Consider the following 60,948-nt stretch of genomic DNA (forward strand, 5'->3'; position numbering starts at 1 on the left):
ATGTTTCTAATTTTCTCAAATCGAACACGCGGAAGTGGCTTCGTTTGTATGTCAGCAATTTGGTTAATTCCATCTACATGGCTCACAGTGATTACACCATCGTTGTATTTTTCACGGATAAAGTGAAATTTGATGTCCACGTGTTTGGAGCGTTTGTGGAACTCTGGATTTTTGGCTAGTTTGATAGCGCTCGCATTGTCAATTTGCAGACACGGAACAGCTTGCAGTTGCGTAATTTCGGAAAGAAGTAGTTTTAACCAGACGATTTCTTTTGCAGCTTCGCTCGCAGCAATGTACTCGGCCTCGGTCGTTGATAAGACCACGCATCTCTGTTTCCGGCTTAACCAGGTGATTGCTCCTCCTGCGTACTTACAGACCATGCCTGTTCTAGAACGTCTAGTTTGTACATCCCCGGCATAGTCGGCATCGCTGTAGGCTTCTAGTTTTCCAACATTATAGTTTGGCTGGTACAGAAGTCCATACTCGAGGGTCCCCTTTAGGTAGCGGAAAATTCTCTTGACAGCCCGCCAATCGGACATTCTTGGTTTTGCCAAAGCTTCGGAAACCACACTAACTGCGTAAGTGATGTCAGGCCTTGTAGCGATTGACAGATACATTAAACTGCCTACCGCCTCACGAAACGGAACTGTTGCATCCAAATCGGGATTAGGTTCGGAATGCTCTGCACTGATATCACAAGGTGTTGCCACAGCGTGTGAGTTTTCCATTCCAAATCGCTCTAAGATACGTTCAGTGTAAGCTCGTTGACCTATAAAGAGAGCGCAATTAGTTAATTGCAAGAATTGCATGCCTAGAAAGCAATTTAAAGCATTCACTGTTAGTTTAAACTCGCTCTTTAAACTTTTTATAAAGCCTTCAATTTCAGTTTTACTGCTACCGGCCACTAAACCATCGTCCACATAGATTGCAACTACAAGTTTTGTTTCACACGTTCTTTTGATGAACACGCAGGGATCAGCCTCACTCTGTTTAAAACACTGTTTATAAATCATAAAGTCAACTAATCGCTTATTCCAACAGCGAGGCGATTGTTTTAGCCCGTATATGCTTTTATGAAGTTTACACACCCGACCACTATCGTCATCGAAGCCCTCGGGTTGCTTCATATATACCTCTTCTGCAAGCCTACCATACAGAAAAGCTGTCTTTACATCAAACTGCACCAAATGTAGTTGTTCCGAGGCAGCCACACTTAATACAGTTCGTACCGTATCGAAGCGCGCCACCGGACTAAATGTTTCATGAAAATCTATCCCATATTTTTGCACGTAGCCTTTTGCCACTAATCGTGCCTTGTAACGTACAGACGATCCATCTGGCCCTTGCTTTAACCTCAAAACCCATCTATTTCCTATAATTTTCTTTCCTTTCGGAGGTTCAACTAGCGTCCATGTACAATTTTCTTCTAAGGATTCTAATTCTTCTTTCATTGCTTGTGCCCACTCATTGGAATCTTTAGACTTCATTGCGGAGGTAAACGACAGATCAGGTAAACCTTCTGCAACAAACACATAGTCGTTAAGATATGCTGGTCGTATAATCTGTCTTCGGGAAAGCGTCTCTGATTTTTCCACAAACTCCCAAAAACAGTAAACCAAGGCCCCAACCTAGTAGTCGAAATAAAAATGTACATCCGCTTTCCCCACTCTTTTTACCTGGCATAATCTTCTTTTTCATCCCAGCGAAACACCCTTCTGAAGCTGAACTAGTTATCGCAGTAATTTCGCCCGCTAAACCGGCATCCTTTGAATTCATCCCAGCATGCATCGTAACGCTTCTATGCTCAGCAGGTGCGTTTGGATAATAAGTGACTACGGAATCAACTACTCGTAATATCCTTTGATGATATCGATTCCCTTTCCCAATAATTTTCCAGCATACGTCACATACTATGTTAATATTTTCATGGCCCGAACCGCACATAATGCATTTTCCATCTCCCCCCCATAGTACTTGACAAGGCACTCCTTCTCGGTAGCAGTTACTCGAACAATGAATACAAGTAAATTTCCCTTTTGCTTGTAAATTTTGGTTTTCCATTTTTGTATTTTCAGGTCCATCTCCCGTCGTATTTCTTGCTAGCGATGCAGATGATACCTTAACCGTACCGTAATAACCGAACAACTCGATATTTTTTGTTCCTATTTCACTTATTACGGATACACGTGATCAGAAATTACGCGAATTTTTCACAACACAGTTTCCAAAGATGCTGGGCGCATAACCTATTGAAACAGAATAGTTGATCACGATTTTATTACACATACAAGTAAAGTAAAAACAAAATTAAGAGTCTACTACAAAACACAAAACATTGGACTTCCACCTGACACCGCCATTACATGTTACTTTAGTACTAGTGATCTATGGTAATACAATAGTAGGTAATCTATGGTAAATTAAACTTGAAAATGTTTTGAATAACATAACCTCAACAGATTTGACCTATTTTCAATAGGCTTATTACTTGTGGCATATAAGTCAACTGTGCAAAGTTTGAACCGAATAATGATAGAGATCAGAGCTAATGGATGAGAAAAACGAATGCGAATAGCAAATTTATTATCAAACGATTGATGTCTATTATAATAAACTATTAAGGATATGGCTTATTATTCTTACCTGCCTACTACAAAACATTTCGTTGGAGAAATCCTTTCATCCAATCCTTGCCGGCTCCTTGGCGAATGTTATTGAAGTTGTTCTTTATACTATTCAGCATATTGAAAAGCGATTTTTCGCAGCTCACCAAGAGTCAATCCATGAAACAACTTTTTTAAGTTATTAAATGTACATTATTCGTTTTCTAAATTTGAAAATGTTCAAGGATACCTACCTAATATTCGGTGGTAATATAACAAGTGCTTATTAATTATTACATTAATGGTTAAGCGCGCGCGTTATGTAGGGATGACATTGTTTTAACACGACAACGAGGAATTTTCACGGCATTTTTTTAAATTTAAATTATAACAATAAGTACATTTCATTTATTATTAATAATTTTGTCCGTGGGATTTAGCATTGGGTCTGTTAAGGTTGACATTTAACTGAAAATTCCTAGGACGTTTTTTTGCAACCTTTTCTGGATGGCCTACCAGAAGGCAATGTTTACTACCTCTTGTAATTTGGGGTCTTCGCCTGGCAATTGAAGTTGGCTGAACTCTAAAAGTATTTTACAGTTTAGAAAGAAAAAATATGTAGATATATACTGGCATATTACCTAATTGCCGCACCTACACGTTTTCTTAGAGGTATATGATTACCAGCTGTATGTAGAAATGTTTCCCATTGACCTATACTACTAATTTTGGCTAAACGTCTTCGAAAATTAGCTATTCCAGAAGTAGAAGAGCCATACTTCTCATGAGTTTTGATGAGTTCATCCGAGGCCTACGATACTTACTTACGGAGCGCTCGAAAAAGTCACGTGACGTTAGGAGTCATATGAAATACATTACGGCTTATGGAAAATCCGTGCGCGGCTCCACTATTTATTTTTTTACTTCGGATTCGTTCAACAATGAGCCACGAAATTTCAATGAGAGCTTCTAAATAGTGCACACAATCAAATTATGGTGTTCGTTAATTTTTAATAACACTAAAAATAATTAATTTTTAGGTTTAAAGTATTGAAGATAAAACGATGTTAGTAAATCCGCGTTTTTCTATCTTTACATCATCATATTTCTTTTTCTAGGAACTATATCATTATAATCCATTCGGTGTCTTAAACTAGAATGAAATGCACCTCCAATTATGCGTATATAATGCCTTATCTGGTATTAGTATAGTTTTAACAGGCCCTACAAAATCGCGCATTTATTATCCGCGCAGAGAAAAATTCACCATGCGAGAAACTTTTTTGTTATTACTATAATTGTATCACATATATCGAATGAATTGTGGCCAAAGGACACAAAAATGTTCTTCAGAAGGAATTTTTAAGAAATGGTCTCTTGTTTCCTTTTTTTCAGCAGCTGAAGTAAATAGCGCGATTTCAAGAATAAGTGAACGCGCAAAGGAATTATGTTTCAAATAATTGTTAGTAATCGATTTTCAAATTGTGTTTGTGAGATTCAAATTTACTTATCAAATTAAAGATATTATCAGTCAAAAGTATGGAGTATATCTTATATCTTCCTTAATATGAATTTTGCAGTACCTAAAGTATTTTAGTTATACCTACTCGTGTGAAAGTGAAATGGGAAATTTGTCTTATCCGTCTATGAGGCTTGGTAAGTATCGTAGGCTTTCATCTTCATTCGATGAATAAAAAAAAATAACCTTTTGAATAAGGAAGTTTTAAAAAATATCTTTTTCTATCGAACTTAAGCAGTTTTAGTAAAAAGTACAGCCGGACTGGCCCAGGCCGCTAGATTAGATTTCAATAAACACTACAAATATAAAATTAATAATTTATTTTAAGAATATAGACACAGTCATATTTTAAAATCCAACAATCAACTCTTAATTTAATATAAAACTGCCTCTGACTGACATCAGTTTTTTCAATTTTTTGTTGTCCTAGTCTTACATTTTGAATAATTATTTAGTAGGATGTTGGCGAATGTTTGCAAACTTTTTGAAATGTAGTATTTAAAACTATTCTGACATTGGTCGCAAATTTCATCATATACTTCTAAATTCTTCAAAAATATTTTTTTTCTCCAACCACCTGAATAAGACGCTATTTTGTGACAGTGTTCGGTACCTAAAATTGACGTTTTGCGGATTAATCGCTTTCACCATGGCAAATGTACAAAAAGTGGATACTTTTGGTCCTAGTACCAAAAAGAAATTGACCTTGAAAGTTGGCCAATTAAAAAATTACAATCACGGAGATATGTCACATTGACATCGTTTTACATTGCAGGTTGTAAGATATTTCTATACATACAAATCAAATATTTTTGCAGATTCAATGCAAATAATGATGTTACCTATACGTATGTACATGTATTGAAAATGATTTACGCTCGCTATTTTTATTTAAACCATGTGTAACGTAATTTACATATTCCGTGAACGTAATTTTAATACGTAGACAACCCGCCGTCGCGCGTAACGCCATCTACTTCAGACCCATTGCACTATTATCTGTCATTTTGAATTCAAAATTTGAAAAAGTTAATTGCAATTAATTTTAATTAAAAAACTGTATGGTAAGTTTTTTATTTCAATACAAAATATAACAATATTAATTGTGTATACAATAAAATGACTGAAACTGATAGCGACATGGATTGCACTCCGTCAGAGATTATAGAAACGGCAGAACATGCTACCTCAAGATTTGCTCCCTACAAAGTCGCGAGAGGTGAGAAGTAAGAGGTAAAAACGAATAGGTTATAAGTTAACCTAAAAACTAGAGTGGCATGACACGTGAGGACAAGAAAGCAGAAGTTCTTATACTATAGTAGTGAAACTGTAACTGAATCTAAATTGGAATATAATTTGAAGTACCTAAAGGGGGTTGGAGAAAAAATTTTATGTTTTATTCGTACAAAAAATGCGTTTTCGGGACTCGGAAGGTTGCTGGACTCCGCTAACGCGTCGTCCAGCAACTATCTTCCTCGACATTTTTTGTACTAATGAAACAAATAACTATATTAATAATAATTTTTGGTTATCGCATGACAAAAAATCTTTTTCGTATCTTTCAGAAATAAGTTGTTTAAAAATATTATAGGCTATTATTAAAAAATTCAGGGCTTCACCATTTATAGTTATAGGAGAATCTTGTCTTTCTTCGCAGCTTGGAGTAAAAATGTAATGAATTCGGTTAGAACAGCTACTGGTTGCCGGAGTGGACGTCGATGTTTATTGTAGATTCCTATCATTTTGGTAGGTTCCATGTTTAATAGTCTCAAGTTCTTGGGTGATAATATTCATAAACTGCATTCTAACTTTCATTTTTTGGACATCTGACAATTTGCGAATGTGAGGAAGTATGCTTTTAAAAAAATGCATATCTTCATCGTCTTCTTGGATTTGTTTTATTTTTTTATTTTCGATATTGATTACCTCGTCCTGGAAACTGTTTCGTTTTCGTTTAGGTTTTTCAGAGAGTTTATCTGTTATTTCCGAATCCCGGACATTTTCCTCATTTATTGTAACAACTTCGCTATTCGGAGTTTCTTGATGACTCGGGTGCAAAATCATGTGAAGGTGAGGTAGGTGGGACACTCGTTGCACTTTTTCTGGGTATTAAAACATCTTTCAGAAACAGGATATGTTTGAAATAAGGCCATTTACAATCAGCTTCAATGTGTTCATCACCTGCTTCTTGACCTGAGTGAGTTACGTGGACTTTTTTAAATTCTCTTCTAAACGTGTCGCGTAGAAGTTCCCACTGCTTTTTTACTTGTTCGGCTAAAACACAACAAAGCTCTTAAGGAGCGTTCATAAAAAGTTGATACTAATAAATAATATCATTGCATTTATAAACGTTTATAAATACAATGATAATATTGAACTGGTCACTGTTACTATTAGTTTTATCTTATTTTTCAGGTATTTTGCAACTGGCATGTCATTTCGTTCGCTAGCATTCACTTTCCGTGTTGATCATTATACAATTGGAAAACTTGTTGAAGAAGTATGTGATGCGCTTTGGATTAAATTACGTGCTACACATTTGGGAGTTCCTAATCAAGACAGATTTAGACAAATCTCATCAAAATTCAACGCAAGATGGAATTTTCCCAATTGTATAGGTTGCGTCGATGGAAAGCATATAGAAATAAAATGTCCACCAAAGTCCGGAACTATGTATTACAATTACAAACATTTTTATTAGATTGTATTACAAGGAGTAGCAGATGCAGATTGTCGATTTATTTTTATTGACGTAGGCTCCTATGGCAGGCAAAGCGACGTTGGAACTTTTCACATTTCTAATTTGTACGATTTTTTTGGAAAACTACAATAATACTTTACCTCCACCTGCACCCATTTACGGGATACCCGACGATATGCCGTTTGTTTTGTTGGGTGACGATGCCTATCCCTTAAAAACATATTTAATGAAACCTTATTCAAAAAGGCGACTTACAAACCAGGAAACAATATTTAACTACAGACTGTCTCGTGAAAGGAGATGTATCGAATGCGCTTTTGGTATTTTATGTGCTAAATAAGGCCATTGAAACGGATGTAGAAAAGGGTATTAAAATTTCTAAAACAATTTGTTTGTTGCATAATGTGGTCATGGACTTTGAAGGCCGCTCTAGTATTGCAGTAGAGAGACAAGGGCTTGAAGAAACCAAAATAATGTCATCAATAACTCCAGAAGAACGGGCAGAATATTTAATAATAACGCAAAGCAAAGAGAAGAATTTAACCGATATTTCAATGGACCTCGTGGATCAGTTCCCTTTCAACCAAAGTGTTTAAACATGCAGTTTTGATTCCTTATGTTAAATTCTAATGAAATGTTCCAACTAAATAAATAATTTACTCTTTACATACCTGTAACGCCCATTTTTTCTCCAATGTCTTTCCATAAAAGACTTTTTATATCCCTGTTGTGGTATCTCTTATCCCGTTGATCCCAAAGAGGTGGATTTTTTCTCATGAGGTCGATTAAAAGTGATTTATCCATTGTCTCACAAGTCAATTTACGGTCGTAGTCTGAGAAAATATCAAACACGTTTGATTCGTACAGATCGTCGGAACGTACACGTATGTGTCTGGGGAAACGTGTCTGTCGCCGCTGTCTGAAGGGACACCTGTAGCCACTTATCTAGTCTGATCTGCTCTGAAACGTCGCTAATGTAGCCGTAGCCTTACGCTCAGCAAACGTCGCAACCCAGAAATAATAAAATGCAAAAAAAACATGCTTCAACGAGCGTAGAGCGATGGCTATTATTCACGTGGGCAGTTCCCTACACGCGCGGGCACAGGAGTGTTGGAATTATCTAAGTAAATAATAGCCATTCTACGCAACTATAAGACTAACCTTTCTGTACGACTCTTGGAAAAATGGTGTATACATTTGTGTATGTTGCCTTTGTCATTTTTCTGGCACTAAAGTTATTGTGAATACCTGAGCAATTTCTCATATTTCGGGAGGCTTACATGTGAAATTATTATCACCATCACTTCTAGCGTCCATCGCAAATGGGGTATCAATGAATATTGTGCGAAACGGCAGCAGAAATGGGGTGTGTATTTGACGTTTCAAATGGCGACTTGCGGGGTTGCTAAAATACGTTCCACAGAATACGGCCTTCTCAGAATAGAAACAGCAATGTTAAAAATTTGTATGTGTATTTATATATCTATGTTTGTATGGTATATTGGGTATTGATTTGTTACTCATTTGTAAACGTAAATAATTAGTTCTTAGGGCGGCCGTACACGGACTGCTCGAGCAGTTAGCGGCTGAGCGACGTACACGGACCGCTCGAGCGGTCGGCGTCGACTGCTCGAGCGGTCGGTTGTTGGCTGCTCGAGCTACGCTACCAACCGCTCGAGCAGTTGATTTACCACACTCGAGTCAATGGATTCTGACGAGGAAGCACTGCTTTTGCTGCTTCTGCTCAAGCGGAGACGACGACGGCGGCGACGTCAAAAGAGAAAATTTTGGGTTCATCCAATTTTGGAATTAAGAGAACAACATGGACAATTCCATCATTTGTTTATGGACCTTAGAAGTGATGAAGAAAAATTTTTCAACTATTTTAGAATGTCAATCACTTCGTTTGATGAATTGAATAATATACTAAAATCTAAAATTAAACGTGAAGACACAATTATGAGGAGAAGTATCCAACCAGAAGAAAGACTAGCAGTAACATTGAGGTTTGAAAAATATATACCTAGTAATTATTTAAATTTTTATTCATTAAAAATATTGGAAATGACATCATCGGACAATACTGAAGATGATGAAAGGTCTTCAAATTGAGAATTTTGGTCATCAGCCACTGATGTAGAGGGGCCAGACGCTGATCTAGAGGAGCCAGGCACTGATGTAGAGGTTGAGGGGCCTGTATTATAACCCCATTGTCCTCGGTAATCATTAAACGATGAATATTGTGATGAATATCCCCTGTCACCATAACTCGAAGGGTATGTGTGATTTGTCATCCCTTTAAAGTATTTCATTACGTTAAGTATTTCTATCTTAGCATCTAATTTATACTGCTCATTAATTTTTTTGAATTCGCTTACTAATGATAATAAAAACAATTTATCTTCATCCTCATTATCAATGCGCGAATTCTGCGATTTTTCATCGAAGCGTTTGGATAATTTTTCGATTAAGACGTTCTCATCTGTGATTGTAGTAGTTAATTTTCTTTTGTTTCTTTCTTTGTTTATTTTATTTTGACGATTTTCGCTTTCTTCGGACGTAATTTCAGCGTGCTCACTTTCTTGTAAACTGTTTGTTTTGTCGGGTCTATCTTCTATTATTACCTTTAAAAAAGACATCTGCTGATAATATGCATATCGTCGGCCTAATGTGAAAAGTGCATAAGTCCATTTTTATCGAAAAGTGAATTTTAACGGCATCTGATAGACAAGCAGCGAATCTATGTCTTTCAATTGAATAATTCTGTAAAATAAAATCAGATGTCGCCAGAAGTATAAGTCTGAAATGCGCACAAGTCCCATGCATACTAGAACGGTACGAAAATTGCACAAGTCCTTATATTAGTAGTTGTTGCATGAAGTTAATGGCGGTGTTTTACTGTTTGTTTTATTAAACCTCTGATCTGATTGTCCGCAATTAAGTGTGTTAATACATTGTACAGGTAAATATAAACCCTTTTAAATAGACCAAAAACTTTACACATTTGTTGAAATCAATAGCAGTGTAAATAATACGCCTTTTTCTTAGCAGAAGGAGTTGTGCAATTTTCACATAACTAATATTTGTACAGCTGATAGGAGTTATGCATGTTACAGATTTAAACCTGCTTGTTTGCAGCTTTGTTTTGAATTATGCCTAAATTGACCAATTTTTAAATTTTAAATCCTCTCAGTATTTAACAAATTTTAATGTTTTTGATTTCTGTTTTTAACTTCGGGGTGAAAAAAATACAAGCAAAAATACAAATAAAAATTATTAATTTTCTTTTAGCTATGGATCGTAGGTCGAGGAGCTTCAAAATACTGACTTTAGCACAACAGCCTACCAGTGTTTTAAACGAGAGACGAAATGTTGAGAATGAAAATTATTTCATAGAAGCAACTGAAGTGGATCTACAATCGGCTATTGTAGCACTTACCGAAGAGATTGAAATAACAAACCAACTTTTTGAGCAAGAAGGAGCAGGAAATGATTTATCGCCCAGTTTGATAAATAACGCAATACATGAAACTGAGCAAACAGAAGATAACCACTTTGTGGCAGAAGAACCGGCTAATCTTTTAGAGCAAGTGAAAAATACAGCAAATTATACTAGACGTAAAGATGAAGAGAAAATGTCACATAATCCTGAAGAAGTTGACAACAACAGCACCGATCCAACGTATCAGATGGATACCTCCGAAGACGAAAATGATCCTAATATAGCAAATGTGCGAAAAAGGAAGAAAAAAAGATTGTCCGATCCCACTTCTTGGAAATATAATATAAACAAGAAGAACAGAGAAAAGGGCACTGTGTACATGGGAAGAAAGGAAAACAAGTTTGATGTTATGAAAAATGAAAGAGCAATGAAAGAAAGATGTCAATGTGTCCATAAATTAACAAAAATGGGCAATGAAATGAGTATTCAGTGTTACAAATTAACAAATGAAGATCGAAAATCTATTTTTTTTAAATTTTGGTATCTCTCCTGGGCAGAAAAAAAACGGTATGTATCTGCAAGAGTCTACAAAAAGAGCACAAAGAGAGCCAGAAATAGAAATGATCCAGAGGTAAGTCAGAGGACAAGTTCGTATACATACTTACTTAGAACCACAAAGGAACAAATTAGAGTATGCAAGGTGATGTTTTGTAATACGTTGGGCGTTTCCATACGAACAATTTCAGAATGGGTAAAAAATGAATTAACTAGCCCTGCTAAAAATGATCAAGACCAACACACTACAACAAGTGCAGAAAAGAGGCATGACCGTTTTAAACAAGAGAAAATAAAATTAAAAAGATTTTTAGATTACCTCCCTAAGCTCGAATCGCATTACTGTCGAAAATCTTCAACAAAATTATATTTAGAGCCATTGTTTAAAGCAAAATCAGAAGTTTACGCACTTTATAGGGATTGGTGTGTAGAAGAAAAAATAAATCCTTTATGTAGTGCCACATTCTCCAACACGTTTGAAGATTTAAATTTATCCTTATTCATGCCAAAAAAAGACGAATGTGATGTCTGCGTAGGCTATAAGACCAAAAATGTAGAGGAAACTGTTTACATGGAACACATTGCCAAGAAAGAAGAAGCGCGAGCAGCGAAGGCAAATGATAAAAATTCAAAGAATAGGGTTTTTACAATGGACCTCCAATCGGTATTACTGTGCCCAAGGTCAAACGTGTCGGCTCTGTATTATCGCACAAAGCTAATTGTGCATAATTTTACTATTTTTGATATGCACTCTAAAGATGGGTATTGTTATCTTTGGCACGAGGGCGAAGGCGAGCTTGGTGCTAATTGCTTTGCGTCGATCATAAGTAATTTTTTAATTAATGAAGTGATTCCTCAGCTTGAGCCCACCCAACAAATAATATTATTCAGTGATGGCTGTAGCGCCCAAAATCGTAATTGCACTTTGAGCAACGCCTTATTAAACTTGGCGATCGAGAAACAGGTTTGTATCATTCAGAAATACTTAGAAAAGGGACACACTCAGATGGAGTGTGACTCCATGCATTCAACCATAGAGCGAAAATTGAGGAGAAGAACCATTAACGTGCCGGCTGATTACGTATCCTTATGTAAATTGGCCAGAAAAAATCCGAAACCATACCACGTGAGCTATTTGGATCACACATTCTTTAAAGATTATTCTAAACTGAATTTAATAAAATCAATAAGACCTGGATATAAAGTTGGTGACCCTACGGTAAATAACTTAAGAGCTCTGAAATATAATTCAGATGGCCAAATTGAATTTAAGATTAAGCATTCTGAGGAATATGAAGTAATGCCCATGAGGTTGAAAAAAAATCTTAATAAAGGTGTACCAAATAATTCTCTACCAGCATTGTACAGCGAGCCCCTAAAAATCAAAAATGAAAAGTTTGAACATCTCATGTTTTTGAAAAAGTCTCTCGAAAAGGATTATCATAATTTTTATGACAATTTAAGACATGAATAATACCTACACTTTACTTTTGTTTACATACTATTTAACTATGTTTGTTTAACGAATTTTGAATATTCCATTCAAACAGCTTTTTATGCATTCGAAATATAAATAAATATCGTTTTAAAATGTTTGGTTTTTATGTGAAAATGGAATAAGTCCCATTTCATACTGCATCTGAAAATGAAATTTGCATAACTCCTTTATTTTTATAACAATTATTTGAAAATGACTAAAATCACTACAGGAGAGCACACTAATAATATTTTTTCATCTTTTATTGATATAAAACAAGTACATTCTTTTCCCAAAAGAATTAACCTGTTTTTTCGTTCCCCTGTAAAATTTGGGTTTTTAGAGATGTGCAATTTTCACATTAGGCCGACGATATGGCCGAATGTTGAGGGCTGCTGAACCACTCTTTGGTTTAATTTTTTTAGCATATCTGGTGTACCCATCTCTTAATGTTTTCCATTTTTTCTGTATTAACATGGCTGTAACAACAAAAAAATATTTATTAGTATAACTGATTGATTTAAAAATATGTTTTTACAGGTATTTGGCAACTGGATGTACATTTATGGATTTGCAATATAGTTTTAGAATAGCATCAACAACAATAGGTAAGATAGTGAGATGTTTGCAGAAATATATGGATACATATGAAGGATATGTGTATGGAACAACTAACTGAAGATAAATGGAAAGACATAATAAATCGTTTCAAACAAACTGCTAAGTTTCCGAACTGCCTCGGTGCCGTTGATGGCAAACATATAAGAATAATACAACCCGCGCAAAGTGGATCGGCATATTATAACTGTAAAAATTATTTTTCGATAATACTTCTAGCAGTATGTGATAGTAATTATAAGCCTTATTAATAATCAAATTTAGTTGCTACTTTCATACTACTACAATCCTACTAAAAAAATTGCAAGGTGTTTAATGTCAACTAGCGTTAGTAGTTACTTATTTTATTTAGTAGTGTGGGGTATGGTATGTTTTGTACGCTACTAAAGCGCACATAACCTAAAACTGCAGTGTATAGTAACCGCGTTTTATATGTATATAGACTGTAAAGCTGTATGTTCATTATTATGGACAACATTCCCTCTGTAAGCAATCTAAGTAAGCACTTACAAATAACGGATGTAAGTTAATTGTTTACGTAGACAAAGCGACCACGATCCACCAATTGGGACGAGACGGAGAAAGAAGTGTTTTTGGAATGCTTGCGACCAGAACTAAACATTATTGAAAATAAAAAAAAACTAACTGTTTTAAATAAGGACAAGAACTCTGCATGGCAGAGAATACAGAGAAAAATGAAAGTTGAAGGTAAGTTATGACTTATGTACAAATGTTTTCTGTTTTAACATTTGTGTACGTAACAGGGTACAATCGAGATGTACATCGCATGAAAGAGCAGTGGCTGCGAGTAAAACAGCAAGCGAAACGCAATGTGGGACAATATAAAAGACAAGCAAAGCTAACTGGAGGAGGTCCTCCGCCTCCGGAGCCGACAGATTTTGATTGGAAAATCAAAGACATGATTCCGCATGACTTTGTTGAAGACAGCTCGTGCTTTGATTCTGACACTACCCCTGTAATTTTTACTTGACAATTAAGGTATATTTAGTAATATTTACTTCCGCAGGTGTTACCTGCTAATGCAGAGAACACGCAGATTTCATGTTCAACTAGTGAGCTTGAAAAGCACGTACCTTTAACTAGTCAGCAGGAGAAGTACCAGCCTTCATCTAGCCAGGGTGAGAAATTTCAGCCGTCATCTTGTATGTCAAAGAACCCCCCCTACTCTAAACGTTACGATCACAACTACGTGACTGAGAGTTTCTCGGATGATAAAGTATTGCAACTTGATGAATATGAAGAGATAATAGAGGAGACAGGCACCTGTGACATGGATGATGAAGAGGATAACAATGTAACTGGTGAACAAACTCCAAAGACAGCCCCCCTGAAAAAGAGAGGGCAGGTAAAAATGAAGGCAATGACTCAATATGAGAGACAACTTCTTAAGTTGAATGAAAAAAGAATTGCCCAAATGATGAGACATGCAGAAGAATTACACGCACTCAAAAAGCAGAACGAAAATAAACTGTTTCAAGAACAATTGAAACGTTTAGGCGGATCGATACCTGATACAGAGGGGAGTTTCTGATCATAAAATAAGTTTAGTTCGTCGTTAGTTTTTCTTACTATTATAAGTTATAATCATAGGAATATAAAATACACTCTATGTACTAAAGACAGGTATTAAAGGCATTTTTGACACATCTTGTATAATATTTCATTAAAATGGGTATCAATATATCTAGCTCGAAATAAATTTCCTTGAACGTGTTCCCTTCCATCATTGTGGTATATAACCCTGTCATTGTCATCATCATATTCGTCATCTGATGAATCTGTTACAACATCATTACAACAACTAAATTGCATCAATAACGATTACCATCATTGTCTAAGCGTTCCTGAATGATAAGATTATGAAGTATTGCTGTTGCTACAATAACCGCTTTGGTGGTTTCTAATTGTAGGTTTAGACCATTAAAAAAGCAGCGAAACCTATTCTTCCAAATGCCGAAAGTCCTTTCAATAACATTTCTTGTTCTTATATGAGCTGTATTATACCGTTGTTCTGCATTTGTTTGTGGATTTAATAACGGAGTAAGAATGTAGCGTGAACATTGGTATCCATTGTCGCCAACTAACACCCCATCTATTTCTCCATGCTAAAAGTGTAATAGTAATAGAAGTTGAACTACAACCAATATCTATACCATAAACCTGCGTCTTAAGTGGCACTCGTTCCATATCCTGGAGTCATGAGTGCTACCACGCCATCGTGCAACAATGTCCCGAATCTTACATTTCGCATCACATACTACCTAAAAAGCACACATGTACAATGTATCCCCATAACATAAGACTTGCCTGCACATTCAAGGAATAATATCCTTTGCGATTTAAATAGAGTAATGGATAATCTCCTCCAGGACACTTAATTTTGACATGGGTGCCATCAATTGCACCTATGACTGATGGACAGTTGGCAAATCTATAGAAGTCCGCTTTGACTTGGTGTGATTCTTCTGCCGTAGGAAAATTTATAAATCTGTGTCTATGTGCTGCCAATGCTTGCGAAACCCTCTTTATAATATTGGATAATGAAGGCTGTGATAGTCCATGTTGATCCGCTACAACATAACAGATCACTATCCACGTTAATTGGTATTCTCCTACCTATATCGACTCCGTAAGCTCCCTTAGCTAAGTACCTAACTGTTGCCAGAAACTGAACAGTCGCCGATATAGGTGAGCCCCGATTATTGATAAACGGAGCTATTTGTCCCTCAATCATCTGAATAATGCGTTCAGCAGTTGCTTTTCGCATTCTATACCGAATACGAAAGTTCTCCTCATCCAGTACTTCTAGCAGGTTTAGCCGCTCTAAATAAACTTTTGGATTTCTATGTATTACCATTTCCGCTACTTCTGCTTCAGCAACTTCTTCATCGACATCAATTAAGTCAAAACCGTAATTTGCCATTATAAATGAATTACAAATAAATACGGACGCAGGTTTCAGGTTATGTTTATGTCAAACTGCTGTGGTTCTTAACACGCACGGTCTCTCATGCCCAGTTGCACCGAAATAGTTAAGCATTACTTATTCTTAAGTTATACTTAAGTTCACGTTTTTCCTTGCACCAAGGTCTAAGCATTTCTTAAGCAACCGAAAGGTTGCTTAAATTTAAGCCATGAAATACGGTCGCTTAAGTTCTACTTTGCGCCAAGAAATAGAACCGCGCATGCCTTACGAATGTTTTGGATCTTTTTATGTCGTGTAAAAACCATATCCTCTACGAAACATCTTTCTTTTCTATTAGCGTTTGCTATTAAATTTGCAATTTTATATAGACAAAGCTATATAAAATAGAAATGGATGCAATAGTAGACGATATATTAGAAGACGATTTAGACATCTTGGAGGTTATTGACTTTGGATTTCCTAGGATGCTTTACACCAGATCTGATTATTTTCATTCCATGGACGAATATAATTTCTTTAAACGATTTCGTTTAACAAAACAAACGTGTTTAAGGGTGTTAATTTATATAGAAGAAGAGTTGGAATTTCCAAATAACACGTAGGTAAGTTTTTGTAATTGAATAATACATATTAAAACGATTGATCCTTGCAGCAACCACAGTGTTTCCCCTATGAATCAGCTGTTAGTGACTTTGCGATTTTACGCATCGTCTGGACATTTAACAGCAGTTGCTGATTTTGCGGGAATACACACATCGACTGCGTCAAGAATTATACCACGAGTGTCTGAAGCTATTGCACGACTACGACCACAGTTCATTAAAATGCCTGAAAATGCTAATGAGTTGCAGCGCATTCAAAATGAGTTTTTTGAAATTTCTGCATTTCCAAGGGTAGTAGGTGTAATAGATTGCACCCACATTAAAATACAATCCCCTGGGGGCAATGACGGGGAAATATTTAGAAATAGAAAATCATATTTTTCTCTTAATGTCCAAGCAATTTCAAATGCAAATTTAGAAATTATGGACATTGTTTGTAGGTGGCCAGGCTCAGCGCATGACTCTACAATATTCAATAGCAGTCGCATAAGGGCTAGAATGGAAAATGGAGAGTTTCCAAACAGCATACTTCTAGGTAGGTATAACATTTCAATGTATTAATAGCTAACTGAAAATCCCATAATTATTGAATAGGTGATAGTGGTTATCCCTTGAGAGATTATTTTTTAACACCATTGGCAAACCCACGTAATAGAGCTGAACAAGTCTATAACGATGCACACATAAGAACAAGGAACATTGTCGAGCGACTGTTTGGTAATTGTAAACGGCGATTCCCTGTACTGGCATATGGTATAAGACTGAAGCTACACACAGTTTTTGCAGTAATTGTCGCTACAGCCGTTCTACAAAATATTGCACGTTCCATGAATGATATGCAGCCGCCACCTTTACCAGAAGATATTCATGACGATGAGTTAAGTAATTGTCGCTACAGCCGTTCTACAAAATATTGCACGTTCCATGAATGATATGCAGCCGCCACCTTTACCAGAAGATATTCATGACGATGAGTTACAACAACTAATTGCTAATGGTAACATTCCGGAAATACCTGCGGCCAATGGTGGCAATATTGTACGGTTGAGGGATGATTTGATTAACAACTATTTTGCTCATTTGTAAAATGTAATATGTTGAAATAAAGTAAAAGTACATAGGAATGATAATAAATATGATTAATAATAGAATTTTACTTTAATGTTAAATTTTGCAAAGTTTCCTTTTTTATTTGAATATCCAGAAGTATTGATTCTCGCTGCAGAGCATGATGCTCGGATTGCCACTTCATCTCTGCTTCCGCTATAGCTAACCTGTAGTCAACTAATTTGTTGTACTTTTCCCCAAGTGCAGATGAAGTTAGAGCCTTCACAACCGTTGCAGGACGTCTTCTACTTGCACTAAATTTTCTCTAAAACATAATTGTAAGCTTGAGCAATCTTTAACAGTAACATGTTACCTTTTTAGAAGGTTGGTCATATTCCACATTTTGTTTACCGGATGTGGAAGGTGTATAAAGGTTCTCCACAGCTCCTTTGATCTGTTTGAAATACACATTGTATTTTCCGTACAAACATTTATATACCTACCTCATCATTTGGGAAATCTGTAGACAGATTGCAGTCATCTTCTTCAATTACTTCTACAATAGCAGGAGACAACAATGAATTTTGTGTAGGTTTTCTCGCTGTTCCATTTACAGGCAATACCTCGCACTATAAATTGAGATTTATTAAAGTTATTTCATGAAGACAGTAGGCATTATATAAATAATATACTTGTGGTTTTTTTCTTTACCAAATTAACAAAGTCGGAATCAAATTCAGTATTAAAACCGTATGTTGTTTTTTCGTTCATTATACTCAACACCAAGTCCTTATCAGGGCATGGTTTGGGAATCTTCATCACACCCCCTCCTTAAATAAAGTTGACTACGATTAATCTTTTATCAAAATATGATGATTAGGAAGAAATAATAAAATAACACCACACCTGTTAAATATCGTTCCTTAGTTTCTTCTGCCACCGACTTCCGTATCTCTTTCTTTTTGTTGTAATAGAGTTTTTTTAAAGACTGCAACGACCGATGACGTTCTGGACAACTGGTATTAAACTCGGAAACAACTTTGTCCCAAGTCCTTACTTTCTCTTCATTGGTAACGCCATCAGTCTTCTTGTTCTCTATTATTTCTTTGTATTTGTGGATGATACTGAATAGTAACTGTTTCTCGCTCCCAGTAAAATTAGGGGTGCGACTCTTATTTTTCTGAGACAAGTCCTACAAAAATAAGGGTCAGCAGATGATTGTAAACCATTCAAATATTGTAAAACACTTACATCGTTTTCCATTTTTAAATAGGTACGATAAAAATAGAGCACCTTTAAATCGATATCACTTGTTTATATTTTAGCAGTAAAGTGAGGTTCTGTTAAAATATACAAATAAAACCAAATTCACTAAATTATTACACTGTTGCCATGTATACAAATTCTTAAGCGATTCTTAGGTAAGAATTTATCAAATGTGGTTGGTGCAACGTACCCAATATTTAAGAACTACTTAAATGTAAGAACTACTTACTAAAGAATTTCTTAAGTAAAAAACGGTGCAACTGGGCATCAGTGCCGCGTTGCCATTCGCATATTGCAACTAACATCTTACTAAGTAGTACCTTCTAATTTATGCACTATTAATAAGAAGCTTTAGTCGACTGTTAGTGGCTACTAGTTAGTAGCATACTAAAACCCTACTTTCGGTTGCTCTATTAATAAGGCTTTATATGTTCACTTTCGTGGATATAGGCTCATATGGAAGACACGCTGACTCGACTATTTTCGAAGAGAGTTGTCTATATAAAATGTTACAAGAAAAAAAGTTAAATATACCTCCACCTTCTACAATATCACAAAATGGACCTTTATTACCGAATGTGTTTATTGGGGATGAAGCGTTCAGCTTGCAGGAAAATTTAATGCGTCCATATGGTGGCAAGAATTTAGCAGAGAAAAAATTAATTTTTAACTATCGGTTATCACGTGCGAGGCGATATATTGAATGCACGTTTGGCATATTAGCTAATAAATGGCGGATCTTTCATAGACCACTTAACGTCAGTGTTGATTTCGCAGTGGATATAGTAAAATCATCATGTGTTCTTCACAACTACGTAAAACAACGAGATGGAAATAAATTAGAGGATACGTTTGAGGGTCTTCCTCATTCTATAATACATTCAACCCAGCAAGTTCGTCCAGGTGGACCTATGTTAACAACAATCCGTGAAGAATTTGCTAATTACTTTGTGAGCGAGGAAGGCAAACTAGATTGGCAATGGAATGATATAAATCAATAAATATGTGTGTGACTTTATAATATGACATAAACAATAAATGTGCGTGTAAAATGACTGACTTTTTTACTTACCGACTTGATTTTTTTCTTGAACTGGTTTTTCATCAAAGTTCTCAATTACTTGGGCGCAAATAATTGCCCATGCATTGTTCTTCTTTATTTTGTCGCTGTGTTCCTTAAGTTTATAGTTAGCTCTAGCGCAGTCAACGGCTCGAGCAGTCGGCACGATGGAATTTCTCATGGCTGAAATCGGATTTGGGTGACGGGGCACAAATGCCCCACTCATGCGGCCGCACGGCCAGGATGTTGTCCACTATTAAGGGGTTCCACGCTACCGGAGATATGTTTTGGGCCAACGCGTGGAGAGTGCCCACCGCATTTGGGTCGGATCCGCGAGGCCCCACCAAGTCTGCCCACAAGTGAGGCCTGCTTCGATGTTTACCCCAATAACAAGACGAAGCATGATGCTACGACCCTACGCATCAGGGGCTCAGTAGTCCAGGAGGGGGGGACATAGTCCAATAAATGCAGGACATTGACAATAATCGGAGACATTGCGTCCCCCGCCATCCACGCTGACAGATAGGAAGTCCTTATCTGATATGTGTAAAGTATAGTGGTGGCGAAAGGTGCTCGTCGATGCCGTATACACCCCCATAATTGTCAATATTTAAATAAATAAATTTTGCTTATTTCCATTAGTTATGTTTTATAATTGAGGAGGTTGCGTGCAAAAAACGGATATATCCCTTTTAATTTTTTTTTCAAAAAACGCAAAAAACTCTTTACGAGGTGGCCTTTAATTTTATATAAAATGTTTAGTCGCCATCTACTTCTATGTTGGGATGTTAAACGGAGGGATATTACAGTATTAAAAATATAAGTGCGGTTTTTGAAAAAATTTGAAAATTAGTTTGGATATAGCCACTTTTGCTTAAAAAGTTAATAAATTTTGCAACATTTTAAATTTTATTGAAAGTATAATGTTGGTTATAAAAAAATAAAAACAAAAAACATAATTTTCAAATGTGGACGCTTGGCTCTTCGTATAAGCAATCACACTCATCTTGGTCGATGGTATCTGCACCCTCAACATCACCTGGCTCTGTATGTAACAGTCCCTTGTACCATTGCAGATCGTCTCGGCCTTCCCAGTCAGTTCCAAAATTTTCTTCCATTAATTTTCTGGCTTTCTTTTTTTCCGGTATGGAGTTCCTCAAATTAAGTTCAGGGAGTTCCGTTACATCAGATTGTCCTTTTCTTATCAAAGACGCTCTTGTCTCGTTACTTGTAACAAATCTATAGTAAGAATAACTTGCCACATAAACTTCTGTCTTATTGTTTTTTTGGACCTTTTTAATACAAATTCGTTTTTTGTCGGAAATACCTTGTAGCTTTTTGTATATGGTTTCAAGTTGCTTAATGTTGTAGAGTTTCCAATCTTTCCCTAAGCATTTTACTTTTCCTACTTCAGAGTAAAGGCTGATATAGTCTTCTTTTAATGTTATAACAGGGTGCTTTCTGAGTATTCGTTCCACTCTTCCGAAACACCTATCGGCGGCCATAAAACTATGACCTCTAACTGGAAATATTATTTGTATTTCAGAGACATGTTTTGGAGCTATATTCTTTAACCAACACATCAGCATATGTATAATATGGGAATTTTTATTTTGGCCTCCACAGCCGTCACAGAAAAGGCGAATGATGTTTATATCAGTGAAATCTAAAGTATTCAAGTGGCTAAACAAGGCAGACCCTACTTCTGTTGATCCCCTGCCGGCTATATCTTCTGTCCATACATAGAAAGTAGGATTACGAGACGACATCTGGACACAACAAACAGAATAAAAGCTTACTTGGTGAGAGTAAAATGCGTCTCCTATAGGAGTACGGGGTAAGGGCTGCACCTGTTGGAGATCGAAACAAAAGGTAATGCTGTTTGGAGGCACCTCTTTAGAAAGCTCGTAGAAAGCAGAAGCGCGTTTTCTGTGAATGGAATATTCCACCAACAGTTGCCTCCTTTTATCTTCCTTTGTTTCTATTTTGTATTGCTGCTTTAGTCTTGTGCATTTTGAACAAACGTCGGAAGCAGGGGAGGAAAATCCAATATTAAATTCACCCAAGAAGATTTTTCTAAACATGAAGTACGAGACTTTGTTTTCTGGTAAATTCTGCTCGTTGAACATCTTGTGTAACTTTGCTATGGACAAACTTGCACTTAAATACACCCTTTTTGATTTTTTGTATTATAATGGCTTTCCCTGCCTTTGAGCCTCTTGATAAAATTACGTACAAGCTCTTTCTTCGATAACGATTTATTGGATATACGATCACCTCCCCTTCTTTCCTTTGGAACCCCACCTTCCAAAAGTACTCTTGCGACGGTTGTTATTCTATGTTTCTTTACCCCTAAGGCCGCAGTGAAAAATGCTTGACACACGCGCGTTGCAGTAGATCCAGTCTTAATGTAGTATGTAATACTAAGGTTTCTTAGAGGGTCCAGATTGATGTTAGACGTCCGGCGCCGCGTAGCTCCACTAACCGAAAGCATATGACATAACTTAACGTCCTGATTTATTTTATCGGCGTCTTCATAGAATCGTTTACGGAGATTGTGTAAATCCTTCATCTTTACCTGTGTGCACTTATACGACTTCCCATTATGCTCACAAGGACGTTTAAATTTTTTTAAACCGGGATCTGGATCACCATAACTGCAAGTTAAAAAATAATGTCTTACAATATAGTACTACAAAAAACGCAACCGATACGCGTATGAAATACGATTAGCTTATCATCATAACCTAATACTTACAGGTGTGATTTTTTCGTTTGCCTAGAAGATACGTTTTTTTTACGTATTCTAGTTCCTCTATTGGCCCTTTCAACAGTGATTAAATCCTCGTCCATTTCACAGCACAGTAATATTCACTACAACTCGCAGAATACACGGTATATGAAACCACACCCACGTTAAAAATAATGGTTAGTTTTGCATTCAAAGCGCGGCAAAACATACCGAGGGATTTATCCGGTTTTGCAGCAAAAGTATGAATTGCTGGTTTTGATGCAACATACCGACTTTGCATGGAATTTTAACGTGGATATACTCCACTTTGAGCAGAACTAACAACACTATTACGTGCACTTTGGGAAGCCAAGTGAAAATACAAAAAAAAGTCGATCACGGCTAAATGTGGATATATCCGGTTTTGCATGCAAGCTCCTCAATTGCTACTACGTTGTTCCTCATAATTTTTACTATAAACTGATATATAAAGTTAGAGTCGGGAGGTGTTTTTCGTCTACACCAGGTTTTTGACACAGTCAAAATTTGGTTTTTCGAATTTCAAAAATTTTATTTTGTTAGAACATTATGTGTTATTAGTGTATAGTGAACGTTATCTGTGTTATTTGGACATATTAGAAGGAGAACTGAAGGTAGGATTTTACCATTTGCTGCTTTTGAAATTGACTTTTGTATTTCAAAGACTAATTGTAATTTTGTGTGTATAGTCGTTATATTAAGTTTGTATTGGAAATTTTCCAATATGAATGATTCAATTGGATCGAGTGAGGATTTAACAAAAATCTATTATGGGGTGGAACGATAATTTAAATAAACTAAGAAAAGAAACAAATAGATTAGGATGGAAAATAAAGAAAAAATCTACAATTCCAGGAAGAAATAACATTTTATTAGAAGATTATAAAATTTCAAGAAATAAATACAAAACGGAAATATTAAAAGCAAGATTAGAAAGTTGGAAGAAATATTGTACTAATAATACAGAAAATGACGTTTGGGGAAATATTTATAAAATTATTAGAAACAAATATACAAAGAGAGATTTGAATACAATAGTAGGAGATGATAATGAAAAGACTAAAGACATTAAAGAAACAATAAAATATTTATTAAATAAATATTTCCCTAATGATGATAAAAATTTGGATACACCCTTACACAGATCTATTAGATTAGATTTAAATTTAAATTCAATCGAGGCAGAAGACGAAATTGACGATGTGGAAATTACTGATGATGAAATTATTAATAATATAAATAGATTAGGGAAAAAAAGGCTCCTGGTATAGATGGTATAACCAAAGAAATAATTTTAAAATCCTATTATCTTTGTCCAGAAATTTGGAGGAAAATTTTTAATTTATGCTTAGAACAAGGGAAATTTCCTAAATGTTGGAAAATACAATTAATACGTTTTATTCCAAAATTTAAGTCAAATATTGTAAACACGTTTAGGCCTATTAGTTTATTACAAAAGAGTGTTTTTTCCACCGCGACGGTTAGCTCCAGCGGAACGTGAGATCGTTAATGACATTGTAAATGACTTGTTGGACAAGAAGATAATACAACCGAGTTATTCCGAATATTCTAATCCAATCGTGTTGGTGAAGAAAAAAACAGGCGAATCGCGTATGTGTGTTGATTTTCGTGAACTGAATAAAATTGTGGTAAAAGACAGTTTCCCTTTACCTGTGATTGACGATTTGTTGAACAATTTGTCAAAAGCCCGATACTTTACTGCTCTTGATTTGAGAGACGATTTTTATCATATTGATATCGAAAAGTCATCAATTATATACACTTCTTTTGTGATTCCAGGTGGCCAATTCGAATTCCTTAAGATGCCGTTTGGTTTCGTAAATTCTCCTGCTGTATTCCAACGATACAAAAATGTCATTTTTTCTGATTTGATTCGACAAGGAAAACTTCAAATATATATGGACGATATTCTCATAGCGACCGAAACACTTGATGAAAACTTAGCGATATTGGGAGAAGTATGCCGAATCATGAAATCCAACAAACTGCAGTTGCGATTAGATAAATGTTCCTGTATGATGACAACTATAGAATATCTCGGGTATAAAATAGAAGACGGTACATTAAACCAGGGAGTAGTAAAACTTCAGCAATACGTAAATTTCCAGAACCAACTACCATGACCCAATTAAAATCATTTAATGGTTTAACCAGTTATTTCCGAAGATTTATCAATGGATTTTCAACCATAGCCAAACCATTGACAGATGCAACGAAGCAAACTAAATTTCAGTTTGGCACCAATGAGAGGACAGCGTTTGAAGAATTGAAGAGACGACTAACCGAAGATCCTGTTCTCAAGATTTTTGATCGAAATTTAAAAACACAAATTCATACCGATGCTTAGCAGCCGAGGCTACGGTGGAGTGTTGATGCAGCGATCAAAGGAAGACATGAAGTTTCACCCTGTGTATTATTACAGTATGAAGACTACCGATGCCGAAAGCAAATACAGTAGTTTTGAGCTCGAGCTTTTAGCAGTTGTTAAAGCTTTGGAAAAGTTTAGAGTATACGTACTAGGAAAACCTTTCACGTTGATAACCGATTGCAATGCTCTTAAATTAGCTTTAAAGAAGAAATCTATAAATTCCAAGATTTGTCGTTGGGCTTTGAGTCTAGAAGAATTTGACTACATCGTAGAACACCGAAATGCTAAAAACATGCTACACGTTGATGCACTTAGTCGATGTTATGTTGTAACCGAGTCGAGTACTGATAAGGATATCGAGATTTTTCAACGTCGAGATTTAGAATTACGAGAGATAATGACAGCTTTGGAAAATGGTGAGCCACAAAATACTTTTTTATTGATTAATGGTATACTATTTTATGAAAACGAGGGTAAAAATCTGCTTGTTGTACCTAGAGGTATGCGAAAAGAGGTAGTCATGAAAACACATGAGAATATTGCACATTTGGGAGCTGATAAAACTTTAGACATACTGAAACAAAATTATTACTTCAAGAATATGAAAACATTTGTTAGGAAATGTCTTCAAAATTGCATAAAATGTTTGGAATATAATTACAAACAAAATACCACTGAAGGTTTTATTGCATGCCATCGATAAAGGTAGAAGACCGTGGGAAACTTTGCATATAGATCACTTAGGACCATTGGAAAAAACCAGCAAAGGGCACAGATTCATATTTAGCATTGTGGATGCATTTTCAAAATTCATTGTTCTTGAACCGACAAAAACAACGAACACTAATGAGGTGGTAAAATGTTTGATGAATTTGTTTAAAATTTTTGGATTTCCGAAAGGATCATATCCGACAGAGGTGCAGCATTTACGAGTAATGAATTTAAAAGTTTCTGCGAAGATCATTCCATTAAGTTGGTGCACATAGCAGTCCAAACGCCAAGAGCCAATGGACAGGTGGAGCGTTACAACAAGACGGTAATGCCTGCGATATTAAAGGAAATTGACGATCCAAGCAAGTGGCACGAGGTTTTGTCAAAAGTGCAGTTAGCAATAAATGGATCCATACAACGATCAACTAAATATAGTCCAGCGGAGGTCATGCTAGGTTATAAAATGAATAACAATCCATATCGACAATTGGAAGAATACGTACAAGACAGCATGAATGTGAAAAATTACCTTGACGATAGAAACGATCTGCGGAATGATGTTGTACAAAATATTCAGAATGAACAAGAAAAAACCACATTAAGGTATGATAAGAAGCGAAAACCTCATGTGAAGTATGTAGAGGGAGAATATGTATCCATTAAACGCACAGGACAAAGCAATATTAGTCAGAAAATGGAGAAGAAATTTATTGGACCGTATTTAGTAAAAGAAGCTCTCGACAACGATCGATATGTGATAACGGACATCCCAACCCATCACATGAAGCAAAAACCATACCAGTCAGTACTACCACCAGAGAGATTAAAACCATGGAAAGCTTATTAGTACAGAATAATGTCCATTGCCAAATCGTTGTGAGTTACTATGCGTGAAAAAGTTTAGCCCCCCATTCAGCATTGTTGTTTGGGTACATTTAACTAATTTTGGAAGGGGGGCCAAACTTTTCGCCCGTAACTTCCGGCTTTATGACGTCATCAAGTTGGAAGCTTCCGTTACACGGGAATATTGCCGTATCTCCATAACTACTGGTCCGATTCTTGTCATCTTAGGCTCTTTAGAAAGATAATAAAAAACGGAACATATTATATTAGAACACTTATTTACGTTAAAGATCACCGTTACCAAGATATGGACAAAAAGCGCCCCGAGCAGGCGAATTTCAAGTACATATTTGAAATTAGTGGAGGAATCATTAAAGATAGTAATCATTTATATGAAATGAAATATAGTGCGTTTTCCACCCTTTTTAACGAGTCTCAAAACAAGGAGATTGGTTGAGAAGTTACCGAGATTATATTAAATTTATTATAATAAACAGGAAATAATCGGAGTCCGTCTGGGATGTAATAATTGTAGATGAGAGTTTAGGTGCCAATCAGATGATCGGCGCGACAGAACAATATTCACATTACGCGTAGGGACATCCGGACATGTCCATCTTGTTTTAATATCGTAAATCAGTTTAATGCAAAGATTTTGAGGATTTGGTTGAAGTTAATACCTACAACCAGAATATTTAGGAAGGTAAGTTGGTAAATAAATACTAATTAAAATGAATTACAATAGCATAATTAATGTGAAGAGCGGAATACGAACTGATTTGGTTCATCGTTTTACAATTAGTGAAATTGGTTCCGGTTTACTGCTTTTTTTTTCTCTAAATTCTCTCAATCCCCTCTTATGCATGCAGGTAGTGCTCTCTGCACTTCACACACTACCGAAATGCCGTAAAGTTCGTTCCTAGTGAAATACAAAAGTTGAGTTGGTAGTTTTTTTAGCTCGTCATATGTTTTGCAGATATTATGGACTATGAACGGTGTATAATATGCCAGAAATCGGATTCTGAAGACCTCCGTTGCCCTGCTGCAGATAAGAATACTTCCAACGTTCCTGAAATATATAGAGCCTTCATCGCTGACTGGGAACATGTTCGTAAAGTCGGAATATTCATAATGAATGAGAAGATACCCTTATCGGAAGCAAACGTGGAAAATCTTTTGTCTAGGAAAGCCAAGTGGCATCGAAACTGCCGGCGGGAGTTCCGTGCAGATAGAGTAAACCGCAAATTGAAAGCAGAGAAAGAGAAAGGTGTTCCGGATCCTAAAGCTTCCGCTGAGTCTACAAGTGCACAATCAAGGCGCAGTAGTAACAGAAAAACCGCAGCACGTGCGGTTCCTGATAGATGTGTGTTTTGTGACGAGCAGGGACAAATACATAAAGTTCTTCATTCTTTTCAAAAGGTGGAACTGACCGATGAGCTGAAGAAAAAAGCAATTGTACTGAACGAAGACAATGTTTTAAGACAGTTATCATCAGGAGACGTCGTAGCTAATGAAATGAAGTACCACAGGTATTGTTTGGTAAAGTTTAATCGCCGTTTTGAAGCTTCATCGTCGAAACCAGATGAATCCGGAAATGACAGCGCTTCTATATTAAAGATGGGCAAGGTTCTTGAAGAAATTCTTGCGATCGTTGAGGAAGATCTAGCAGATGGCCGAACATGCTTTAGTATGAAGGCAATTTATGAAGAAATGGTAAGGAGATCCGAATTTTATGAAGTACCACCAATGAACAGAACCAGGCTCAAAAACATAATCCTGGAAAGGTTTTCCCCTGCCTTAAAAGAAACGACAAGGTTTCGAAAGGAGGTAGTTATAATGTGCAGTGCAGCTATGAAGGACATTGTAGAATCCACTCTCCATACCAAGCCTCCTTCGGATGAGTACCGTACCCTTTCTAAAGCAGCTCTGATATGTCGTAGGGAGATGTCAAGGCAATGTAAGTTTGACATCTTAAAAGATGGCTTTTCTGTTGACTGTCAGAAAGAATCTGTATGTGAGAGCTTAAAGTTTCTCTTAGGTCTAATCATGCTAGGCCCTTCCCATGAAAACTTTGAGAATGAACAGTCTACGCTCTCAGTTGCCCAGATAGTATGTTTCAATGCAATGACCAGACAAAACTATGAGACTCCGTTGCCAGTTTATCTTGGCCTTTTAGTTCACTCGAAATTCCGAAGCAAGTATCTAGTAAATGAATTGAACCGCTTAGGTTTGTCAGTGAACTACAGTCGAGTGCGTTATCTTGAACGTAAGATGGGTCAAGATGTGTTGCATCATTTTGAAACCGAAAATATAGTATGTCCATCTGAAATGCGACATGGTCTCTTCACAGTTGGAGCGGTTGATAATATCGACCATAATCCTTCATCGACGAAATCTAAAGGATCTTTTCATGGATCTGCAGCATCCCTTTTTCAACTAAGACGACTAGAAGATGAAGGCGTACGAAGAGACTTTTCTAGCGTACATGGAGCACCGGGAAATCTGAACCTCCCCGAAAGTTTTACGTCGATTCCTCAGTTGCAGATAAACTTGAACACGGGTCCTAAAAGAGAAAACCTTGCAAGGCGAAGAAGGCATTCTTCTAAAGGAAATATTAAAGGAAAACGAGTGGGCAAAAGTAGTGGCCTCTGAGCTGATTCATGCCAATAGGGAAATACAGGATTTAGAAGATTCTCGTTTAACATGGTCGGCGTATCACGCACAAGACCGGAATGAGGTGACCTCATGTATTAGCGGTCTCTTTCCTCTATTTAATGAATCTTCAACCGATCCAAGAATGATTCTGCATGCCATGGAAATCATAATGAAAGCTATTAATTATCTAAATCCCGGTCAAGTACCTGTTATTGCCGGCGATCAGCCTATTTACGCAATTATGAAAAAGCTCCAGTGGTCCCACCAAGCTGTGAATAATGTTGTGGTAATGCTAGGAGGATTCCACACAGAAAAACATTCTATAAAAGCAATTGGAGATTTACTGCGAGGACAGCAGAAGGGATTCTGAATGCTATACATGTCACGAAAGCAAGATATGCTCACCAAGTGACTTACGTTGCCCTTCGAATACTTCTAGAAGAAGCTCATCAAGAAATATCACCTGAACTAAGTCTCGATAAATGGATAGAAAAGGTACGAAGTAATCCAACATTTGCGTATTGGATGCTAGTGCTAAAATATGAAGCTCTTCTAATGACCTTTGTGCGTGCTCATCGGCAGGGCAACTTTCTACTGTATGTTGAATGTTTACAGGGTCTCGGAGAGTTGTTTTTTGCCTTTGATCACTTCCACTACGCTAGATCGGTTCCTGTCCATGTTGAGGACATGAAGAGCTTACCGCCATCCGTCCTTCAAGAATTTATGGAAGGCGGATTTGCAGTTAACCGATCGAAACGCCGCTTTTCGTCCATTGCAATAGATCAAGGCCATGCACAGCTTAACAAGGTAATCAAAGGTAGTGGAGGCATCATTGGTTTGACTCAAGATCCCATATCGATGTTGAATTGGTCCGTGTGCGGACCTGAAGTTAGTAAACGTTTAGAGCAATTTAAGTTTACCTCTAATGCCGAAGAAGACGCTGATCAAGACTATGATTTTTATCACCATGACGAAAGAATTAAGAATCAGGGCGATTTCTTAGATGACGTGAAAAGTTTAACTGATGTGATTCGTCAACATGACAACCCCTTTCTTCAGTTCGGGAGCGAGTTAGTTAGCTTAGAAGGCCTAATAAGTCAAGATAAGAACTCTGTATCCATTCTTGAAGAGGCGGGAAGAAGTCAGTACAATAATTTCGTTAGGAATTCCTTGTTGAAAAAACCAAAGCATTTGATGCACCAGTAAAGAAGAACAACTTCCGCATCTTCAAGGCTGAAAAACGGAGGAGAGATGCAGCGAAGAAAACGGGCACCCTTAGAGCAAACATGTCGGTCTTTGGGAAAATGTACGTCGCAACACAGGCCCGAAAAGGCGATATAGACGATTTTTTTTCGCATGAAGCTCAAGAATTTCCGCCGTCTATTGCAGAAAATGTTAACCAAATGTACCACACAAAAAAGTCTGATGTGCTTGACTGCCTGCAAAAAGAGGTTGACGCCACTCAACCACTTGATTATGTAGAGGATGTTCCACAATTGTATGATGCTGTAATTGAGGATGGAGGAGGGCTTATTCACACTCTCATTCCTAGATTCGCCAACACCTTCGACGAATACTTCCAGAACTGTTTCTTAAAGCATGTCGAACACGAATTGAGAAGGACCTCGAGGTTAGACGTAGTCTGGGACTCTTATTGGAAGATATCAATCAAGGGAGAAACGAGGGAAGCACGTGGTTCTGCAATTCAACTAAAGATTGGACCGAATGTAAAGCTCCCAAAAAACTGGTCCAGCTTTCTGCGCCTATCTGAGAATTAAGTTGAATTATTCAAATTCCTAACAGAAGAAGCAACTTCAACGCTACAGAAGCAAAACTTTGACTTCTATATCACCAATGGAGACCGCGTAAGTCATGTTGGCCCTGGAAGTGAGATGACAGAGTTGATTGACCACGAAGAAGCGAACACCAAGATTGTTCTGCACACATTGCATGCAATAGCCGGAGGAGCAAGATCAGTACTGGTGCGCACCGTCGATTCAAACGTGGTAGCGATTTTGGTTCATCACTTTAACCGCTTCGCAGCAAATGCTGAAGGTTGCCGGATAGTTGTGAACTTTGGAACAGGAAAGAACAGGAAACTGCTTGATGTGGAGAGAATGTTTAAGGCACTTGGACCACATCGAAGTATGGCTCTTCCTTTATGGGTTACAATAACTAAATATAAATGGCTGAACTTACCAGACGACCATTTACACAGCTTGAACTGGAAGGTGATGATTTCAAAGCGTTGGAGTTGTTCCTCGTCAAAATATACGGGGATGGAGCTAAATCAATAAACAAACTGAGGAAGCAAATATTCTGCCACAAAAACCAAAACCCAGAAATGCTGCCCATGACACAAATGCATTCCTCCAGCACTGCACGTGCAGTTTATCAAGCAAGCATTTGGGTTTGCGCAAATCAGTCTGAAATTAAGGCTCCGGATCCTTGTGAATATGGCTGGAGGAAGGAAGACCAAAGGCTTCTCCCCGTGTGGATGACGACCCCGCCGGTTAGTAAAGCTTGTCGGGAAATGACCAGCTGCGGTTGTAAAAGAACCTGTGCCAAAGTATGCAGCTGTAAAAAGAAGTCACTGAACTGTACGGACCTTTGCAAGTGCAACTGTACTCAAAATTAGCGTGGAAATTATACAGTACTTAATTATATCTAAGGTCCTTGTAATTAGACGCGTTAAAAAGGGTAGAAAATGTACTATATTTCATTTCAATAAATGATTACCTACTATATCTAACGATTCCTCCACTAATTCCCAATAAGTACTTAAAATTTGCCTGCTCGGCACGTTTTTTGTTCATATCTTGGTAACGGTGGTCTTTAACGTAAAGAAGTGTTCTAATATAATAGTTCCGTTTTTTATTATCTTTCCAAAGAGCCTAAGATGACAAGAATCGGACCAGTAGTTATGGAGATACGGCAATATTCCCGTGTAACGGAAGCTTCCAATTTGATGACGTCATAAAGCCGGAAGTTACGGGCGAAAAGTTTGGCCCCCCTTCCAAAATTAGTTAAATGTACCCAAACAACAATGCTGAATGGGGGGCTAAACTTTTTCACGCATAGTAACTCACAACGATTTGGCAATGGACATTATTCTGTACTACTCTAATTCTAACTTATAAATTTCGTTGTACAATTTTTTAAAAATCTAAGGTTAACTTGAAATAAGCTGTGAACAATAGAAAGCACCCTGTCAAGATATATGAAAATTTAATACACGAGAAGAAGAAAGTAGTGGCATAAGGATTGCCCACGTTCGGTCACGATGAGGTAATAGCAACTCATTGGCACCGATCGTGGATGAACCCCACGTCACCTATAATAACTTCAAGAAAAAGCAGCCGAAAAAGAGTCCTATAATAAGAACAGATCAGAAAAAAGAATGTTTGATGACTTACCAGAGAAACGACAAACATATTAAAGTTTTAGCATTACATAAGTTTATTTTTTTTGCGTCTAGCGGCACTCTATTTTTTTATTAAAGGTGTTCTTTAGGTGACACACATATACTTAGGTGACAGACATAATAAAACACAACTATGACTTGTTGGTATAAAATCCATTCCCTAATATGACATACTGTTTCAGTCCTGATTACATCTGTGACATTCAAGGATTAAGAGGGGTCGCGAACGAGTTCGTGGCTAAAGAGGTCGCGGTACTACACGCGCCAACTATGCGGATTATTCAATGGTTGATAAAACCACCTTATAGTTGGCAAGAGTTGCCGTTGTCAGCAATGATAACCAACCAATGGATAACAAGAAATTTCCATGGTCTCCAGTGGCACGGAGGACAATCGTCTATCCAAACCATGAGCCATACCGTCTCTAGATTACTCGCCGGAAAAGAAGTAACAGTAGTAGGAGTTCAAAAGAAGGAATTCTTGGAGCGGATAGTTCCAGCGGCAGTGGTACACAACATGACCGTCGCTTTGCCACAGAGAGGGCACCCAATGGGAGAGGCCTGTGTGTGGCATCCACGCCACGAATATATTTGCGCTTCAGAAAGATGTAAAACTATCAAAAATATACTGGAAACCGGACCAGTAGTACGTTACTACATCCCAGCGGGGATGGAGTCCGATAGCCAGAACTCCTCATCGGAGGAAGAAGAAGATTCGGGAATTGAAGAGTAAAATAAAATAAAATAAATAAATGCAAATAATGTAAATAACAGTTATACTTGTAAGACACTATAAATAGTTACTAGAAGGTACACATGTCTATATCTGACTGTCTCTTTTCCTTTTCGCATGACACAATCTCTCAGGACGACAGCTCACAACTCATTTTACTTCTAGAGTAATTTTCATTACGGTACTTCCTTTTGTTCTGGGAGTACCGGTACAAATTACAACTGGAGGTCAATGGAAACTATTACCTGACGTGGTAGGTTACAGCGCTACCATACCAATTACATATAAGATGAAGTGGCAAACGATAGAACCTCAGACCACTAAACCAGTACCGCTTATGACACACTGTAATGCAGGGGAATGCATTTACGACCGAGACATTACCGAACTTACCAAACTGACCCAACAAGGACTGCAACGACTGACTACCGCCCTAAGACCAGAACTGTGGAAAGAAATAGAAACTTCAGAAGAAATTCCTGATACAAGAAGAAAAAGAGCCCTTGACTTCATAGGAGACTTCTTTTCTTTCTGTTGCGGTATCGCAACCGAGAGAAAAGTCGACAGCCTCAAAGCAAAATCTTCAGAAATCAACGAATTCCTAAGGCGAATGGACTTAGGACTGCAGAAAAACTTAAGGTTAGTCAATAGCAATTCTGAAAGATTTAATACTTATCACAAAGAACTTACTAACCACTTGATGGAAGTAAGAAAAAAGATCTCACGGTTAAATGACTTCAGCGCCAATTTAAGTAATGAAATAAACAGAGACCACGCGAAAGTTGAGCGTCAGTTACAATTACAACGCCATCACTCTTCTAAAATTGCGTTAAATATTTTTCATTTAAGTTACATTGTTAATGATTTAGATATCATCACTTCATGTAAGGAACATAGAATTCCAGCAACCGTAGTTGATGTATTGTCTGCGGATCTTCTAAATTTGCAGCAAGAACTAAGTAAAGATAATCACACATTAGCATTAACCTTGCATGATATCTCACGCTATTACAAATTGAAAATATGCGACTGTACCGTAACTGACGATCATCTAATTATACACATAAAACTTCCAATAATTTCAAAAAATCGACGATGGGAAATATATGAACTCATCACAACTCCATTCGCATGGAAGAATCATACATGTTTATTGATGCATGAAACACTTTATTTAGCAGTATCCAATAGAGGTACGAAGAAAACACTCAAAACGATATCAGGTATCGGATTACATCATTGCAAACCTTGTACGGATAAATTGTGTTATTTACCACGTTATAATACGGACACCATGTATGGTCCACAATGTGCATATAAAATGTTTTTAGGATCAACAGTGCAAGAATTGGAAGAACATTGTTCTTTTAGATGTCATTCGTCTAATAGTATGATAATCTCAGAAATCAAAGACGACACTTTCGTGATTACTCACCCCATACCTCACACAGTTATAACGTGCCCAACCACAGAGACCCATCTTCCAAATAATTCCTATAATCAACCAGGCGCTTTGCAAATATCACTTCCATGCCAGTGTTCATTGAAAGTAAACGAGGAAGAAGTTATATCAGCACGCTACCCTTGCTCCAAACAAGGGAGTCAAACTCCAAAAACGACTCACGTTCTACCAGCAGTTTGGTCAAATTTGAAAACCTACGAGATAAAATCCAACGAGCATAACACCGTGTTTCACAACATTAACGAATGCCTTGATAATAATTGGACTACCACAGTCCCTCATTTAAATTTAACTACCTCTTCGGCATTGTCCGAAATTGTACAAAACTTAGAAGGAGCACTAAGTACAACTTATAACGATTTATATGCGTACCAAGGAGATACGACATATCTCATTTGGAATGTAATTTTAACCACTCTAGTCATAATTTTATTCTATAAACATTTCAGATTAAACTTAACCGTTCTAGTAATACCCACTTTAGGTCTAGCCTTGAATCAAGAAAACAAGGAACTACTTGAACAAGGATTAACTTATTCCAAATGGACATTTTTAGTTTAGTTTTTTATTATTTTAATGATTATAGTTCTATATTTCCGATGTAAAAAAGAAGCTCATTACCACAGCAGCCGCAAAGTGCATTATAATCCTCACAGAAAACGTTGGTTATCAGTGATTCCTGAAGAATCCAGCCACGTAGAGGTGCCAGCAGTAACCCACCTTTCAAGTAGTTGCGGAAGTCTTTGTTCAACAGGAGGAACAGAGCACATCTTTATAACAGAAAAGCGAATGGGATAGCGTACCAAATCGCTTCGAGACCTTCTCCAAGAAGTAAACTAACTCAAGGGGAATATCGACGTACGTATGATACTAACCACTTGCAAATTTTCTAAAATCGCACTAATCAAAGAGTCACATTAAAAGCAATTAAAGTAAATATGGAAAATGAGAATGCTTAATGATAATTTTTTTTTTTTTAATAAGTCTCAGCAGATACTGAGCACACATAAGGCTAGTTGGCCATAACACTTTTCTTTCCACTAAATCGATCACAATACGTGATAAAGCTAGAGTGCTGACATTCACAAGAAAGACCTACAAAACAATTTTGAAAGTCAATCAACCTTCACGCGCGCAAATTAGGGAAGGACCAAATTTTTCAGGAAGTAAATTACCTACTCTTTCCAAGAGTGTCAAGCGCCCTACTAGATCGCGACCCGAATTGAATGGTGAAAAGATGAGAGAAATCTATTAGTGCGTACAAAGTACAATTAATTTAAAGTTAAAGGAGAAATACGTTTAAAATAAATATGAATTTAAAGTAAAGAGATTTAGAATTTAATTTGCATATATGAAATAGAAAAAGAAAGCAGTAAGAGAAAAATATCGTGAATTTTAAAGTTAAAATAAGAAAGAAAATTTATTATAATCATGTTGTGGTTTTTAGTAATGATAATTAGAAATAGTATGGCAACCATAGAGATTACGTCGGGAATTTATCTAGAACGATTACCAAATGTAACTTTTTACCAGTCTACACACCAAATCATCTTTCGTGTGCAAAAATCACCAAGTGTTCTAGACAAACTCTTGTGTATAGTTGACGCCAAATTAAGTTGGGTATGACTCATTCTTAAAATTGTACGGATTAAGATTCAAGCAACGTCAGTCGTATCTAAATCGACGTTTAGTTAATATGCGCACGGGTAGATGTCTCTGTAACTTGCTAACTTCAAGTTCAACTTTTAATTTGTCAAACTTCGAGGTTGCGTAAATTGATATGCGGATTCAAAACTAAAAGCATTGAATAAAGGGTTTTTATGAAACATAACCTATACTTAATGTAGGTAAACACACCGATCCTCTACATTCATTTATAACATGCATTTCAGGCAGGAAACTGGCAAATCAAATGCGTTATTCTAAAATGTTGAACATTAGCTACGAGCAAGGTTTCACAATATCGTATACAGTCCTCTTCTTTCGGCAAAGGTGATTTTTGGTAACGAGACATCTGTATCTGCATCCAGTACCCCTACCTATCGCGCTTCAGCTTATGAGATTATGTCAAGAAGAAGTCAAAAACAATTTCGTTATACTTACAACAGATGTTCAATTCTAGTTTAGATGCTACAAGATAATTAGAAAGTTACGTCAATGGTTTTCACAATTTCATATGCAAGTTGTTACAATTTACCGATTAAACTCTCCACAAGTGCAAAGTAGTTTTTAAAAAAAACTGTTTCTTGATGTATTGAAGTAAAAACGTAAAAATAAATGTTAACCAGGTAAACACGAAATGACAGAAGAAAAGCTGAGGAATGCGCGACTTACGTTTTAGACCGCTCGTATGAATTGTACAGCAGACTCAAGTTACGAATTTCTATCCTTCTCTGGCAACCGTCAATCTGTGTGAGAGGCACCGTTCCATACGCTAATTATTGCAATACATAGCGATGAGTCATACCCAACTTAATTTGGCGTCAACTATAGACCAGTATTTTGTAAAAATAATCCATATATATGTGATCAATTAGCTAACAAAATGAATTATTTCCGTTACTTGCAAAACAACCCTTCAACGATAGAGGAAAATATTTTGCTAAACGATGGAGAGTTGTTTGATTTCCAGTTAGTCACACGACATCACTTAAATAAGATATTTGCTAGTGATTACGAAATTAATATTCTCATAAATAAATTTAGTAAGAGAGATCATGTAAATGTACGAGAAATAACTTTTCCAAACTTTATGTATGATATAAATAATTTAACTTGCACGGGTCAGAAACTAAAAGAATTAGTCATATTAGAACTGACACAATTGTATGAGAGTACGAGATCACTCGTTATGATGTGCCAATTAAAACGCTTAGCTATAGATTTTATGCCTTTAGAATCGTTAGGAAAAATTTTAAATGACTTAGATAGAGTCAGAACTAACCACGACTATATTCTAGCTTTAGGATCAATGACTCAACTATACACGATGCCCTTAGTTGAATGTATCATGTCGCAAACAACCCTTTTGGTCGGAATCCACGTACCGCTACTAAAAAGAGAACTTCGAGGACTTCAAATGATTCAAGCCCTGACACCCACCGACGCATGGGATAACTACACCTGTTCCGTGAATATACCCGTGTTGAATACTGCAATACAATTCCGTATGGAAGGTATTCGTGCCTATCTGCGATCCAATCAGAGAAGAATTGTGTTTCGTAAGCGATTACCGGAATGAAGAAAATCTCGGTGTCGCGTGCATTCAACAAACCCTGAGAGGAGGTTCGTTTAAGCAGCTCGCAACGAACTGCCCACTCACCTGTCGAGATACTGGTAACGACATACAACTGGTCACACCTGTCAGCAGTCACCGCACCTTCGTCACACATCAAAGGAAATCTCTACGACTCAAATGTGGTGAAGTCATGCATACTCTGGAAAACAAAGAACGAGTAGGCGCTCTTAGCATTGATGTTCCATGCAACTGTCACTTGGAGGAAGAAGGCAATCCGATTAGCCCAGCGTACCCTTGGCTACCATCAACTAGTACCTGCAGCATGGAGTATCTATAGCGACCTATCACTACCCAAATGGGGAGACAAGCCATTATACTTCGACAACCTCGAAACGTGTCTCAATCATCAATGGATAGAACAACAATTTTCGAATAACAAGATAGCAGTGCTACAAGTCACTCGCGAATTAATATTTTCGTGTGTTCTCATAAAACTTCACTTAGAAACTAAAAGAATTCGACAGAACTAACGAACTTTGCGGTAGTGTGGTTTCCGAAACAAAAAAAACTTTTAAGACATTACTACTTTTAATTTTATGTACCTAACTGTGATATTTTTTAAACTATTATTTTTTGTCTATTCTAGATTTAGTTTACTCAATGTAAGGACCACTTAGCTTTTAGATACATTATTTTTATTATTGTACTTAGGCTAAGTTAGATATAGAGATGAACGCACTGTTCACTGCCTGACATCCTGCATCGGTACAACTCGGATTACTCTTGCGTTTGTTTGGAGATATCTTTTGCTTGATTCCTTGAGGTCAAGTAATTTTTATGAGGGAGGCAAATGTCACACAGTAGAAAATCAATGAATGAATTTATCCAATTTTTAATGACTACATAATCATAAATCGAGAACAAATTACTCATAGAGCTAAACTCAAAATCTAAGTAGTCATCTTCCTCCCGATATTGGTAAAATAGCCTTGTACTTTGCAATCACGTAATTGTGTAATGAGAATTTCTAACCACTGACAGGATTCTGTGGATGATCAAGGTTCTGCACGTGTTAGCACTTTGCTCACCATAGGGTGTTGTCAGGAGGATATGACGCCAAGAGTATGAAGAGTTAAATAGCAGATGAGGATTGCAAAGAGGACAGTCGGTAGTACAATAGTTATAATCTTCCTACCAGAATGCAAAGGTAAGATTTTGTAATATTTGTTTCAGCTTACACATAAACAATAAACCTTTAAACAATGCAATTCTCTATCTGTAACTACGATCCCCAATTATAGTCACGTCACCTCTCGTATGCATAGAGCTACCCCCTAGACGTGACACTATTCTGTTAAGTGCCTCTGCCAAATTCACAGATGTGTGGCTTTCAGGAAAAATTGCACACTCTAGAAGCACTGAGTGAGGTTTGAAATCTGCATCAATAAAATGCGCAGTTACCGCCATAAAATGTCGCTACCCCCTAGACGTGACAATAAGGGATGTATGCATCCGCGATTTTCTCCTATAAAAGACAATTTCTAATGTTAATTATAAAAGTCGCGCTTACATACAATGGCACTAAACTTGACAAAATGCCAGTGGTGGCATCTGCAGGTGCATCAATTTGTGCCTGAGGTAAGAAAACTATATTATGCTTTTGAAAATTAATAATAATTTATAATTTTGCAGGGGTATATTTTATTGTGCCCGTGTGCTCACAATATCCACTATAATGAGCACAGAGATCTACTCCTATACATGGAACCTTTCTTCGGGGATTATTTTAGATGGGTGTTTACGAACAGTTTGCCCGAAGGAAGTGGTGTTGCCTACTGCAGAGTAGGACCGTAAGTTGTTGTTTTGTGCTTGTTGTTGAAAATTATTTACAATTGTAATTCTCTTTAGCGTGTCTTAGTTATAAATGTAATATAATTCTTTTTCCAGACGAATCTGCATCTACAATGTACAGAATTGTATATAGGAATAGGAAGGAGAAGCAACGACGACGACGACGACGATTCTGCAATATATGGAGAAATTGTTTATAGGAATGTTATAACAATTTATTAAATAAAATTGTGTATAAGTATTCGTACACATTTATTAATTATATTTCATGTCTCGACCTTCGAAGATCAAAGTGGTAGTCTCTCTCTTTCCTGCTTGAACCACGCGATTTAAAAACAAAAAGCGGGGGAACGCGTCCTCTCTCCCAGGGTACACACGCTTTATATTCACTTCTCTTTTTCGTGCGCTGCGAACCAGTCGCGCTTGTTTTGTGTGCAATATGGGAAAACATAAAAGAAAAAACGAGGAAGACTTCAAACAACTTAAGAAGCGTCTCAAGATTTTAGAAGGTCAGGTGAAAAAGAGGAAACGAGTTCTAGTTATGGCCTCCGATTCATCAGATCAAGGTAATTTTGTTTGTGCAGGCGGTTACTGAGTAACCTAACCTATACATGCACGCCTTCGACTGATCGCCTTGCTGAAGTTAGGCGATGCTGCAGTTCTATATTTAGAACGGGCCTGATATTGTTTGAAACAGTTATCAGAGGGTTCGTGGAACCTATTAACCTTGTTGCTTTTGCACCATTCTGGTTGCATATACGAAATTATGTGATTGAATCACAATAATTTTGTTATAAAAGGAATTTTCCTTTTTCGAGGTTACGTACGTGATACACGCACACTCGTAAATTATGTGATTGAATCACTACCTTTTAATGCTTTAAGTTTGGCTCTAATTTTGGTCTTTTGCTTTAGAGGATTCTGTTCATGATCATGGGGAAAATTTCCATACGGAATTAATTTCGAATGATCAAGAAAACGTTGATCCTCAATTATTATCTCTACTGGGAGAAAAATCTTGCACAATTTCGGATGTCGGTGAGGCGATTCACCCCGAATTGGTTCAAAGATGGGAAGACCTTATAAAATCTGGATTAAACGAAGAGATAATTAACGACCTGGTTACTAAATATCCTTTTCCGGAAAATTGTGTATTTATTAAACCGCCAGTACTTAACCCCGAAATAAAAGCCACAATTTCTGAGGCAGCTGTGGCTAGGGACTCTCGCTTGCTTAATAACCAGAAACAACTATGCGCTGCATGGATTGCTAACGCGAAGGTTCTTAACAAGATTTTAACCTCCGACAACATTCCAGTAGAATCAAGAATGTTTATGGCGGAGAATATTAGCAATTCATCACGGCTGTTATCGAACCAAATTTTTGTACAAACAAATATTCGACGATCTTTAGTTTCAAACCTACTGAACGAGAAACTTAAAGACACTCTTCAAAATTCAGTGTCCGACAACCTCTTATTTGGCAGTACTCTGATAGAGGATATAAAATGTGCCAAAGAAGTTCAGAAATCGAAATCTGACCTTCAAAAACCCCCCAAGGTGAGAGATAAAACAAAACATTTAAACTGGAAGGGTCCAGCTGCGAATTCTCAGAGAAGCTTTCCCCAGGCTGGACCAATGAGAACCAGGGTTGCTTCTCAAACCGAGAGATATCGGGATCTCCGAAAAATGGCCTTTCCTCAAAAGAAAATGGGCAGCAGACATCCATTTGTACGAGAGAAAAACCAAGACAAGACAAGACAGACTTATCAACGCAGGAGCAGATTTTATTAGAAAATGAGGTAAATTTACCTTTTGCTGGTAGACTGAAACATTTTATAGGTAACTGGCAAAATATTACTAATGACAAACGGATTTTGTCTTGGTTAAATGGGTATAAAATTCCTTTATTTGGAAATATTAAACAATCATGGCCTTTTAAAGTACCAAATTGGTCTACTCAACAAAAATCAAAGCTTCACGTTTGCATTTACGAAATGTTATCTTTGGGAGCGGTGTCGAAATGCTCGCCCCTGCAGGGCCAGTTTATTTCACCATTCTTTCTAACACCTAAACCAGATGGTTCGTTTAGGTTTATATTAAATTTAAAACATTTAAATTCATATATCAATAATGACCACTTTAAGCTAGAAGATTATAAAACGGCATTAAATTTGATTAACGAAGGGGATCATTTTATCAAACTAGACTTGGAGAAAGCTTACTTTCTCATACCGTTGGCCACTGAAAGTAAAAAATATGTAAGATTTGTTTTTGACGATGAACTTTTTCAATTTAATTGCCTCCCATTTGGACTGTGTACAGCTCCATATGTTTTACGAAACTGTTAAAACCAGTGTTGGCAAAATTAAGACTACAAAATTTATTGTCTGTAGTCTATTTAGATGACTTTTTATTGTTAGGTAGTTCTTCTGGAGAGTGCTTATCGAATTTTAAATTAACGTCTGCTTTACTCGAAAGTTTAGGGTTTGTAATAAATTTTAGCAAGAGCGATATCATTCCTAAAACAAAATGTACCTTTCTAGGATTTGTTTTTAATTCGTCAAATATGACTATTTATATTCCAGATATTAAGAAGCAAAATTTGAAGAAGTTAATTTCCTTATTTGTTAGTAAGAAGCAATGTAAGATTCGTGAATTTTCTACGCTTGTAGGAACACTAATATCAATTTGTCCAGCTATACGTTACTCTTGGCTTTTTACTAAAAGATTAGAAAGGGAAAAATTCCTTGCCTTAAAAGGAAATAATTATAACTTTGATAAAACAATGTCTTTAACTAAAGAGGTGAAAATTGATCTTCTGTGGTGGTTAAAAAACATTTCGGTTGGGTATAATCATATAAGAGATACGGAATACAAGTTAGAGATTTTTTCAGACGCCTCTAGGTCAGGCTGGGGAGCTGTTTCTAATAATAAAACTGTTCACGGGTTTTGGTCGGAAAAAGAACTTTCTCATCACATAAATTATTTAGAACTTTTGGCAGCCTTTCATGGACTGAAAAAGTTTGCTAAAAATTTTAAATTTTGTAATTGTCTATTAAGAATTGATAACACAACAGCGGTGGCATATATAAACAAAATGGGAAGCATTCAATATCCCCATTTAAACAAATTGACTCGTGAAATGTGGCTTTGGTGTAAACAAAGACACATTTTTATAAAGGCTGTATACATTAAATCAGCAGACAATGTTACCGCTGATCGTGAATCTAGAAGAGAAAACCCAAATATAGAGTTTATGTTAGCAGATTGGGCTTTTGAAGCAATTGTTGATAAATTAGGAACACCAGAAATCGATTTGTTTGCAAGCAAATCAAATAATAAATGTGTTAATTTTGTAACAATTACAACTGATGCTTTTACCATTTCATGGGAAAAAATATTTTTCTATATATTTCCCCCATTCTCAAATAGAGTTATTATTAGAATATTGCAAAAAATAAAAAAGGAAAAAGCAAGAGGCATTGTGGTAGTCCCACTTTGGCCAACACAAGCATGGTTCCCATTATTTCAATCTCTACTTGAGACAGCTCCAATGTATCTTGAAGCAGATACTAATTCTTTTCATTTTTCCAATCGGACGATTCACCCATTGGCAAAATCAACTACACTACTGGCCGCAACTTTGTCAGCAAGATTTTCGAAAACAGGAAAATACCAAAACCTTCAATTAACATTATGATTTCATCACTAAGTACAGCTACCATAAACCAATATTCAGTACATTGGAAAAACTGGGTATCTTTTTGTTGTGCACAGAAGACAACTCCATTTAACAACAAGGTTAACATGATCATAGAGTTTTTAACAAACATGTTTCATAATAATAGTTCATACACTTCTATTAACACAGCTAGATCGGCTATATCACTCATTACAGGAAACACACTTGGAGAACACGAGAATCTGAAAAGATTTATGAAAGGAATTCATAATCTAAGGCCAAGTAAACCTAAATATAATGACACATGGGACCCAAAGATAGTTCTCGAGCATTTGCAAACACTACATCCCAACGACAGTATCTCCTTAGAAATGTTATCATCAAAGTTAATAACCCTGATATTACTGTGCACAGGACACAGATTACAAACATGCTACCATATCAAATTAGATAATATAAAGTTTTCAGATCAAGGTGCTACCATTTACATTACAGATCGTATTAAAACTTCTGGACCAAAGAAAGTACAACCCATTTTAGTGTTACCGTATTTTAATGAAAATCCAAATTTATGTGTGGCAGGAACCTTAAAAAATTATATAGCACGAACAAAAGTTCTTAGAGGAAAAGAAAATCAACTCTTTATTTCTTTCAAACCACCACATAAAGCAGTAACGACTCAGTCTTTAAGTAGATGGGTAAAAATAATATTTGAAAAAAGTGGAATAAATTGTAAATATACACCATATAGCATAAGACATGCATCCACATCTTTAGCTAAAAGACAAGGAGTTCCTTTAGAGCTAATTAAAAAAGTGGCGGGCTGGTCACCAATCTCCACCACATTCTCAAAATTTTACGACAGACCTTTAGATAATAACGATAGATTTGCAAAAACCGTTTTGTCATCGCAAATGTAACCTTTTACTTATCGTAGATACTAAGTTTAGTTTTAGTTATAAAACTAGCGATATTGTCTTTGGTTAATTAGGGTAGGATTTTTCGTTGTGGAATCTTATTATCACACTTAATAAACGTTTTCTCATGTGTTCTGGTATATGTAGCGATTATTTCGGACATAAGCTTATGAACACAATTTTGCACACAAAAGTTAAAACAATTGTCTTATAAACTTTAAACAACTACCCTTTGATCTTCGAAGGTCGAGACATGAAATATAATTATAAGATCAAATGAACTTACCTGTGAAATTTGATCATAATTATATGAAGGTCTCGACCGAGAAGTCACTCCCACCCAATCCACACCGAGAAGCGACAATTGTTTCCTTGATAAGTTTGAATATAAAGCGTGTGTACCCTGGGAGAGAGGACGCGTTCCCCCGCTTTTTGTTTTTAAATCGCGTGGTTCAAGCAGGAAAGAGAGAGACTACCACTTTGATCTTCGAAGGTCGAGACCTTCATATAATTATGATCAAATTTCACAGGTAAGTTCATTTGATCTTATAATTATAACTTAACCTAAAGAAATCACACATACAATAAAAAAAACAAGGAATACAAATAATTTTTACAGATAAAAAACTATCCTAATCAAAGTTCAGTCAATGAATAATTAACTTAACATAATTTAAATAAAGAAATCCCATGTGACTGCATTGATTACACTGCAAATAATTTTTACATTTGGTGTCAAACCTAATTTAAACAAACCTTGTAAAGTCACTGCAGTGTATTCTTCCTTCTTGCAAATCGCTGTTGAGCAGCTCGAAACCAGTCAATGCCTGCATGCTCGATCACACCATCCTTTGCGTAAGGGAAAGAATCATGAACTGTTTCTATGGAATAAATATATGCCTTTATAAAATATAAATTTACAAGACCTTTTTCTCTTACCAATCAGAATTTTAATCAGTGCAAGGTTTTCAGTTCTATAATTTTGTTTTCGACCCTTCCAGGAACAAATTGTTGCCAGTTCAAAATCGAACATTTTAGAAAGCATTTTAAAAACAGAACTCCGCTCCGTAGATTCGACGAGGCGCTTCAAAATATGTTTCTTCAAAGAAATGGGACATTACCTACTTTTACTACAACTATTAGAGAAGCTTACCAATGCTGCCAATTGGGTCTCGTCTTTTAAAGTTTCTTCAAAATGTTCCAATTCTTCAACTGTTTTAAGGGGAAGTTCGATGGATAAAACTGGAATATCTTGTTGGAATGGTAAAATGTTTAATTTTTTTTCTATACCATTTAATTTATCTGTGTGACTTTGCAATAATAAATCACACTTTACCAATTGATCATTGATGCTTCGAAGTAAGTTGAACACTGTAAATAATACATGTGTACATATAGTTATTACTGGGAAAGCCATACCTGCTTGGATCGATACCATACTATCTGCTGATGATGCGGGAGAGTCAACTTCGGCACTTGGATTGACTATACCAATCTCTTCATGAGGCGGAATTATGACTACAGGTACATCCTCTAATGATATACCCGCCTCATCCAACTTATTCTGATTTGGAAGAGGTAATGGTGATAACGAATCTTAGTCCTCTTCGTAATGGAAATCACTGTCCCTTCTACTAGTGCAGTGTTTCCTTAGAGCCTTATTGTTTCTGTGTGTCACATTTTCTTCCACTTCAGATGAAGATTTATATTGCAATAGTTTGGTTTCTTTTGCCTTGGCCTGTTCATAAGTATCTATATAATGTAAGCACAGAGTTGTATATTACATAAATGATTGAGAAAGTTTATTACCATAGTATCCCACGACCTGTACCGCTGTTACACTCCATAACTTATCGGGATTTCTTTTAAGCCGTAACGATTTTTGGTACTCCTTGCTTGTAGGATGGCTTAAGTAAGTTATAGTCTCCTTTTCATGAAGCCATTTTTTCAAAACAATTGTATATTGCTCTCCATCATCCGATACTGGTAAGTCATATACAATTGCATAACTATTTAACTAAAAAAATAAATTACATATATGGATAAACATTGCTGGGTATTACATTTTTTAACTTTACATCTGGTGCAACAAAGGCAACACTTGAAAAAAATTTCCATCATGAGAAGGAACTTTAATGCACTTGCAAGCCACATCTTTATACGAAAATGTTTCTTCTACATCTAACATATAATTACATTCAATTGTACGTATCTTTAAGATACTAGGATACAGGTTGTCAATTTCAGAATTTTTTATTTTTCGTCCCTTGATCACTGTTGAACTTATAATATTAGTGATTTGCAGTATTTCATTGGATCTCAATAACACACAATTGTTTCTTAAACTAGTATCCAGTTGTATATCTTTCTCCATAAACAGGATATCGTTTTTTTCAGAATGCAATAGATATGGGTAAATAATTTTTGTTACAGGTGTGAAATTTTGTCTTTGTTCAAATACCCTATTGGAAATCTGTTCTAAGGGTTTACCAGAAATTTTCATTACGTTTTTAATTTCATGCAAATAATTCTCAAATGGAAAGGCGCTGAAATGATCCACACAACCAAATTTCTTTACATCGTCTACTAAATGGATAAGATTATGCACATTATATGTAATGTGTTCTTCACCAAAAAAATGTTTATAATTTTCTACGAAAAAAATTAGTAAGCTTTGTGGATAATCATAATCCTGGTGTGCCATTTTTGGTGATGCCAAGATTCGCATGGCAATATGCAAAGCCATAAAGTGTTTCAGCTGTGATTTTCTTAAATAAGGCTTTAAAATGGATGTTCCAGTGTACAACAGAAAAAAACGCAGTGCAGTAGCTTTCCAAAAATCAAGCTCTTGTAATGACCTAGGTAGCCTTGAAAACTCCACTGGAACATATTGTTTTATAGATTCAATATGTACGTCTATTAAACTCAATTCGGCCTGTTTAAGGCGTACATTAAAAAAGGTCCATATACGTAAAATTTAAGTACCCGTTTTAAAACGCCAATACAAACAAGATGCATATAATCTAAACCCACTTGTGTCACTAATCCAATATGTAACTCTTTTAATATAGTATCTCCCTTATGATAATCTTCATCCACCTTATTTTCAAATTCTTGGTCTGTACGTAGCTTCGCATCTACACACTGATATGTCATACGATTCTTAATAAAACTGCCTTCCACGTGGCATTTATTGCAACCAAAATATGCGTTGTGCCCTTTCACATTTAATATCAGTGCTTTTGCAGGTGCATCACAAATAATTATACTAACTGCAATTGTAGCCTTTATATCTCCCTCTGAAATTCCAGTTTCCTTCAACAACTTCATTTCTTTCACAAAATATTGTAAAAAGAGGTTACAGGACTCTGGTTTCTTTTTGCCGCAATAAACTCCTACTATTATAGGTTCATTAAATTCAACATTTATAATCGACACCAAAATTAGCCAAAATTGCACTGTGGAGCTTTTACTTAATGGCAATCCATCTATATTTAATTTTAATTGTAAGTCCATATTAAGTACAGATACACCATGCCTTTTAAGTGTGTGTAAGATACCCGATTTAACACCAAAATGCACGTATTTACCAGGAGGAACATCTTCAAATTTGAAAAATCCTGGTCTTGGTGTCCGCAGTAATGTTCGACCATCGTTTGGTAATTCAGGAATGCGAGGCTTTAAAATTGCTAAAAGTTTATTTACAGCAGATTGGGAAATGTGGTTTTCGATAGCCCAAATAGCAAGTTGTTGTTTTGTGGAGGTCTCGGTTGATCTACCAGTATGCACATTAATAATTGCATTTGTTTCGACATTTTGATCCCTATTATCAACTGCACCAGTCATGGTTATTGTGTGGTAGCCAGAAGTTGAAGGGATTGTTGGGGGGTCCACTTGCATAACAGAACATGATGCAATTGGAGAAGTTTGAACGTCAGTAGGTATTGCTTCCATAATATTACCCACTGCGCAGTTGGTTTCTATTAATTTAACATTAGAAGAGAAATTTTTTTCTAGACAATCTTTTTTCATGTTTTGTACGATACGCCTAAAGTGTCGTTTGGTTATGTTTCCCAAAGGCTTTCGCTTTACACCCTAGAATAAATCACAGTCTAGAATGAATCATAAAATTGGAAATTTAATCTGAAAATTTGTATATTTCATATCTAAACTTTTTCTAATTTTCTCTTTATTCATAGCGGCTTTCATCAGAAACTATTTGCAGCATTTTACAAAAAAAATCAAGATAAAAATTTGTATTTAGGCTTTATTTTATATTAAAAACACTTTTCTTTAATAAAATTTTTCCCTAAAATAATAAATACGCGAACTTGTCTCTTGAGAGGTTTTCATGTTTCCTTAATTTACGAACACCCTGTACGTTCAATCCAAAATCTTTGAACATCAATCTTATTCTTAAAACAAGAAAAACTTTGTATAGGTAATGAATAACTTTTTGTCGTAAAATCAATAATAAATATTTTTTTCCTGTTGTCAAGTCAATCCGGGGACATACTGTATGTAACACCCTGTACATGAAGTTTCATTTACATACCTTCATTAATAAGAAATTCGGCGTTGTGCATGCACACATCCAAATTTTCAAGGTTGTATTACGTTTTCTTTTATTTGAAGTGCAGACATTCAAAATTTCATTTAAATATCTTCATAAATAAGAGAGGCATTGCGCTAAATGTGCCATCTACAAAATCAATATGAGCGTTTACGCATTTAGTTATAAAACCTAACAGAAAAAATTAGTACAATAGGATATCCGCATTAAAACCAGAAAGCTTCAAAAATGGGCTTGACAGGCAAACGATTTGTTTAAAAATTGATAGGGTTCTTCTCATGAGGTAGAAATTATGGGTATGTCAAATTTGGTTTAGATCTGACTTACTGTCTGTCTTGTAGTGTTTACAAACAGACAGACAGACAAACATGACAAAAAATCAATACCATATTCTGTCAACTATGTTGTAAGCTGCCTTGTAAAAAAATGACAATTATAATACCCATACAGAGTCCCAACCAAAATTTGCACCCTTCTAAAACACTACACGACAAGCCCTATAATTAGCTTAATTTATTTCTCGGTATAAGTAATCGAACGATTGAAGAAATGGAAATACTGTTGTGGAAGTAGGTAATGAAAACTTCTTCCAAATTATACGTCATTTATTAGTACCCCTAGCAGGATTAAAGTTGTAAGAATTTATTATTGTAGAGAAATTGGTTCCCCTCTCCTCCATTATAAAATTGACCCCGTTTTAGATCTTCGTCAAAACATTTATTGCACAGTGTTTTAGGAAAGTGGAAATTTAATGGTTACTCTTTTCATAGTTTCATTTGGGTGTAGCCGAGGGTGTAGCTTTCTCAATACGCATAATTATGCTGCAAATTGCATCAAGGTTAGGGTAGAGGTATAGCTATTATATCTATCTTTCAGCAATTATACCGCTGATGGTAATACGACTAATACGTATATCGTTCGTTTACTTAAGGTAAGAGCGCTATAGTTGAAGTTTTTATAAAGCAACGATTCAAACTTGGTGGTTGTAAGTTCTGGAATAATTCCAGTTAAATACAAAAGCAAGTACAAATGAAAATAAGCTACACACCCACTGCACCCACCGACCTTATTTTTATGTCATAATTCAAAAATGGCAATAATAAAAACATACTTACCGACATGATATTATAATATACAATGAAGTATGCACTGCCCAAGTTGAAACAAATTCAAAAATAGTTCACTTTTACTAAAAAAATTATCAAAGTCCTCGTTTGAGATCGAAGGGACTTCAGCGCATTTTTGTGTGGCAGATCAGTATTCTATTAGCCACTTTCGATTCAACCATCAATAACAGATCTTGTCGAAGGCTACTACATTCACTAACCGCTTCCCACTTTCCTCGTGCACCCGCAATTCGCTTTTAAAGATTTGACTCCACCATCAGGAAGATCGTGTCGGGGGCTACCACATTCCCTTTGACGGTACCCACTTCCGACGTTCGGTTCACCCGCAATTCGCGTTTGAAGATTTGACTCCACCATCAGGAAGATCGTGTCGGGGGCTACCACATTCCCTTTGACGGTACCCCTTTCCGACGTCCCGTTTACCCGCAATTCGTGTTTGAAGATTTGACTCCACCATCAGGAAGATCGTGTCGGGGGCTACCACATTCCCTTTGACGGTACCCACTTCCGACGTCCCGTTCGCCCGCAATTCGCGATTGAAGATTTGACACCACCATCAGTGAGATCGTGTCGCGGGCTACCACATTCCCTTTTACGGTACCCACTTCCGACGCCCCGTTCACCCGCAATTCGCGTTTGAAGATTTGACTCCACCATCAGGAAGATCGTGTCGGGGGCTACCACATTCCCTTTGACGGTACCTCCTTCCGACGTCCCGTTCACCAGCAATTCGCGTTTGAAGATTTGACTCCACCATCAGGAAAATCGTGTCGGGGGCTACCACATTTCATTTGACGGTACCCCCTTCCGACGTCCCGTTCACCCGCAATTCGCGTTTGAAGATTTGACTCCACCATCAGGAAGATCGTGTCGGGGGCTACCACATTCCCTTTGACGGTACCTCCTTCCGACGTCCCGTTCACCAGCAATTCGCGTTTGAAGATTTGACTCCACCATCAGGAAAATCGTGTCGGGGGCTACCACATTTCCTTTGACGGTACCCCCTTCCGACGTCCCGTTCACCCGCAATTCGCGTTTGAAGATTTGACTCCACCATCAGTGAGATCGTGTCGCGGGCTACCACATTCCCTTTTACGGTACCCCCTTCCGACGTCCCGTTCACCCGCAATTCGCGTTTGAAGATTTGACTCCACCATCAGGAAGATCGTGTCGGGGCTACCACATTCCCTTTGACGGTACCCCTTCCGACGTCCCGTTCACCCGCAATTCGCGTTTGAAGATTTGACTCCACCATCAGGAAGATCGTGTCGGGGGCTACCACATTCCCTTTGACGGTACCTCCTTCCGCCGTCCCGTTCACCCGCAATTCGCGTTTGAAGATTTGACTCCACCATCAGGAAGATCGTGTCGCGGGCTACCACATTTCCTTTGACGGTACCCCCTTCCGACGTCCCGTTCACCCGCAATTCGCGATTGAAGATTTGACTCCACCATCAGTGAGATCGTGTCGCGGGCTCCCACATTCCCTTTTACGGTACCCACTTCCGACGTCCCGTTCACCCGCAATTCGCGTTTGAAGATTTGACTCCACCATCAGGAAGATCGTGTCGGGGGCTACCACATTTCCTTTGACGGTACCCCCTTCCGACGTCCCGTTCACCCGCAATTCGCGTTTGAAGATTTGACTCCACCATCAGGAAGATCGTGTCGGGGGCTACCACATTTCCTTTGACGGTACCCCCTTCCGACGTCCCGTTCACCGGCAATTCGCGTTTGAAGATTTGACTCCACCATCAGGAAGATCGTGTCGGGGGCTACCACATTCCCGTTGACGGTACCCCCTTGATCGTGTCGCGGGCTACCACATTCCCTTTTACGGTACCCACTTCCGACGTCCCGTTCACCCGCACGCAATTCACGTCCACCATCATTTGACTCCACCATCAGGAAGATCGTGTCGGGGGCTACCACATTCCCGTTGACGGTACCCCCTTCCGACGTCCCGTTCACTCGCAATTCGCGTTTGAAGATTTGACTCCACCATCAGTGAGATCGTGTCGCGGGCTACCACATTCTCTTTTACGGTACCCACTTCCGACGTCCCGTTCACTCGCAATTCACTTCTATTGGCGACACGAGAAAGAGAGACAGCGATTCGAGATTCACGAAACGTTAAACCGCGTGAGTTCGCAACGGAAGGTAAAAGGCGCCTGACTACTTCTCGAAGACGCGCGCGCCGCCTCGCAAAAGGTCGTTAATTTCGCCCCTATGACAAAAAACAAAATTCCGCCACGCAGGAGTTGTGCGCGTTTACAACATCTTTCCGACGACACCAATTTCAAAAGAATCGGACCAAAACTGTAGTAGAAGATAGGAAAAAACTGAAAAACCTTCACGTTAGTATACTACGCTCGAGGATGACGCCCAGATGTCGCCAACCCCACATCATGTAGCCATGTCCCTAAGGTTGACAAATTTCACGGCCCTGTAGATACACGTACACCCGTTGCCTTTCTACAAGAGTTCTTCTACGCGCCCACATTTGCTGCCAGCCAGCCAGCCAGCCAGCCAGCCAGCCAGTGAGATTAAAAGCTACTTTTTACAAAAAAAATTTTTTGCAAAAATGCGCTAAAAATGATCAAAGTCCTCGTGTGAGATCGAAGGGACTTCAGCGCATTTTTGTGTGGCAGATCAGTGTTTTATTAGCCAATATTGACTCCACCATCAATAAGATCTTGCCGAAAGCTACCACGTTCACTTTGTCGGTACCATTTTCTCACTTACCGTGCACTCGCAATTCGCGTTTGAAGTTTTGACTCCACCATCAGTAAAATCCTTTGGGGGTTACCATATTCCCTTTGTCGACACCCACTTCTGATCACCCGCAACAATTCGGATTTGAAGTTTCGACTCCACCATCAGTAAGATCTCGTCGGGGGTTACCACATTCCCTTTGTCGATACACAGTTCCGACGTCCCGTTCATTCGTAATTCACATTTTGGTAGATTTCGCTAAAATCCCGGCATAAAATCGTATTCAACTTTTGGGTACTTCACATAGCTCGACCTTCTATTAGTGACACGAGAAAGAGAGACCGCGATTCGCGCTGTAAGAAACTTTTGGGCGCCCAAAGTCGACTACCCCTCGAAGCGCGCCGCGCAAAAGGTGGTTTATTTCGCCCCTAGGAAAAAAAACAAAATTCCGCCACGCAGGAGTTGTGCGCGTTGACAAGATCTTCCCGACGACACCAATTTGAAAACAATCGGAGAAAAACTGTAGAAGAAGATAGATAAAAACTGAAAAATCTCCAGGTTAGTATAATACGCTCGGGGATGGCGTCCAGATGTCGTCGACTCCAAATCCTGTAGCCCCATCCCTAACGTTCTTAATTACACGGCTCCGATAGTTACATGTACACTCCTTGTCTTTTTACAAGCGTTTTTCTACGGGCGCGCATTTACTGCCAGCCAGCCAGCCAGCCAGCCGACCAGCCAGCCAGCCAGCCAGCCAGCCAAAGTGAGATTAAAAGCTACTTTTTACAAAAAAAATTTTTGCAAAAATGCGCTAATGAGAGTATGACAGCAAAAAAACTGTCCCTTTCTATTTTTACTTGGAAGTTAAATTTTTTAGTTTGATTTCACATTTCCTGCTTAATGGACAATAAATATTCCAACGTGATATTTAATTAATTTAATTTAATTCAATTTAATTTAAATATTGATAAATAAAACAAATCTCAATCCGCTTCCAATGTTCTCCTCATTATTATCTGGGTTAATGTATCTTGCCCCGAACTTTTTGTCAATTTTTTAGTTCGTGGCCACGATTTTTTTCTAAGAATTACTTAAATAAATACATTGGACATAATTACTGAATGTTTTCATAAGGCAATATGCACAACTTGGTGCCGTTTAATAATCACCGAAAATTCTAATTACAATTTTACATCAAGCATTTTTTTTCTCTTATTATATGATTGCGATAATAATAAGAAATTGAAAATTGAACAATACATTTCTTAAAACAGTGTTTCCTGAAGCCGGTGGTTATACCGTCGCATGCAAAATTGAATCGGTTTCCTCTGTGAAGTGGATACTTCTTAGATTACCCCAGCTCGAATGAAATGTGGGTCTAATTTGGATAGCCGTCGGATGTCTCAGAATTCTTGCGAAGATGGAAAAACGCAATGCTGACCCGCTGGTTTTTACAGCGATTCTCAACCTAAATATTATTGGCGGTGGTAAACAGACCTAAAATCAGCACCGCATAAAATGAAACAAACAAAAAAGAAGACCTGACAACATAAATAATTATATAAACACATCGAAAAACCTAATGCACAGAGGAGTCTTCTTCGAAAAATTTTCTAGTACTTACCTAGGCTTTTCATTCACTGTTTCGAAAGCTCCCTAGTAGCTCTTTTGGGTTAGAGTTTCAAGGGTATTGTGGTCGGATTGCAGGAAATTTATGGTTGACTATGTTAAATGTTTCTATAGTGAGTTAAGCCCACAAAGGAGGTATTAGCTAAAACCTGTTATACGAGGGGTCGTTTTTATATTCCCGGACGGAGCCGTAACTTGTGTAGCAATTTACAAAACAATTGGAACATTATTAATGTTATTAATGAGCGACAAAAAGCGAGTTTATGCTTTTGGACTTTCTGTCCGTCCATCTTTGTACATGATAACTCACGAACGGTTTCGAATTTTCCAATTCTGTTTTCAGTAATAGGTAGACAATGGTCAAGGGACTAGGTGATTCAATTTTGGTCAATACTTGTCAATCGGAAGTGACTTGCAATCAATAAACGGATATTATATATTTAAAAAAAATTATTATTATTATTTTGTTGACGAAGAACTCCATAATATGTTTGAGTAATTAATTACAGACGTAAAGAAAAAATTGAGACTCAAATAAAAACATTTCGAGTCTCAATTTTTTCTTTACGTCTATATTATTATTATTATTATTATTATTATATGCACTTGGAATAATAGTAAATCCAACACCAGATTCAAAATTTGGTTTTGCGTATGCTATAGCCATACCCAAGAGCTCGTTTGCTATATTTATATTTATTAATTATTAATTAATATTTGTTTTCACGTTTAATATATTCCAGATCTACCACCCAGTGACTATTTTTTGTCCCGAATCTCAAAAAAACACTAAGGGGGACCAAATTTAGAGACAATGACAATGACAAACTTATAAATTCCGACGTCCCGTTTTCTCGCAATTCGCGTTTGAAATTTTGATTTCCCCATCTACAAGATCTTGTGGGAACCACCACATTCCCTTTGTCGATACCCACTTTCGTCCTTCCGTTCACTCGCAATTCGCGTTTGAAGTTTTGACTCCACCATCAGTAAGATCCTGTCGGGGGCAACCACATTATCTTTGTCGGTACCCACGTCCGACGTCCAGTCCAGCCGCAATGAGCACTTCGGTGGATTTCGCTAAAAACCCTCCACAAAATAGTATACTCAATTTTTAGCGCACTTCTCATAGCTCGAGCTTCTATTGGCGACACGAGAAGGAGAGACCGCGATTCGAGTTCTAAGAAACTTTTAGGCACCCAAATGAAAAAAAAAACAAAGTTCCGTGGGCACGTTTACAATTACGATCCTTCCGACGACACCAATTTGAAAACAATCGGACCAAAACTGTTGAAGAACATATGAAAAAACTGAAAAGTCACCACGTTAGTACAACACGCCCGGGGATGGCGCCCAGATGGCACCGACCCCATATCACGTAGCCTCGTCCCAAAAGTTGTTAATTACATGGCCCTTGTAGGTGTATGTACACTCCTTATCATTTTACAAGCGTTCTTCTACGGCCCCGCATTTGCTGCCAGCCAACCAGCCGATCAAAGTGAGATTAAAAGCTACCTTTTTACAAATAAATTTACAAGAATGCGCTAAAAATCCACAATAATGAAATCTCTTTGAAAACATTTTTTAGATGTAAAGGTGTCTTTTTTTTAATGATCTTAGGAGTGTTTATTAAAATACCCCCATATTCCCAAGAGAACTTCTTTGAAATCTTTCTACAAATCTGCAGGGACTACTTCATTTGATGTTCCCATAATAAGCAGGACCTTATTACCTACTCATGGAATAGCAGTGTGCGCAGTGTACAGTGAGCCGCTAAAATATGGAACAACTTCATATAAAAACAAAACAAGTATAAATTGTGCACAACTCTTGTGCAGATCAAGCGCATTTTTTTAACAGAAATAGCTTTTGTTTTTACATCACCAATGGATATACATATTTCTTGCAGACGTCTCAATAGCCCTTTGTGAGTACCCTCTTCCGATAATCCATTCTTGAGGTATAAGAGAATATACCCGATCACGATAAGTGGTCGAGGAGGAGGGCTATGGTTGGTAGAAATTAATTCCTTTCGCTGAGACCTTTCATTAGAGTACCATGAAGGATAAAACTAGTTCCACCCCCCCCCTCCTCGTGCTTTTATAAGAAGACAGAAAGAAGGGCAGTAGTTGGTAGAAAACAGTTCCTTTCGTTGAGACTTTTAATTAGAATACAATGAGAGATTAATTTTAATCCCCCCCCCCCCCCTCAGACTCCGTCGCTCACTGATCTCGAAAAAGGGTCGCACGGGAAAGTTATACTTTGTACAAACCAATTTATTTTGATGAGACCTTTCATTAGAATAGCATGAAGGATAGAACATGTGTTTACCTCTCCCCCTCCCCCCCCCCCCCCATTGTCGCGTATGCAAAATCTGAGACCAATAGGTTGTCCCGAGGGTTGTCCTATGTAAAAGCTATATACGTTTTCTTTCAAAAACAGCATCTCAGGAAATAATTCGTGGGGAGGGGAGGGGGGGGGGCTTTTTAGACAGCGAAATTTGATGGCCGTCTGGCACACCTTCAAGATATATAGGCTACTTACTGCACAAAATTCCAGGACTCTAAGACCATTCCCCTAGAAGAAGTGGGTCCGGACGGACAGAACGCAAACAATAGCACATTTTTTTTAATTCTTAAAAAATGCGCTAATAAGATATTGGGTTTTAATAAAATATAAGTATAATGTCTTGTGCATTTTTTTTAACTAGGTATAGAGAATATATACAGGGTGCGTCAAAAAGTAGATTTTGATACCAAAGTTGATTTTTTAAACAGTATTTCCATTAAAAAAAAATCAACTTTGCTATGAAAATCTACTTTTTGACGCACCCCGTATGTTTTCGCTCGAGTGCAAGAAAAATTATGATTAGACGTGTGCGAACATTTTTTTTAATGCAACACCAAATTTTTAAATGAGTTTGTTCCATATTTTAGCCGCTCACTGTATATGCTTCTTATGGGCAATGCGTTATCAAGTAATCCCCGAGGAGACACTCCTTGCCCCTCGCCAACCAAAACTGCGTAACGCTTCGTGCTAAGTAAAGAAGTCAAAAAGTGATTCAGTTGATGTATTTAATCTGTGACGTAGCCACAAGGTCGTAAATTTGACCATGAATGATGAAAATGGGGCGTGGGCGTAGGTTACGTAACTATTGCGCTTCTAGTATAAAAACACATCACATCAATCATCGCCCACTGCAAATCTGGTCACCTGTGAGGTGTACTCAAATTATGCTACTTATTCCCATGCGTAGAAACTGTTTTTATACTAGACGACGTATAGTCCCAAAACCACTAGCAGAGTTAAACGGGTGTTAAATTAATCGAGTTTAACCACTAGCTTTAAACGAGTAGAGATAGATTATTCACCCGAAAAATTCGCCCTTGGACTATTGGCCCTCAAGAAAGCACTGCGAATTCACCCCCGAAAATATTCAACCCTGAAAATTCGCACCAAAAGAGTCCCCTTCGGAATCTTCGGCCCGGATGATTCACCTGACAATTCGCTCATGTAAGATATACGCTCACGAAAATTAACCACCATTTCCTCCAAGATGCAAGTTATTTCGCATCGGTGAAATCGCCCATGAAAATACGTCATGCCTAAGTTTACCCTTAACAATACTCGCTCGAGACAAAATGCAACCAATGAGAAAACGCCTTTTCGGTATAACCGCTCTAAAGAGCTGCAAACAGTAGTAGGCCGAATTTTCTGGGAGTAATTACTCCGGGTGGTGACTTCTCTTGGAGGCTAAAGCCCGGGGGGCGACTTTCTTGGAGTCAAATATTCCGCGCAATGAATGTTCGGGAGCGAATCTCACCAGGACGAATCTTCCGGGGAGAACATTCTGGGGGCCAATATTCTACACTGGACGCGATTATTCAGGGGGCGTAATCGACGGAGGGCGAATTTTCTGTGGGTGAGACGGCATTCGAACCAGCGCATCTGATCGCCCTTTTCAATTCTTGAGCAAAAAAGTTAATAAATAAATGAAAACGTATGTCGTGAATGAAACCATGACGTCATCGCTCTTTAAATTAAACCAATTTAGTCTCCTAATTTGGTGACTGCGTGAGAACAATCAACGCTTAGTAGTATTAGTTTGATCCATTAACGCACGAGTATTAACCTTTCATTTTTTAGGAGCAGAATGTCACCTTCCACGGAAGAAGTTGTAACAAGAGCAAGAAATGCATTCAGCACGGGACGTACAAAAGCAGTGGCATTTCGCGAACAGCAACTCAAAAATCTTTTACGTCTCTACGAAGAAAACGCACCTCGACTAGAAGAAGCCCTCAAAGCAGACCTGGGCAAACACAAGCAAGAGTCCATCGCAATGGAAATAGGATTTAATTCCAATAACATTCGCAACACTCTCGCCGAATTGCGGAAGTGGATTGGTCCGGAACGGCCGCCTAAGTATTTCATGAATATGTCGGACGAGGTGCTAATTTACAACGATCCGTATGGGGTGGTTTTAGTTATCGGCGCGTGGAATTATCCCTTACAGGTCAGTTTAGGCCCGCTGGCTGATGCGATCGCCGCCGGTAATTGTGTCGTCCTCAAACCTTCGGAACTGGCGCCGGAAACCGAAAAGGTAATAGCAGAGCTCGTGCCGAAGTATCTCGATAACGACTGCTACCAAGTATTTAGGGGAGGTCCCGAAGACACGCAAGAGCTACTTAAGCAAAGGTTCGACTATATCTTCTTTACGGGTTCGTCGAGGATTGGCAAACTGGTCCATGCTGCAGCAAACGAGCACATCACGCCGACCACTTTGGAGTTGGGAGGAAAGAGTCCTTGTATTTTGGACGAGAGTGCCGATATTGATATAGCGGCGCATCGCATTTTGTGGGGAAAATGGGTAAATGCCGGACAGACTTGCATCGCGCCCGATTACTTGCTGTGCAACAGGGAAGTGGGGCGCAGGTTTATTAGCAGTGCCGAGAGTATTCTCCGAAAGTGGTACGGAACAGATCCGCAAAAGTCCGAGGATTTCGCAAGGATTATTAACGGCAATAACTTTAAACGGCTGTCCAGGCTACTAGAAAATGGGAAAGTGGCCATTGGGGGTAAAACTGATGAGGCAGAGAAGTTTATACAACTTACCGTCTTAGATGATGTTAAGGATACTGATCCCATAATGCAAGAGGAAATTTTTGGGCCCATTCTACCGATAATGTACGTCGACGATGTGAAGGACGCCATCAAGTACGTAAACCAAAATGGCAAACCGCTTGCCTTGTATGTGTTCGCCAAGAATAAGAAGGTCGTAGACCTAGTGCTTAAGAACACATCCAGTGGGGGTGTAACCGTGAATGACACTTTGATGCACGCCGGCGTCGCTAACGTGCCATTTGGTGGCGTCGGAAGTAGTGGCATGGGTGCGTACCATGGAAAATACGGTTTCGACACGTTCGTGCACAAGAAACCGATACTGGTAAAGAATTTCAGTTCCTTCGGAGAGAAAATGTCTTCCGTCCGATACCCGCCATATTCAGAATCTAAGTGTAAGCTTTTAGTAACGCTGATGAAGGTCCGTTTTCCATTTTCGCTAAAGTTCATACCCTATTCCTTATTTTTTGCCGTGGGACTTTTATCTGCGTTTGGTTTAGGGTTTGTAGAACGCTATTACAAGAAAAAATTAATGTAATTGGTTTTTTTTATTTTCAATGGCCCATATGATCAGGTTATAAGTTTATTTTGTACGAGAGCAGACAAGTCAGCGTTGTGCCAATATGTAAATAAAAGATTTATGAAAAAATATTAGATAATTTAATATTTTACCTTTTGCATGAAACTTGTCTTAGGTCCTTCTTTTCATTTAGATGAGTGTCCTGCCTGTCTAGATTTGCCATAGTGCACGTCAATCTCTGGTTCATTGATATGCTATCGCATCGGTGTATTCAAACCCGTATTCCAACGTCTGTCCCTTTAACTCGTTTCAGTGTTGTGCCTACGAGTTTTAGGATCCCCATTGTTCGTAGACTCCTAGAATCTTAAAACTAAAATCAAAGGCTGAAACCTAAAAGGTGTGTACCTAAAGGCTTGAATGTTGAATTCTAAATCTTGAATCTTGAAAGCCAATAATTGAATTGTTTAAGTTTTAAAGCAGGAACCTTAATCTTAAACACAACCTCTGACCCTTGAAATTTGAGTCTATTGGTACCTACAGTGCAATTAGACCCAAACCTCAACATCCAAAGTAAAAGTTTCCCTCCAACTGCAAATTGTTCTATACAGTCCACAGATTCTTCGGTAAAAAGTTACACCATTTTAAGCGTCGGGTTTGGATGGGAGGGGAGGGAAGTTGGAAAATTAGTATAGTTGTGATACGTTTTTCTTAAATATTTAGAAAACTATACGATTTAGTGCGAAAAGTGACGTA

The 60,948-nt window shown here is 37.5% G+C and overlaps 5 protein-coding genes, 1 long non-coding RNA gene and 1 pseudogene across 9 annotated transcripts; 4 read left to right on the top strand and 3 right to left on the bottom strand.

The window, feature by feature from the left end:
* The first annotated feature begins 9,760 nt into the window (after positions 1–9,760).
* Positions 9,761–13,451, top strand: LOC116178930. The gene is made up of 2 exons (XM_031498589.1): positions 9,761–9,785; positions 10,115–13,451. The coding sequence occupies exon 2, from the start codon at positions 10,117–10,119 to the stop codon at positions 12,292–12,294; it is 2,178 nt and encodes a 725-aa protein (XP_031354449.1). The 5' UTR covers positions 9,761–9,785; positions 10,115–10,116; the 3' UTR covers positions 12,295–13,451.
* Positions 13,452–14,247: 796 nt separating this feature from the next.
* LOC116178931 (putative nuclease HARBI1) lies at positions 14,248–15,939 on the bottom strand. 2 transcript variants are annotated; one of them, XR_004146916.1, is made up of 5 exons: positions 15,553–15,939; positions 15,244–15,506; positions 15,097–15,197; positions 14,762–15,041; positions 14,248–14,714 (listed from the first exon to the last, which is right to left on the bottom strand). XR_004146916.1 is itself a non-coding variant. In XM_031498591.1 (5 exons), exons 1-5 carry the CDS (start codon positions 15,857–15,859, stop codon positions 14,563–14,565), a joined length of 1,110 nt encoding a protein of 369 aa, XP_031354451.1. In that variant the 5' UTR covers positions 15,860–15,939; the 3' UTR covers positions 14,248–14,562. The 2 variants fall into 2 exon arrangements, 1 of the variants encoding a protein (XP_031354451.1); XM_031498591.1 differs by having other exon boundaries at positions 15,090–15,197.
* Positions 15,940–16,070: 131 nt separating this feature from the next.
* On the top strand, positions 16,071–17,654 carry LOC116178932 (putative nuclease HARBI1). Its single transcript, XM_031498592.1, has 3 exons — positions 16,071–16,460; positions 16,515–16,999; positions 17,059–17,654. The coding sequence occupies exons 1-3, from the start codon at positions 16,252–16,254 to the stop codon at positions 17,394–17,396; spliced, it is 1,032 nt and encodes a 343-aa protein (XP_031354452.1). The 5' UTR covers positions 16,071–16,251; the 3' UTR covers positions 17,397–17,654.
* On the bottom strand, positions 17,654–19,685 carry LOC116178933. 3 transcript variants are annotated; one of them, XR_004146919.1, is made up of 4 exons: positions 18,418–19,685; positions 18,015–18,341; positions 17,885–17,965; positions 17,654–17,836 (listed from the first exon to the last, which is right to left on the bottom strand). It is a non-coding gene; the product is annotated as an uncharacterized LOC116178933 (long non-coding RNA). The 3 variants fall into 3 exon arrangements; XR_004146918.1 differs by having other exon boundaries at positions 18,015–18,140; positions 18,204–19,685; XR_004146917.1 differs by having other exon boundaries at positions 18,015–19,685.
* Positions 19,686–40,193: 20,508 nt separating this feature from the next.
* Positions 40,194–43,640, top strand: LOC116179715. Its single transcript, XM_031499535.1, has 3 exons — positions 40,194–40,478; positions 40,828–41,712; positions 43,511–43,640. Exons 1-2 carry the CDS (start codon positions 40,352–40,354, stop codon positions 41,703–41,705), a joined length of 1,005 nt encoding a protein of 334 aa, XP_031355395.1. The 5' UTR covers positions 40,194–40,351; the 3' UTR covers positions 41,706–41,712; positions 43,511–43,640.
* Positions 43,641–45,093: 1,453 nt separating this feature from the next.
* Positions 45,094–46,108, bottom strand: LOC116179875. Its single transcript, XM_031499749.1, has 5 exons — positions 45,933–46,108; positions 45,667–45,884; positions 45,453–45,612; positions 45,270–45,394; positions 45,094–45,223 (listed from the first exon to the last, which is right to left on the bottom strand). The coding sequence occupies exons 1-4, from the start codon at positions 45,949–45,951 to the stop codon at positions 45,279–45,281; spliced, it is 513 nt and encodes a 170-aa protein (XP_031355609.1). The 5' UTR covers positions 45,952–46,108; the 3' UTR covers positions 45,094–45,223; positions 45,270–45,278.
* A 12,557-nt stretch (positions 46,109–58,665) lies between these two features.
* LOC116179069 lies at positions 58,666–60,326 on the top strand (annotated as a pseudogene).
* Positions 60,327–60,948: the final 622 nt, after the last annotated feature.

Source organism: Photinus pyralis, unplaced genomic scaffold (genome assembly GCF_008802855.1).
Source record: "Photinus pyralis isolate 1611_PpyrPB1 unplaced genomic scaffold, Ppyr1.3 Ppyr1.4_LG8, whole genome shotgun sequence".
Taxonomy (NCBI): Eukaryota; Metazoa; Arthropoda; class Insecta; order Coleoptera; family Lampyridae; genus Photinus; species Photinus pyralis.

Coding starts and splice junctions, on each gene's coding strand:
- LOC116179715 (XM_031499535.1), top strand. CDS start 40,352: ATGGGAAAACATAAAAGAAAAAACGAGGAAGACTTCAAACAACTTAAG. Junction 40,479..40,827: donor CTCCGATTCATCAGATCAAG/GTAATTTTGTTT, acceptor CTTTTGCTTTAG/AGGATTCTGTTCATGATCAT.
- LOC116178932 (XM_031498592.1), top strand. CDS start 16,252: ATGGATGCAATAGTAGACGATATATTAGAAGACGATTTAGACATCTTG. Junction 16,461..16,514: donor TTGGAATTTCCAAATAACAC/GTAGGTAAGTTT, acceptor TGATCCTTGCAG/CAACCACAGTGTTTCCCCTA. Junction 17,000..17,058: donor TCCAAACAGCATACTTCTAG/GTAGGTATAACA, acceptor ATTATTGAATAG/GTGATAGTGGTTATCCCTTG.
- LOC116178931 (XM_031498591.1), bottom strand. CDS start 15,859: ATGGCAAATTACGGTTTTGACTTAATTGATGTCGATGAAGAAGTTGCT. Junction 15,507..15,552: donor AGCTTACGGAGTCGATATAG/GTAGGAGAATAC, acceptor GTTATGTTGTAG/CGGATCAACATGGACTATCA. Junction 15,198..15,243: donor ATTATTCCTTGAATGTGCAG/GCAAGTCTTATG, acceptor TGTGCTTTTTAG/GTAGTATGTGATGCGAAATG.
- LOC116179875 (XM_031499749.1), bottom strand. Junction 45,613..45,666: donor AGACCCAATTGGCAGCATTG/GTAAGCTTCTCT, acceptor ATTTCTTTGAAG/AAACATATTTTGAAGCGCCT. Junction 45,395..45,452: donor ACTGATTAAAATTCTGATTG/GTAAGAGAAAAA, acceptor TTTATTCCATAG/AAACAGTTCATGATTCTTTC.
- LOC116178930 (XM_031498589.1), top strand. CDS start 10,117: ATGGATCGTAGGTCGAGGAGCTTCAAAATACTGACTTTAGCACAACAG.